This window comes from Pseudophryne corroboree, chromosome 8, assembly GCF_028390025.1.
Source record: "Pseudophryne corroboree isolate aPseCor3 chromosome 8, aPseCor3.hap2, whole genome shotgun sequence".
Taxonomy (NCBI): Eukaryota; Metazoa; Chordata; class Amphibia; order Anura; family Myobatrachidae; genus Pseudophryne; species Pseudophryne corroboree.
In genome coordinates, this window is record NC_086451.1 from 413,686,079 (window position 1) to 413,758,167 (window position 72,089).

A 72,089-nucleotide genomic window follows, 5' to 3' on the forward strand; every position below is an offset into this window, starting at 1 on the left:
TTTCTCACCCCCAGGGAGCCTACCCATGTGCCACAGTTTAGCTCTGGGCAATGGATCATACTCGCCACACTGTGTTCTTCATTTCTGCTCCGTTACCTGACCTGACTTATTTGGTTACTTATTTCTGGCATCATCATGTTTACTAGTATTACAAATAAAATTTCCCAGAAAAGTTCTCTGCTGAATATGTATATTATTATTTATATAGCACCACAGATTTATGCAGCGCTGTACAGACAATACTTGTCATTCCTGACAATCCTTGCCCCATTGGTGCTTGAGGTCTAAATTCTCTACAAAACAAGTGCACACAGTAGGGCTCACTCTATCACAATCTAATTAACCTGCCAGTGCATTTTTGGGGTGTGGGAAGAAACCTTTGCAAACACTGGGAAAACATACAAACTCCACACAAATGGGGACCTGACCTGGAACTGAACTTGAGACCTCAGTGCTGTGAGGCAATAATACTAACACCATTACGCTACCATGTAACTCATCTAAATACGACATGCCTGGTATGGTCTACACTAGTATTTGGCAACAGGCAGCCTTCCAGACATTCACCTGCGGCCCCCAGCTCCTTCCTGCTCTATTATTAGATTTTTTTGGTGACGCCAATACCCCGGCTTCAGCCTGGCTCTGACTCGGGACACAGAGCATGGGTTGAAGCCAGGTTACTCCTGTCACACATGGGTGACGGCCCGGGTTATTCCCAGGCCGTCACCCTTCTCACAGGACCCCAGTCTTCCAGTGACCCGTGTTTTCCAGCCTTCAGTAGGTGCTTGGAGATAATGACTCCAGCCAATGATTATGCCTTTCAGACAAGAGCTGGGGCATTGACCAGAGTTGCAAGTCCTGGGATTAACCCTGGTCAACTGAAGGGCCCAGGACTGACAACGCGGTAGATCCTTTCAGACATAAGCCGACCCGGGTTTCTACTTTGATTACATGTAACGTGATGTGATGGCTCATTACTACGATTAATGGTAATGTGTGGCCACACACGCGGACCCCTGACGTGCACCAGGTTGCATATGGTTGGTAAGTGCGCATTTACCTGCATCGTAACCCCATTACTGAGCATTGCCACGGTGTTAATTATGCATTTTACAGCAAGTAACTGTCTCCCATAGATAATAACTTGTACAGGCCAGAGAATGGGGGAATAGTGACCACACGTATGCACTGTGCTCTGCAGCTGATCAGTAGGAGTCGAGTACAGCTAAAGGCACACTGCTAGCACCGGGGCTGACCCTAGAAATGGGGAGATGGCAATTATCTCATATACTGGCACCCCCTCCCCCACACTAGCCCCATCCTGGGCACTATAACCCCAGCTACCCCCCTCCCCCGGCACCTCTGTATGCTGTATCCCCCGCTCACCCGAAGAGCCCGGAGAAGAAGGAATGGGAGGATTTGACTTTCTTGTCGGCCTCAGCCAGGAGCTGCATCGCCTCCTTCTCCTTCCCGGTGTTGTCCATGGCGAGGATCGCAGGCCGCAACGGTCACCGGGTACCAGGGGTGATGATGGGGCTATAACGAGGGTCAATCCCGGAGACGGGGTCTGCGGGGTGGTCTCTGCCTTCTGCTGACAGCTCGGCCTCGGGGAGGAGGGGGAAGATATCTCGATGAGCCGCTGACACAGACCCGCAGCGCTACTTCCGCCCACACAGTGGGCATGTGATCACGCACGCACATCACTTCCGCCCACAGCTCTTGTCAGCTGAGCCACACGTCATGTGACCGATTTAAAACCCCTAACCGGGCTGGAAGACTAGCGGGCAGGCAGACACGTCTAAAGCTGTGAAACCGAGGGTTGGTGGTGTACGTGACCTGTGGATCCCGTTTCTGGTAAAGGGGCATCAGTTCCCTCATGCTTACATGTAGTAATTGCACAGTCTTATCTATATCCATCTGATAGAACATTGTAGTTATTGGCAGCACTTGTGTACTCAGCATGCTCACGTTATATGGCATGGGCTCTAAACCAGATAGCATTGCAGCATGGGTTAGACAAGACATTGATGAGTCCTGTGTTTCCATGTGCATTACTCAATATTGGTGTTTATAAATAGATTAATTAATTAGGAAGGTTTTTTTTCCAGCAGTGCATGTCTCATTTCAGCGATTCAATTACGAGGCTGAAGTTAGCTTCTTATTCGGCCAGCTTCTTATTCACTTCTTATTCGGCTCCAGCTTCTTATTCAGAAAATATTATATTAAAATAAATTAAATAAGGATAGATCACTAAGATAACATTGCATAAACTTCAAATAGTGTCCCTTACACCAATTTACATTACATTTTGCATTAAACAAAAATGATTTAGGCATGAAAATGGTAGTAAAGCGGGCAAAGGCACCAGATTTCATCATTTTGAATAAGAAGCTGTAGTTGTGCAAAGGTTAAACATCGTTGGTCCACAGATTTGACACTTGAAACCCACACAGGGTGGTCACTTACATATCACGCACTTGCAAGTTGCCTTGACAAACAAGTATTTGGGCATGAAAATGGTGGTAAAGCATCTCAGACACCAGATTTCATCATTTTGAATAAGAAGCTGTAGTTCTGCAAGGGTTAAACAGCGTTGGTCAACAGATTTGACACTTGAAACCCACAAAGGGTGGTCACATACATATATCCCACTTGATATTTGCCTTGACCAACAAGCATTTGGGCAAGAAAATGAGCGTTGAAGCCGGCACATACACCAGATTTCTTCATTTTGAATAAGAAGCTGTAGTTCTGCAAGGGTTAAACAGTGTTTGTCTTCAAAACTGACAGTTTTGACTTAGGAGGTCATTCCGAGTTGATCGTAGCTGTGCTAAATTTAGCGCAGCTATGATCATTCACACTAACATGCGGGGGGACGCCCAGCACAGGGCTAGTCCGCCCTGCATGTCCGTGCCGGGTCCCCCCCCCCCTCCCCTCTGCAGAAGTGCAAAGGCATCGCACAGCGGTGATGCCTTTGCACTTCAAGAGTAGCTCCCGGCCAGTGCAGCTTTAGCGTGCTGGCCGGGAGCTACTCATCGCGGCCCGTCCCCAGTTCGGTCCAGGCCACGCCTGCATTGGCCGGACCACTCCCATGAAACGGCGGCCAAACGCCGCCGTTCCACCCCCTCCTGCCCAGCGACTGACTCTGCCTGTCAATCAGGCAGAGGCGATCGCAGCCCTGCTATGGCCCTCGGCCGTCTAGCCTGTGCCGGCGCATGCACAGTAGAGACCCGTTCACTCGGCTGCGACAAACAGCAGCAAGCGAACAGGTCAGATTGACCCCCTACATTCACAAACAGCCGGTGTTGGGGGTTTGGGTGAGTTTCTGCTCGTTTTGTAACCGATCAAACCACACATGTCGATAAACCTAATAGCCAACTGATGACGGCCACTGTCAGTGTCTGCTGACATTACTGATGCACACAGTATGACTGCAAACGCAGAGGTCGCACCGTTGTAACTTTCACATGCCCTATGCTAGGTGCGGATCATACATCTTAGTATGGACTCCATTGTGAGCAATTCAGTCTCTTTATGTAGCCACTATCAGCAGCACGCACGTGTCACTCAAATATTATGCCCACACTATGTTGCATCTGTGTCTGATTATTTAAGTTCATGTAACCACCCAGGAACACCCAACACATTTCAAATAAGTCTGAATCTGTACTGCGGCTCTATATGAACGGAACACATTCGCGGTACATTCAAACCAGACGGGGAAAAAACACATTGGCCCGCACAGGAAAATGAACACACATTGGGGGAAATTAATTTTTTTGGAGCATAGTGATAATTAATGGGTGCCTGACAGAGATTCAATTGATTTGGGGGCCCATTAGTTATTGTGCTTGTCGCCCTCAGAAGCACTGAATTTAGTTGTGTTCCGTATAGCAGCTAATCCTGTCAAATCCATCATAGAGCACGAAAACCCAAACTATGGGCCTGATTTAGGTTGGATTGCAAATTCTGCTAAGTAGCAGAATTTGCAATCCATGAGTTTGCATGCTGGGGGCCGCCCACCGCAGACCAAGGCCACCCAGCATGCTGACTGGCGCTCCCTCCCTTTATCAAGCAGAAATTGCGATCGCACAGCAATTTCTGCTTGATAGCCGAAATTAGGGTAGCCTCCCGTGAGTGCAGCTTAGCTGCGCCCGCAGGAAGCCCGCTGCCAATTTTCTAATTGCGGCGGCTGCGTGTGACAGCCGCCACAATCACGCCACCCCCCCGTTTTGATGACGCCGCCCAGCAACAATTAAAGTATTATATTGGGTGCCCATTAATTAATGCAGTCCAGAACCGTAACTAGGGCGGTGCCGCCGCAGAGAACCGTAGATGTCCTCTGGGCGGAAGTAGCTGCTGCAATCTCCCAAGTGCCTGCTGAGATGTATATTACTAATATGCTTTTCAGCCGCAAGTGCCTATCTCTTTCTCTGTGAAGTGCACCGTCCCGGCAGAGCTGAGTGAGCTCCGCCTCCCCCGTTCTGCAGTACGAAGGATGAGATGTCAGACCGTGGCTGGGTACAACAACAAAGTTAATTAGCACAGCAGCTCCTGGGGGATGGAGGGTGGAGGAATCTGAAGGAGGAATAAGTAGGAATGATAATGAGGAGGAATGATGGTGATGATGAGGAGAAATAACATGGAGGAGGAGGAATGATGATGATCAGGAGGAATGAGTAGGAAGGGCTTCACTGTGGCATAATGTGTTCAAGAGGCTCTACTGTGTATAAGAGGTTCTAATGCAGCATAATGTGTATAATGTAGAGATGTGCGGCGGGCACTTTTCGTGTTTTGGTTCTGGATCCCCGCTCGTCTGTTGGATCTGGATTGGTTTTTCCAAAACCACCCATTCGGGTTTTGGTTTTGGATCTGGATGATTTTTGTAAAAAACATAAAAACAGCTAAAATCACAGAATTTGGGGGTAATTTTGATCCTACGGTATTATTAACCTCAATAACATTAATTTCCACTAATTTCCAGTCTATTCTGAACACCTCACACCTCACAATATTGTTTTTAGGCCAAAAGGTTGCACCAAGGTGGCGGTATGACTAAGCTAAGCGACACAAGTGTGCGGCACAAACACCTGGCCCATCAAGGAGTGGCACTGCAGTGTCAGACAGGATGTCAGATTTAAAAAATAGTCCCCAAACAGCACATGTTGCAAAGAAGAAAAAAAGTGCAAGATGGAATTGTTCTTGGGCACTCCCACCCACCCGTATATTGTATAAACAGGACATGCACACTTTAACAAACCAATCATTTCAGCGACAGGGTCTGCCACACGACTGTGGCTGAAACGATTGGTTTGTTTGGGCCCCCACCAAAAAAGAAGCAATCAATCTCTCCTTGCACAAACTGGCCCTACAGAGGCAAAATGTCGACCTCATCCTCCTATTCCTCACCCCTTTCAGTGTGTACATCCTCCTCCTCACAGAGTATTAATTCGTCCCCACTGGAATCCACCATCACAGGTCCCTGTGTACTTTCTGGAGGCAATTGCTGGTCAAGGTCTTCCCGGAGGAATTTATAATTCATTTTGGTGAACATCATCTTCTCCACATTTTGTGGAAGTAACCTCCTACGTCGATCGCTGACAAGGTTACCGGCTGCACTAAACACTCTTTGGGAGTACACACTGGAGGGGGGGCGCAACTTAGGTAAAATAAAGCCATTTTGTGCAAGGGCATCCAAATTAGCTCATTTTCTTGCCAGTATACATACAGACTGTCTGACATGCCTACTTGGATGCTGTCACTCATATAATCGTCCACCATTCTTTCAATGGTGACATAATCATATGCAGTGACAGTAGACATGTCAGTAATCATTGGCAGGTCCTTCAGTCCGGACCAGATGTCAGCACTCGCTCCTGACTGCCCTGCATCACAGCCAGCGGGTGAGCTAGGAAATCTTATCCTTTTCCTCGCAGCCCCAGTTGCGGGAGAAAATGAAGGAGGAGCTGTTGACTGGTCACGTTCCGCTTGAGTTGACAATTTTCTCACCAGCAGGTCTTTGAACCTCTGCAGACTTGTGTCTGCCGGAAAGAGAGAGACAACGTAGGCTTTAAACCTAGGTTAGAGCACGGTGGCCAAAATGTAGTGCTCTGATTTCAACAGATTGACCACCCTAGAATCCTGGCAAAGCGAATGAAGGGCTCCATCCACAAGTCCCACATACTTAGCGGAATTGCTCCGTATTAGCTCCTTCTTCAATTTCTCCAGCTGCTTCTGCAAAAGCCTGATGAGGGGTATGACCTGACTCAAGCTGGCAGTGTCTGAACTGACTTCACGTGTGGCAAGTTCGAAGGGTTGGAGAACCTTGTACAAGACAGAAATCATTCTCCCCTGCGCTTGAGTCATGTGCATTCCCCCTCCTTTGCCTATATTGTAGTTGGATGTATAGGCTTGAATGCCATTTTGCTGCTCCTCCATCCTCTGAAGCATATAGAGGGTTGAATTCCACCTCGTTACCACCTCTTGCTTCAGGTTATGGCAGGGCGTGTTCAGGAGTGTTTGCTGGTGCTCCACTCTTCGGCACGCAGTGTCTGAATGTCGAAAGTGGCCCGCACTTTTCAGGCCACTGACAGCATCTCTTGCACGCCCCTGTGATTTTTCAAAAAATTCTGCACCACCAAATTAATTGTATGTGCAAAACATGGGACGTGCTGGAATTTGCCCACATGTAATGCATGCACAATATTGATGGTGTTGTCCGATATCACAAATCCCCAGGAGAGTGTAAGTGGGGTAAGCCATTGTGCGATGATGTCCCTCAGTTTCCGTAAGAGATTGTCAGCTGTGTGCCTTTTACGGAAACCGGTGATACACAGCGTAGCCTGCCTAGGAACGAGTTGGCGTTTGCAAGATGCTGCTACTGGTGCCGCTGCTGTTGTTGCTGCGGGAGGCAATTCATCTACCCAGTGGGCTGTCACAGTCATATAGTCCTTAGTCTGCCCTGTTCCACTTGTCCACATGTCCGGGTTAAGTGGACAGTGGGTACAACTGCATTTTTTAGGACACTGAGGACACTTTTTCTGACGTCTCTGTACATTCTCGGTATCGCCTGCCTAATGAAGTGGAATCTAGATGGGATTTGGTACCGGGGACACCCTACCTCCATCAATTCTCTAAGTCCCTCTGAACTAATGGCGGATACCGGACGCACGTCGAACACCAACATAGCTGTCAAGGCCTCAGTTATCTGCTTTGCAACATGATGATTGTTGTCATATTTCATCTTCCTTGCAAAGGACTGTTGGACAGTCAATTGTTTACTGGAAGTAGTACAAGTGGTCTTCCGACTTCCCCTCTGGGATGACTATCGACTCCCAGCAGCAACAACAGCAGTGGTAGCAGTAGGTGTACCACTCAAGGATCCTCCGGAGCAGAGCCGGCCCTAGCCAATATGATGCCCTAGGCAAGATTTTGGCTGGTGCCCCCTAGCACCACCGCTAGTTCCGCCTCTGACCCTGCAACCCTTTCCCAGCACCATCACCCACCACCCATAGCAGTCCTTTTTTTTTTTTTTTTTTTTTCCCTACCCCCTGTAATTTAAATAAAAACAGCGTGCACATTTGGTGCACAGCCCAAAAAGGTATGTGTTTTTTCTGACAAGGGGCATGGCCACACAATAGTACCCCCAATTCAAATTATGCCTCACAGTAGTGCAATTTTATTCACAATTTATCATGCGATAGTGTCCCTTATTCACGTTACATCACACAGTAGTACCACATTACCTTATATACATTACTCCTCACAGTAGTGCCCCTCATTCACATAACATCATACTTATTCACATTACAACACACAATATTGCTCTTTATTCTCATTACACCACACCATATTTGTTCCTTATTCACATTACACCACACCATATTGCTCTTTATTCACATTAGACCACACAGTAGTGCCCTGTCTATACGTTACGCCACACAGTAGAGCACCTTATACATATAATGACACACATTGGTAATACATTTATACACATAATACCACACAGTAATGCTCCTTACACATATTACACACATTATTAATGTCCTTATAAACATAATGCACCTTACATGTTATGCCAACCCTTATTAATGCTCTTATACACATAATTTCCCTTACACATATGCCGCACATTGTTAATGCCCTTATACACATGACACACATAATGTCCCTTACACATATGCCGCACATTATTTGTGCCCTTATACACATAGTGCCCCTTACACATATGTTACACGTTATTAATGCCCTTATACACATAATGACACACATAATTCCTGGCATGAGTCAACTGGCAACTCTGCCAATGTCGGGTGCCTATTTTTTATGAAAGTGCATCTTATTTGCATTGCTATGTGGCTAGGATGCACAAGCAGCTTCTGCTGATTAAAATGATATCTGGCATGCCTATATACTGTTGCGACTGTGGCTGTATCTGCATACGAAATGCTACACACAGAATATAGGCATGCTGCATATCATTTTAATCAGCAGAAGCTGCTTGTGCCCCTAGGCATACCAGATGCCCTAGGCAATTGCCTAGTTTGCCTATGCCTAGGGCCGGCTCTGCTCCGGAGAAATCCAGGTTAGGAGAGGACTCCTCAGTCTTGCCAGTGACATGGCCTGCAGGACTACTGACGTTCTTGACTGAGGAGGAAGTTGACATTGAGGGAGTTGGTGGTGTGGCTTGCAGGAGGTTGGGTACAAGAGGAAGAAGGGATTTAGGTGTCAGTGGACTGCTTATGCTCTTACCCAAAGTGTCTGAACTTGACAATGACTTCTGATGAATGCGCAGCAGTTGACGTATAAGGAAGGATGTTCCTAGTTGGTTAACGTCCTTACACGTACTTATTACGGATTGACAAAGGTAACAACACAGCTTGACACCTGTTGTCCGGAATTGTGGAGAAATAATTCCACACCAAAGAGGTGGCTCTTTTGGTAGTTTGCCTAGGCATGACAATGGGCTTATTCATCCCACAGACAACAACTGTCTCCCCTGGTGCCTGATTTAAAAAAAACACATCACCATCAGAATCCTCCTCGTCCACTTTCTCCTCAGCTCCAGCAACACCCATATCCTCATCTTGGTGTACTTCAACAGTGACATCTTTAATTTGAATATCAGAAACTGGACTGTGGGTCCTCCTTCCAGCACTTGCAGAGGGCATGCAATTGGTGGAAGGAGCCACCTCTTCCGGTCCAGTGCCGACACACTTGGACCCTCCTTGGGGATTTGTGATACCATCTTAGAACGCACAGTTCTTTGCTGTGCTTTTGCCAGCTTAACTCATCATTTTTCTAGCGGGAGAATGAGGGCTTCCATCGTTGTGTGAAGCTGAACCACTAGTCATGAAACATAGGCCAGGGCCTTAGCCGTTCCCTGCCACTCCGTGTCGTAAATGGCATATTGGCAAGTTACGTTTCTCCTCAGGCCATTTACATTTTTTTTTTTGGGGTCTTTTTACTGAACTTTGGCTTTTTGGATTTTACATGCCCACTACTATCACATTGGGCATCTGCCTTGCAGACGACGTTGATGGCATTTCATCATCTATGTCATGACTAGTGGCAGCAACTTCAGCACTAGGAGGAAGTGGTTCTTGAGCTTTCCCTATTTTATCCTCCAAATTTTTGTTCTCCATTATTTTTCTGGCGTTATATAACACAATATGTGGCACAGGAGAGCGTACCCCTACACCACACAGGGAAAACCCTGTAAAAATTATTTGGATGAAATATTACTAACCCCTTTATTTGGAATAAATATACAGCACAGCACAGTACCACTGGACATATATGGCAGTATCACTGGATTTATATGGCAGTACCACTGGGCTGGATTTATATGGCAGTACCACTGGACTGGATTTATAGGGCAGTATCACTGGAATTATATGGCAGGACCACTGGACTTATACAGCAGTACCACTGGACTGGATTTATACGGCAGTATCATTGGACTTATACGGCAGTACCACTGGACTGGATTTATACGGCAGTATCATTGGACTTTTACGGCAGTATCACTGGACTGGACTTATACGGCGGTACCACTGGACTTATACGGCGGTACCACTTGACATATACGGCAGTACCACTGGACTTATATTCCAGTATCACTGGATTTATACGGCAGTACCACTGGACTTATATGGCAGTATCACTGGAATTATATGGCAGTACCACTGGACTGGATTTATACGGCAGTATCATTGGACTTATACGGCAGTATCACTGGACTGGATTTATACGGCGGTACCACTGGATTTATACGGCGGTACCACTGGATTTATACGGCGGTACCACTGGATTTATACGGCGGTACCACTGGATTTATACGGCGGTACCACTGGATTTATACGGCGGTACCACTGGACTTATATGGCAGTATCACTGGACTTATACGGCAGTATCACTGGAATTATATGGCAGTACCACTGGACTGGATTTATACGGCAGTATCATTGGACTTATACGGCAGTATCACTGGACTGGACTTATACGGCGGTACCACTGGATTTATACGGCGGTACCACTGGACTTATATTCCAGTATCACTGGATTTATACAGCAGTACCACTGGACTGGATTTATACGGCAGTATCACTGGACTTATACGGCAGTACCACTGGACTGGATTTATACGGCAGTACCACTGGATTTATACGGCAGTACCACTGGACTTACACAGCTGCACCAATGTACTGGACTTATACGGCAGTACCCCAAGACTTATACGGCAGTACCCCTGAACTTATACAGCTGCACTACTGTACTGGACTTGTACGGCAGTACCCCATGGCTTATACGGCAGCACAGGGACACCACCACTGTACTGATGCAGGACAACACAGCACCACTGGACTGGACTTGTACAGCAGCACTGGACATATGGCAGCAGTGGACACAACCACTGTGACTGGACTGATGCAGCACAAGACACTACCACTGTACTGATGCAGGACAACACAGCACCACTGCACTGGACTTATACAGCTACACTGTACATATGGCAGCAGAGGACACCACAACTGTGACTAGACTGATGCAGCATAAGAAACTACACTGGACTGAGCAGCACAAGACAGCACTGGAATCGCCACCCCACTTTCCCTCCCTCACGGACACTGAGGATGGAGACACGTCCTCTCGCTACACTCTCCAATTCCGGAGTGAAAAAAACGGCGACGCGTAGCTCCTTATATGGAATACAAAACCCGTGAGAATCCGACAGCGGGATGATGACGTTTTTCCTCGTTCTGGTTTCTGAGTCTGGCGGGAAAAGCTGAGCCGGGCTCGGATCCTGGCTCAGGTAGTGAAGTCTGGTGGGGATCGGTTCTCAAGGAATCGAACCCGCTCATCTCTAGTATAATGCGCTATACTGTGTGGTGTAATGTGTATAAGCGGCTCTACTGTGTGACATAACATGCATAAAGGGGCTCCACTGTGTGGTATAATGTGTATAAGGGGCGCTGCTGTGTGGCAAAATGTGTATAAGGGGCACTACTGTGAGACAATGTGTATAAGGGTCTCTACTGTGTGACATAACGTGTATCATTGGTACTACTGGGTAAATTAAAGTGTAATAGGGGCTGCATAATGTATATAAGGGGTACTACTATGTGGAGTAACATGTATAAGGGGTACTACTGTGTGGCGTAATGTGAATAATGGACACAACTATGCAGTGTAATGTGAAGTGGTACTATTATGTGGCCACACCCCTTCACCAATCTTACACTGCACATATTAGTGCTGCTTATACACATAATACCCACAGTTGTAGTGCCCCCATAATGCTCACAGTATAACGTTATACACATACTGCTCCCAGTAGTAGTGCAGCTTATACACATAATGTCCCCACTAGTAGTGCCGCTTATACACACAAAGCCCACAGTAGTGCTGCTTAAACATAATGCACCCAGTATGTAGCGTATACACATAATGCCTGTAGTAGTAGCACCCCTTGTACATAATGTCCACAATAGTACACATAATGCCCACAGTAGTAGTGCCCCTTTATATGTAATGCCTACAGAAGTTCCACTTATACACAAAATACACACACGCACTCTTACATTCTCTCTCACTCTCTTTCCCTCGTTACCTAAATCTGGCTGGCCGATACTGTTTCTTCTCCCTCTGTACAGCAGCATGGTTCTGTGTAGCTCTGCCCCCACCATTCCATATAGCTCCATCCCCTCATTCCGGTGTAGCTCTGCCCCCTCTTCAGGCCCTGCACAATGCCGCTGTAAAAGGGAATGGGAGAGGGGTTGCTTTAGCTGCCGGCAGCTGTGGGAGGGGACAGGCGCAGTATCAGGGATGCAGACATGGGGAAGTGCCTCTCCAGCCTGGCACCTTCTTGCTTTGCATCCCTTAGCTGAGCAAGTAGCGCCGGGCCTGTACTCGGGGTCGAACTGGCCCACAGGGGTAAAGGGAAAACCCATATGGGCCCCACTTGCTGGGGGCCCTTCTCCTCTTCTAGGGATCAGGATCCAGACTGTGCACTTGAATTATACATATGCTGCACAGGACTATGGTGTATTTTGTACAGTGCATTGCTTTTATTCATCTGGTACATTATCATACATACACAAGCAGTATTTACTATACTTTACCAGACCCTCCAACATAACTCTTCCCAAGTACAAAATGCTCTGCTCCTGAATTTCCCACCTAATTTATGATTGCAGTTGCCTGTATTAAACTAGTTAATTGATGGAAAATGTGTTTAAACTGAGGTGGCTGCAATAATAAATTAAGGCCCTCATTCCGAGTTGCTCGCTAGCTGCTTTTAGCAGCAGTGCAAACGCTAAGCCGCTACCCTCTGGGAGTGCTATTAAATATTTTCATGCTGTTTCAGAGTAGCTCGAAACTTACTCCTACCTTGCGATCACTGCAGACCGTTCAGTTCCTGTTTTGACGTCACAAACGCCCTTCGTTCGGCCAGCCACTCCCCCGTTTCTACAGGCACGCCTGCGTTTTCTGCTGACACGCCTGCGTTTTTTAGCACACTCCCGGAAAACGGTCAGTTACCACCCAGAAATGCCCCTTTCCTGTCAATCACTCACCGATCACTCGAGCGATATAAAACAGTAGTTCGGCCATGTGTAAAATTGCAAAGTTTTGTGTGAAAGTACTTAGCGCGTGCGCACTGCGGCCCATACGCATGCGCAGAACAGACAATTTTTAGCCTGATCGCTACGCTGCGAAAAACGACAACGAGCAATCAACTCGGAATGAGGGCCTAAGTCAGAAGTCCAGGACCAGAGCATTTTGTACCTGGTGGAAATTGGAGGGCATGCTTTACTATACTATATACTCTCTAATTGTTATCAAAATGTTTATGGCAGCTGCCCACACCCCATCTGGAGACTGACTACTTCCTAAACACATGCCCCATAACGGCATCTACTGGTGGGCCCTTTATGCTCCAGTCCAACACTGCCTGTACTCACCAACCTCTTGGATTGCATCCTCTTGGGTCTATGTAGTAATCCATTGGTCTTGGTAAAATAAAAAAAGCGAAATACCAGGCCCCACAGACATGCATTGTACAGTGATTAAACCAAAATTACAGAGTCACATTCCCATTGAAGTCAATGGGTAAGTGATGATTAGCTGAGAGAGATGTTCCCACTGACTTCAATGGGAATTGGGGCATGTCCATGGGGCTCAAAAGTTATCATTATTTTTTTTTTATTTCACCAAGACCAGTGGATTACTACTTGACCCAAGAGGATCCAATCCAAGGGGTTGGTATGAAGTTTTTTGTTATTTATTATTTTTATTTAAGTACCAAAACTTCCAGTGTCAGTCTACTTTCATTATTTTAAAATTTTTGACTTTACTGGCAGACTACAGGTGCCAGCATGCGCTTAATATCCATGCTTCTTATTCAGAATGACAAAATCTGGTGCCTGTGCCCGCTTTACCACCCTGTTTTTATGCCCAAATGCTTGTTGGTCAAGGCAACTTGCAAGAGGGTGATATGTAAGTGACCACCCTGTGTGGGTTTCAAGTGTCAAATCTGTTGACCAACGCTGTTTAACCCTTGCACAACTACAGCTTCTTATTCAAAATGATGAAATCTGGTGCCTTTGCCCGCTTTACCACCATTTTAATGCCTAAATCATTTTTGTTTAATGCAAAATGTAATGTAAATTGGTGTAAGGGACACTATTTGAAGTTTAATAAATGTTAACTTAGTGATCTATCCTTATTTAATTTATTTTAATATAATATTTTCTGAATAAGAAGCTGGAGCCGAATAAGAAGTGAATAAGAAGCTGGCCGAAGAAGAAGCTAACTTCAGCCTCGTCATTCATTTTGCTATTGGGTAAAAACCGGAATGGTCCGGACCACAGATCGCCAGATAGGACCTGCTCCCTGTAGCAAACTGTCATTCTGGAGGTTGTAGTGCTTGTCCTCATCCGGGTGGTGTCATGTCGGGGAGGGTGCCTGTGACAGCTATCGCCAGGGAGGTGGTGAGGGAGAGATTACAGTTGCCCTGTATGGTCTGGACTGTTACAGCTATTACCCCATCTCTGGCCCATACAGGGAGGTTGTAATCTCTCCTTCCCCATCTGCCTGGTGACAGCTCCTCCCAGCCAGGACACCCCCTGGACAGGGACGAGCACTACAAGCTCCAGAATGCTGCTGGAAGCTGGTCCGGTCCAGCGTTCCGGGGTCTGAACTGTTCCGGTTTTTACCTAATCCCATTCAATTTAAGTGTAGTTGTCTAGTTATTTATACAGGCATGTCTGCTGCTTGCAAATCTGTTTTGAATGCAATTGTGTATCCTACTGATGGTACAGTATAAATAAGACAATCACAGAATACTGCTGCAAACCTATTTGAAGTCATTGACCTTTATAGTGTAGCATAAGTCCTGTTAGAAGTAATATCCAAACTACAAGGAATGCTCTTTGATATCTCCACCTAGTCTAGGAAATTGGTACACCCAGCAATAGTTCCGGTGAAGTGAGACACTGCACTAAATGCTGACCACATGTGCCCAGACAGAGCCGCCCCTAACCAGTATGATGCACTAGGCAAGATTTTGGCTGGTGCCCCCTAGCACTGCCGCTATTTCCACCTCTGACCCAGCACCCCTCTCCCAGCACAATCACCCCTCACCCATTGCAGTCCTCATTTTGGTGCTCCTACACCCTACATTTTAAATAGGAACAGTGCGCACAAAGGCGGTGTGGTCTTGCTGGGAAGGGGCATGGCCACACAACAGTATCCCCCAATTCAAAGTACACCACACAGTAGTGCAACTTTATTCACATTATATCATGCGGTAGTGTCCATTATTCACGTTACATCACACAGCAGTACCACTTTACCTTATGTACGTTACTTCTCGCAGTAGTGCCCCTTATACACATTACATCACACTGAATTGCCCCTTATTGAAATTATACCACACCATATTGGTTTTTATTCACATTAGACCACACAGTAGTGATCTTTCTATGTTATGACAAGATCTGTGGCCAATTTTGCTGCATGAGAGAGTTAAGAAAAATCACACGTGCAATACGCAGCTGATGCCCTTGTACAGAAATGAATTCTAGTTGAATATTGACACTACACACACTAATATGGCCATTAGACAGCAATGTCCACATGCTCAGGGATGGCAACCTGCTTTTTTATGATGTGATGGAGCCCAGTGACTCCCAGGTATCAATAATGGAGAACTATAATGAGCATGGTAAATAGGTGTGTGTGTGTGTTAATATAACATACATCAAACTAAAGTTCCCAAATGTTTATCTAAATCAGTGGTTCTCAAGTGCGTCCAACAGGTCATGTTTTGTGGGTTTCTCTAATCGTATACAGGTGAGTTAATATATTTTTGCTTGGTTAGTAATTATCCACTCTGCTCCTACAGACAATAATCCTGAAAACATGACCTGTTGGTGGTACTTGAGCGTTGAGACTGAGAACCACTGATCTATTTGTTTGAATAAACTAAGCAATGATAGAACATTTCAATTTGCTGCTGAAAACCTGGTATTCTTATTGTCTCTAGCAATATAATAAACATGTAGTGCTGTTCAGGTTAATAGGTATTTATCCCCATGCATTTTGTCTGTATTTTTTGTATATGTAGTACCTCTGTACCTGTCTGAATGTGTTGTTCTTTCAGGTACAATGAAGATGAGCCTTGAAAAGGAGGCTGGCGGGTGCTCAACGTGGTGACTTCAATCAGCCTCACGTGACGTCTTGAGAAAATAGGAGGTAAAAGTGTGCCATAGCAGTTTTTAAGCCATTAAGGGGGGGATACAGCAGAAATGGCAGGTAAGGATCAGAGCGTAGAGTGAGACCAGAAGTAAAACACCAGCATAACATATTCATGCTGACCCACTGTACGCTGCATGCCCAGTCTGAGCCAGGGAGGGGGAGCGTGCACGTGACTCCCGGCAGCAGGAAGAGGCTAGATCAGACATCCATCCATATCCTATAAACCCACATGTCTTCCAGAGTTGGGCTGGCAGGCCAGTGGCACAATACATGGTAGCCAGCACGTTAAACCTATTTGTGGTCTCCTATGCAGGATTATTTGGTCTAAAATTTTGACCGATGTTTATGTCAGCCGTTGCATTTTATCCCTCTTTTTATAGTTTCTATAGTGCGTGATTATGCCCCATAACCCTGGAAATACTTATCCATTAGGAATTTATCTAACCCATTCTTAAAGGTGTTGACTGAGTCCGCCATTACAACTCCCTCAGTCAGGGAATTCCAAACACGTATTTTCCTTACCGTGAAAAAGCCTTCACGCCGTATTGTGCGGAATATCCTCTCCTCTAACCTAAGCGAGTGTCCACGAGTCCTGTGTGTTGATCTAACCAAAAACAGGTTCCACGCAAGCTCTGTGTAATGTCCCCTTATATATTTGTAGATGTTGATCATGTCCCCTCTTAGTCTCCTCTTTTCCAGTGTAAACATGCCTAGTCTTGCAAGCATTTCCTCGTATTCCATCCTCTCCATGCCCTTAAGTAGTTTTGTCGCCCACTTCTGAACCTTTTCTAGCTCCAGGATATCCTTTTTGTAATATGGTGCCCAGAATTGTACACAGTATTCAAGGTGTGGCCTTACTAGTGATTTATATAACGGGAGTATAACCCTCTCGTCCCTTGCATCAATGCCCCGTTTTATGCATGCTAATATCTTATTAGCCTTCTTTACTGCAATCCTACTTTGGGTACTGCTGCTTAGTTTGCTATCTATGAGAACACCTAAGTCCTTTTCCAGTTCAGAATCCCCTAATTTTACCCCATTCAGTATGTAGGTGTGTTTTGTTTTTTTTTGTTTTTTGTTTTTTTTTTTGTTCTTGCTACCAGTGCATTACCTTACACTTGTCTGTATCGAAGCGCATTCTCCATTTAGCTGGCCATGCTTCTAATTTAACTAAGTCGTTCTGAAGAGACTCGGCATCCTCCTCCATATTTATAGCCTTACACAATTTGGTATCGTTTGCAGAAATTGACACCATGCTCTCTAGACCTTCTGTTAGGTCGTTAATGAAAATATTGAACAACAGCGGTCCCTGGGGGGGGCGCTCATTTCACCCAGTGGGTGAAGTGAGCGACCCGCTAGATTGGCCAATCTAGCACCAGCGATAGCGCTATCGCTGTGAGGGATACACACGGAGTGATCACTGCTTAAAATCTAAGCAATCTAGTCAGATTGCTTAGATTTTAAGCAGCGATCGCTCCGTGAGTACCCCCCTTTAGAATACCTTCCAATACTTTCCCCACTATAGATGTAAGACTAACTGGTCTATAATTACCCGGTTCAGCTTTACTTCCCTTTTTGAATATAGGCACTACTTCCGCTATACACCAGTCTTTGGGAACCATACCTGATATAACTGAATCTTTAAAGATCAAAAATAGCAGTTTTGCAAGTTCAGAGTGAAGCTCCATTAGAACCCTTGGGTGAATTCCATCGGGACCTGGTGACTGTGACCTGTCACAGACTACCTCCTCACTTAAATAAGTACCTATCAGTGGGATATTCTCATTATTGAGATTGTGCGTTAGTCCCTGAATTGGGTCCTCTCTTGTAAATACTGTTGAAAAAAACTCATTTAGTGTGTCCGCTATGTCATTATCATTTTTGATTAAGACTCCCAACTTGTCTTTTAAAGGGCCTATACTCTCCTTCTTTAATCTCTTGCTATTGATGTATTTAAATAATTTTGGGGGATTCGCTTTGCTTTCCTTTGCTACTAGTTTTTCAGTTTCTACTTCAGCCGCTCTTATCTCTTTTTTCTCTATCGTCCTAGTGGATGCTGGGGTTCCTGAAAGGACCATGGGGAATAGCGGCTCCGCAGGAGACAGGGCACAAAAAGTAAAGCTTTTCCAGATCAGGTGGTGTGCACTGGCTCCTCCCCCTATGACCCTCCTCCAGACTCCAGTTAGATTTTTGTGCCCGACCGAGAAGGGTGCAATTCTAGGTGGCTCTCATAAAGAGCTGCTTAGAGAAAGTTTAGCTTAGGTTTTTTATTTTACAGTGATTCCTGCTGGCAACAGGATCACTGCAACGAGGGACAGAGGGGAGAAGAAGTGAACTCACCTGCGTGCAGGATGGATTGGCTTCTTGGCTACTGGACATCAGCTCCAGAGGGACGATCACAGGTACAGCCTGGATGGTCACCGGAGCCGCGCCGCCGGCCCCCTTGCAGATGCTGAAGTAAGAAGAGGTCCAGAATCGGCGGCTGAAGACTCCTGCAGTCTTCTAAAGGTAGCGCACAGCACTGCAGCTGTGCGCCATTTTCCTCTCGGCACACTTCACACGCAGTCACTGAGGGTGCAGGGCGCTGGGGGGGGGCGCCCTGGGAGGCAAATGAAAACCTATTAAAAGGCTAAAAATACCTCACATATAGCCCCCAGAGGCTATATGGAGATATTTAACCCCTGCCTGTATTCACAAAATAGCGGGAGACGAGCCCGCCGAAAAAGGGGCGGGGCCTATCTCCTCAGCACACGGCGCCATTTCCTCTCACAGTTCCGCTGGTCAGGACGGCTCCCAGGTCTCTCCCCTGCACTGCACTACAGAAACAGGGTAAAACAGAGAGGGGGGGCAAATTTAATGGCAATATCTTGATATATATAAAGCAGCTATAAGGGAGCACTTATTATAAGGCTATCCCTGTCATATATAGCGCTTTTTGGTGTGTGCTGGCAGACTCTCCCTCTGTCTCCCCAAAGGGCTAGTGGGTCCGGTCTTCGTTTAGAGCATTCCCTGTGTGTCTGCTGTGTGTCGGTACGTGTGTGTCGACATATATGAGGACGATATTGGTGTGGAGGCGGAGCAATTGCCAAATATGGGGATGTCACCTCCTAGGGGGTCGACACCAGAATGGATGCCTTTATTTGTGGAATTACGGGATAGCGTCAACTCGCTTAAGCAGTCGTTTGACGACATGAGGCGGCCGGACAATCAATTAGTGCCTGTCCAGGCGCCTCAAACACCGTCAGGGGCTGTAAAACGCCCTTTGCCTCAGTCGGTCGACACAGACCCAGACACAGGCACTGATTCCAGTGGTGACGGTGACCAATCAACCGTATTTTCCAGTAGGGCCACACGTTATATGATTTTGGCAATGAAGGAGGCGTTACATTTAGCTGATACTACAGGTACCACTAAACAGGGTATTATGTGGGGTGTGAAAAAAACTACCTATAGTTTTTCCTGAATCAGAAGAATTAAATGACGTGTGTGATGAAGCGTGGGTTGCCCCTGATAAAAAGCTGATAATTTCAAAGAAATTATTGGCATTATACCCTTTCCCGCCAGAGGTTAGGGAGCGCTGGGAAACACCTCCTAGGGTGGACAAGGCGCTAACACGCTTATCAAAACAAGTGGCGTTACCTTCTCCTGAGACGGCCGCACTTAAAGATCCATCAGATAGGAGGATGGAAAATATCCAAAAAAGTATATACACACATGCAGGTGTTATACTACGACCAGCTATAGCGTCTGCCTGGATGTGCAGTGCTGGGGTAGTTTGGTCAGAGTCCCTGATTGAAAATATTGATACCCTGGACAGGGACAATATTTTACTGTCGTTAGAACAAATAAAGGATGCATTTCTTTATATGCGTGATGCACAGAGGGATATCTGCACACTGGCATCACGGGTAAGTGCTATGTCCATTTCGGCCAGAAGAGCTTTATGGACGCGACAGTGGACAGGCGATGCGGATTCAAAACGGCATATGGAAGTTTTGCCGTATAAAGGGGAGGAGTTATTTGGAGTCGGTCTATCAGATTTGGTGGCCACGGCTACAGCCGGGAAATCCACCTTTCTACCTCAAGTCACTCCCCAACAGAAAAAGGCACCGACTTTTCAACCGCAGCCCTTTCGTTCCTTTAAAAATAAGAGAGCAAAGGGCTATTCATATCTGCCACGAGGCAGAGGTCGAGGGAAGAAACAGCAACAGGCAGCTCCTTCCCAGGAACAGAAGCCCTCCCCGGCTTCTACAAAAGCCTCAGCATGACGCTGGGGCTTCTCAAGAGGACTCGGGGACGGTGGGAGGTCGTCTCAAAAATTACAGCGCGCAGTGGGCTCACTCGCAGGTAGATCCCTGGATCCTGCAGATAATATCTCAGGGGTACAGGTTGGAATTAGAGACAGATCCACCTCGCCGTTTCCTGAAGTCTGCTTTACCAACGTCCCCTTCCGAAAGGGAGACGGTTTTGGAAGCCATTCACAAGCTGTACTCTCAGCAGGTGATAGTCAAGGTACCTCTTCTACAACAAGGGAAGGGGTATTATTCCACTCTATTTGTGGTACCGAAGCCGGATGGCTCGGTAAGGCCTATTCTAAATCTGAAGTCCTTGAACCTGTACATAAAGAAGTTCAAGTTCAAGATGGAGTCACTCAGAGCAGTGATAGCGAACCTGGAAGAAGGGGACTTTATGGTATCCTTGGACATCAAGGATGCGTATCTCCACGTTCCAATTTACCCCTCACACCAGGGGTACCTCAGGTTCGTTGTACAAAACTGTCACTATCAGTTTCAGACGCTGCCGTTTGGTTTGTCCACGGCACCTCGGATCTTTACAAAGGTAATGGCCGAGATGATGATTCTTCTTCGAAGAAAAGGCGTATTAATTATCCCATACTTGGACGATCTCCTAATAAGGGCAAGGTCCAGAGAACAGCTAGAGATGGGATTAGCAATATCTCAAGAGGTGCTAAAGCAGCACGGATGGATTCTGAATATTCCAAAATCCCAATTAATGCCGACAACTCGTCTGCTGTTCCTAGGGATGATTCTGGACACGGTTCAGAAAAAGGTTTTTCTTCCCGAGGAAAAAGCCAAGGAGTTATCCGACCTGGTCAGGAATCTCCTAAAACCAGGAAAGGTGTCTGTACATCAATGCACAAGAGTCCTGGGAAAAATGGTGGCTTCTTACGAAGCAATTCCATTCGGCAGATTCCATGCAAGAATTTTCCAAAGGGATCTGTTGGACAAATGGTCAGGGTCGCATCTTCAGATGCACCTGCGGATAACCCTGTCTCCAAGGACAAGGGTATCTCTTCTGTGGTGGTTGCAGAGGGCTCATCTATTGGAGGGCCGCAGATTCGGCATACAGGATTGGATCCTGGTGACCACGGACGCCAGCCTGAGAGGCTGGGGAGCAGTCACACAAGGAAGAAACTTCCAGGGAGTGTGGTCGAGCCTGGAAAAGTCTCTTCACATAAACATTCTGGAACTAAGAGCAATCTACAATGCTCTAAGCCAGGCGGAACCTCTGCTTCAAGGAAGACCGGTGTTGATCCAGTCGGACAACATCACGGCAGTCGCCCATGTAAACAGACAGGGCGGCACAAGAAGCAGGAGTGCAATGGCAGAAGCTGCCAGGATCCTTCGCTGGGCGGAGAATCACGTGATAGCACTGTCAGCAGTGTTCATCCCGGGAGTGGACAACTGGGAAGCAGACTTCCTCAGCAGACACGATCTTCACCCGGGAGAGTGGGGACTTCATCCAGAAGTTTTCCACATGCTAATAAACCGTTGGGAAAGACCAATGGTGGACATGATGGCGTCTCGCCTCAACAAAAAACTGGACAGGTATTGCGCCAGGTCAAGAGATCCGCAGGCAATAGCTGTGGACGCGCTGGTAACACCTTGGGTGTACCAGTCGGTGTATGTGTTTCCTCCTCTGCCTCTCATACCAAAGGTATTGAGAATCATAAGGCAAAGCGGAGTAAGAACGATACTAGTGGCTCCGGATTGGCCAAGAAGGTCTTGGTACCCGGAACTTCAAGAGATGGTCACGGACGATCCGTGGCCTCTACCTCTAAGACAGGACCTGCTTCAGCAGGGACCGTGTCTATTCCAAGACTTACCGCGGCTGCGTTTGACGGCATGGCGGTTGAACGCCAGATCCTAAAAGGAAAAGGCATTCCAGAAGAAGTCATTCCTACCTTGATTAAGGCAAGAAAGGAAGTCACCGCGAAGCATTATCACCGCATTTGGCGGAAATATGTTGCGTGGTGCGAGGATCGGAGTGCTCAGACGGAGGAATTTCAACTGGGTCGTTTCCTACATTTCCTGCAATCAGGATTGTCTATGGGTCTCAAATTGGGATCTATTAAGGTTCAAATTTCGGCCCTGTCAATATTCTTCCAAAAAGAATTGGCCTCAGTTCCTGAGGTCCAGACTTTTGTCAAGGGAGTACTGCATATACAGCCTCCTGTGGTGCCTCCGGTGGCACCGTGGGATCTAAATGTAGTTTTAGATTTCCTCAAATCCCATTGGTTTGAACCACTAAAAGATGTGGATTTGAAATATCTCACATGGAAAGTGACTATGTTACTGGCCCTGGCGTCCGCCAGGAGAGTATCTGAACTGGCGGCTTTATCTTATAAAAGCCCTTATTTAATTTTCCATTCGGATAGGGCAGAGCTGCGGACGCGTCCGCATTTTCTCCCTAAGGTGGTATCAGCGTTTCACCTGAACCAGCCTATTGTAGTGCCTGCGGCTACAAGCGACTTGGAGGACTCCAAGTTGTTGGACGTTGTCAGAGCTTTAAAAATATACATGTCAAGGACGGCTGGAGTCAGAAAATCTGACTCGCTGTTTATACTGTATGCACCCAACAAGTTGGGTGCGCCTGCTTCTAAGCAGTCGATTGCTCGTTGGATTTGTAACACAATTCAACTTGCACATTCTGTGGCAGGCCTGCCACAGCCTAAATCTGTTAAGGCCCATTCCACAAGGAAGGTGGGCTCATCTTGGGCGGCTGCCCGAGGGGTCTCGGCATTACAACTCTGCCGAGCAGCTACGTGGTCAGGGGAGAACACGTTTGTAAAATTCTACAAATTTGATACCCTGGCAAAGGAGGACCTGGAGTTCTCTCATTCGGTGCTGCAGAGTCATCCGCACTCTCCCGCCCGTTTGGGAGCTTTGGTATAATCCCCATGGTCCTTTCAGGAACCCCAGCATCCACTAGGACGATAGAGAAAATAAGAATTTACTTACCGATAATTCTATTTCTCGGAGTCCGTAGTGGATGCTGGGCGCCCATCCCAAGTGCGGATTATCTGCAATACTTGTACATAGTTATTGTTAACTAATTCGGGTTATTGTTTAGGGAGCCATCTTTCAGAGGCTCCTCTGTTATCATACTGTTAACTGGGTTTAGATCACAAGTTGTACGGTGTGATTGGTGTGGCTGGTATGAGTCTTACCCGGGATTCAAAATCCTCCCTTATTGTGTACGCTCGTCCGGGCACAGTACCTAACTGGAGTCTGGAGGAGGGTCATAGGGGGAGGAGCCAGTGCACACCACCTGATCTGGAAAAGCTTTACTTTTTGTGCCCTGTCTCCTGCGGAGCCGCTATTCCCCATGGTCCTTTCAGGAACCCCAGCATCCACTACGGACTCCGAGAAATAGAATTATCGGTAAGTAAATTCTTATTTTTGCTTATTTTGTTACAGTCCTGATAGTGCTGAAATGACTCCGCATTCCCGTCAGATTTATATTTTTTAAATGCTCGCCTTTTCTCTTTTTGTTAAGCCACATCGGTTTATGACTTTTATTCCTTTTTTTTTTTTTGTTACTGATTGTAGGAATAAATTTGAGAGAATTTTTAGCTAGCAGTGATTTTAATGCATCCCATTTTATCCATAGTATTTTTTCCTAGAAACAAACCTTCCCATGCAATATCCCTTAAAGCTTCCCTCATCATTTCAAAGTTGGCTTTGCTAAAGTTTAGAGTCCTAGTTGAGCCAGTATAGGACTGTTTATGAAAACTGATATTGAATGTGACCATATTGTGGTCGCTGTTTCCTATGGGCTCCCCTACTATAATACCCGATACCAATTCCCCATTGTTTGTTAATACCAGGTCTAAGGGTGTGTACACACGGTGAGATCCTTGCTATGCCCGATTTTCACTTGCGATTTCCCTTGAACTCCCCGGAGCCCAGATAGCACAGATTTTGACTAACTTTTCTTGAGATATGGACTATGTGTGCTTACGATTTTGGCATATGTGAGATTTTGGCTTATGTAAGATGTCATTGACATGTGAGATGAACTAGATAGTACACCGATCTAGCAAGGATAGACTGTGCAGGCAAGTCAATCTTTTCTTGCGATCCCGACCTGGCGGGACCGCGCATCGGGATCGCAAGGTGACTTTCACCTTGAGATCTGCACTAACTTCTCTTGCGATTTTGACTATATAGTCAAAATCGAAAGAAAATATCTCACCGTGTGTACAAACCCTAAGATTGCATTGTACCTGGTAGGTTCCTCAATTAATTGAACTAAGTAGTTTATCATTTAGTGTGTTTAAAAATATATTGCCCCTAGCAGTGTCACATGAATCGTTTTTCCAGTTTATCTCTGGATAGTTAAAATCTCCCATCACTACTATGTCACCTACTCCTGCTGCTCTTTCAATTTGCTACAGTAACAATTCCTCATCCGATACATTAATACCAGGCGGTCTGTAGCATACACCCAATACTAACTTTTTTTATTCCTTTTTCCTCGCATACAATTTCTACCCTTAACGTCTCGACAGTGTCTACAGTCCTTTCCTGCATATCTTCCCGTATATCAGGTTTTAAAAACGGTTTTACGTAAAGACACACCCCTCCACCCATTTTATTTAGTCTGTCTCTCCTAAACAGCGTATAGCCCTCTAGACTGACTATCCAATCATGAGATTCGTCCCACCAAGTTTCAGTAATGCCTATAATATCATACTGCTTGCTTGCTGCAAGTATTTCTAGTTCGCCCTTTTTACCAGTAAGGCTTCTAGCGTTCACATACATACAACTAAGATAAGTATTTCCCCCTTGAGTTAGGAACATCATTCCCCTTACGTAGCAACGATGACCCGTTATCGTTGTTAGTTAGTGCTTTGGTAAAACTTCTTTTAGTACCCATGTTATTACCCTTACCGGCTGCTCTTACCCTCCCCCCAACTTCTTCCCCCATTTCGTTTACTACCGCCATCCCCACCATTCTCACTGCACAACCCGTAGTTTCTAGCTAAACCCTCCCCCCAGGCTCCTAGTTTAAAATCTCCTCCAACCTTCTAACCATCCTTCTCCCTCCCCTTCCCCCCCCAGCACCGCTGCCCCCTCCTCATTCAGGTGCATTCCATCATGACAAAAAAGATGGCGCCTGACTGAGAAGTCCGCCCAGTGTTCCAGGAACACAAACCCTTCTTTCCTGCACCAATCCCTAAGCCACACATTTACCACCCTAATCTCCCTCTGCCTCCCTGGACTAGCGTGTGGCACGGGTAATATTTCGGAGAATATTACCTTAGATGTCCTTGCCTTAATTTTCTTGCTTAAGTCCCTGTAGCTTTTCTTAAGGACATCCCAAATTCCGCTAACTTTGTCATCTGCTTGTGTTTCTTGTTAAACGTGGCCAGTATAAACTGTAGGACCGCGCACCATTGGAAGGGGTGGGGCTTCCCGGGGCGGGACCAGCGGCGGGAAAGCGCAATTTCCTGCTGCTGCGGCTCTGACAGACCGCGTGCACGCTGCTCCTCCAGGACCCACGCTCCAGGACCCAGGTTCTAGGGTCTGTGTGGAGATGTGGGGTCAGTAAGCTGCGCATTATTACAGTTGTGAAGGATGTCTGTGGACATGGTTGTGTGCTGCTTGTAACGCTACCCCGTCATGATTGAAAATGTAAATTCTGAATTAACTGCAGCTAAGAGAGAGAGACAGGTGTTAAGACACTCAATTGATGGTGTGGCAAAAGCAGCAGATACCAAGAAGGCTTCTCAGCCTCCTCTAGTGGCTTCATATAAACGCTCACTGCCACAGGTTCTCCAGTCTGATTCTGATCAGCCAGATGTGGATGACTATGATGTGGACGAGGACAGCTCTCTGTCCCCTAGGGTGGAGGCTCTCATCTTTGCGGTAAGGGAGGTCCTCCACATACTAGATCAGGAGGCGGAACCAGATGAGGTGTTATACCTTTAATGTTAGACTCGAGTTCAGCTACCTTTCCAGTGTCTAAAGAGTTAAACTCTCTGGCCAGGGAGGCTTAGTTAAACCCTGATAAAAAAAATTAAAAATTCCTCAGAGGTTTTTATCTACCTTTCCTCTTCCAGCTGAGGATAGGAAGGTCTGGGAAAACCCCCTGTCAGTAGATACATCTGTGTCCAGATTGTCTAAGAAATTGGTGCTGCCTGTTCCTGGGGCTATATCCCTGAAGGAGCCAGCTGACTGTAAAATTGAGACAACGCTTAAAGCAATTTACACGGCAGCAGGCGCAGCAAAACGCCCTACAATAGTTTGCGGGTGGATCTCCGGGGCGGTTGTCAAGTGGTCTGATAACATTATTGATGGTTTAGACTCTCTACCCAGGGATGAAGTCATTACTCTGCTGCAACACATACAAGATGCCGCAAATTTTATAAGCGAGGCTATTAAAGAATTGTGTAAGATAAATGTTTGCACTACTGCTCTGGCTGTTTCGGCACGCAGAGCTCTGTGGTTACGTCAGTGGCCGGCTGACACTGATTCCAAATAGGGTGTGGAAAATCTTCCCTTTACAGGTGATGCCTTGTTTGGAGACAAATTAAATAAATGGATCTCCGAAGCAACGGTGGGCAAGTCTACCTATCTGCCGTCGGCTGCGCCACCTGCTAGATGTTCTTACACCCGACCCCCCTTGCAGTCCTTTCGTGTGGCGAGGTTCTGAGGCGGGCGCCGAGGGGTCTCCACCACTTCCAGAGGATCTCGTAGTAAGTCCCGTAAACCTGCACCTGCTGTCTCCCTGTATCAGACCGCCGGATCCCCTGCCGCTAAGCCTTCCGCGTGGCGGTTGGCCCAGCAGCAAGGTGACTTTTTGGTAGGTGCTCGCCTTCAACACTTCGCCCATGTGTGGGTGGAGTCCTGCCGGGATCCTTGGGTAAGGGATCTCATTTCCCAAGGATACCGGCTGGAATTTCAACCACTACCTCCTCACAGGTTTTTCAAGTCGGGCTTACCAGCTTTACCCGCAGCAAAAGTTACCTTGCAACAGTCTATTCAAAAGCTTTTGCAGACAGAGGTGGTAGTTCCTGTGCCTCCTCCGTTACGCAACAGGGTTTTTTACTCCAGTCTTTTTGTCGTTCCCAAACCAGACGGTTCGGTGCGACCCATCTTGAACCTGAAGTCTCTAAACCCGTATCTGCGGATGTTCAAATTCAAGATGGAATCCCTGCTGGTGGTGGTGTCTGCTCTGGAGGAGGGGGGGTTCCCCGCTATCTCTGGATGTCAAGGATGCTTACCTACACATTCCCATGTGGCCACCTCCTCAGGCTTACCTCAGGTTCGCCATTTTGGACGACCATTTCCAGTTTCAGGCTTTACCCTTCGGATTATCCACAGCTCCGAGGGTCTTCACCAAGGTCATGGCGTAGATGATGCTGCAACTACGCATGATGAGAGTGAACATAGTTCCCTATTTGGATGATCTTCTAATAAAGGCGGTGTCCAGGGAGCGTTTACGGCACAGCATCGATCTAACGACTCGCCTACTTACGGCTCATGGGCGGATCCTAAATCTTCAGAAATCTCACCTGGAACCAACCCAACGTCTTCAGTTCCTGGGGATGATTCTACGGTATCTCAAAAGGTGTTTCTCCCGATGGACAAGGCCTTGACTATCCAGACTATGGTCCACTCGGTACTCGGTCCTTGCAGGGTGTCCATACATCTTTGCATCCGCTTACTGGGCAAGATGGTGGCTGCGTACGAGGCAGTCCAATATGGCAGATTTCATGCCCGACCATTTCATCTGGATCTTCTAGACAAATGGTCGGGTTCTCGCCTTCATATGCATCAGGAAGTGTCCCTATCTCCGAAAACCTGGATTTCTCTCTTATGGTGGCTTCACATTCCTCACCTGATACAGGGCAGAAGTTTCAATCTCCACTCGTGGATTCTACGGACAACTGATGCCAGCCTCCGGGGGTTGGGGAGCGGTAACCCAAGGGGCCCAGTTCCAGGGGTTATGGTCAGTGCAGGAATCGGCTTTGCCGATTAAACATCCTGGAACTCAGGGCAATTTACAATGCTCTTCTGCAGGCTTCTCATCTCCTGAAGGATCAGGCGATCCAGGTTCAATTGGACAATGCCGTGGCGTACATAAACTGACAAGGGGGAACAAGAAGCAGAGCGGCAATGTGAGAAGTGTCAAGGATTCTTGTCTGGGCGGAGGCCAACGCAAGGGCCATCTCAGCCATATTCACTCTAGGAGTGGACAACTGGGAAGCAGACTTCCTCAGCAGGCACGACCTCCATCTGGGTGAATGGGGCCTACATCCCCAGGTGTTTCAACAGTTAATTGACTGGTGGAGCTGTCTATAGATCGATCTGATGGCTTTTCGTCTCAACAAGAAGCTTTGCCGTTACTGTTCCAGAACGAGGGATCCACAGGCTGTGGCAGTGGACGTGCTGACATCACCGTGGACGTACCAGTTTGTGTACCTGTTCCCTCCTCTACCACTGATCCCCAGAGTGCTAAAAAGGCTAAGAAGGGAAAGCGTTCAGGCAATTCTAATTGCCCCGGATTGGTCTCGATGTGCTTGGTACTCGGACCTCCTAAACATGACTCTGGAGGATCCATGGCCTCTACTGCTCCGAGACTATCTTCTTCAACCCGTTCGTCTATCCAGACTTACAGCGGCTGCGTTTGACTGCTTGGAAGTTGATGGGGAGATTCTAGCAAGAAAGGGACTTCCCTCTCTGCTTATTTCCACCATGGTCCAGGCCAGGAAGATGGTTACGTCAAAACATTATCATTGTATCTGGAAAAAGTATGTTTCCTGGTGTGAAAGTAGAAAGGTCTCTCCTGTGAAATGTAGAATTGGTCGCTTTCTACTTTTTCCTGCAAGCGGGAGTGGATATGGGCCTGCGTTTAGGCTCCATCAAAGTCCAGATTTCAGCATTTTCTATTTTCTTCCAGAAAAAGCTTGCCAGGTTACCGGAAGTACAGCCTTTCCTAAAGGAAATTCTTCATATGCAACTGCCCTTTGGGGGTGATTCAGAGTTGATCGTAGTTGTGCTAAATTTAGCACAGCTAAGATCAGGCACACTGACATGCGGGGGGATGCCCAGCACATGGCTAGCCCGCCCTGCATGTCAGTCCCTGCCCTGTTGCAGAAGTACAAAAGCATCGCACAGCGGCAATGCTTTTGTACTTCAGCAGTAGCTCTCGGCCAGCGCAGCTCCTGCGCGCTGGCCGGGAGCTACTTGTCGCTGCCCGGGTTGCAGCGGCTGCGTGTGATGTCACGCAGCCACCGTGGCCCACCCCCGGCACGGTCCGGCCATGCCTGCGTTGGCCGGACCGCGCCCCTTAAATGGCTTAATGCCGCCGTCCCGCCCAGCGAATGCCTCTGCCTGTACCTCCCACAGCTCCACCTCTGCCTGTACCTCCTCAATGTGGTTCTGTCCTTTCACCAATCGGATTGGTTTGAACCCTTACAGAGAATGGGGTTGAAATTTCTCACCTGGAAGACAGTGTTGTTATTGGCATTGGCGTCTGTCAGGCGTCTCTCTGAATTAGGGCCCTTATCCTATAAGAGCCCTTATTTGATTTTTTCATGAGGACAGGGCGGAACTTAGGACCCGCCCTCGGTTTTTGCCTAAAGTGGTGTCAGCTTTTCATGTGAATTAGCTTATGGTGGTTCCAGTGTTTGACGCTTCCGTTGGTCCTGAGTCCTTGGATGTGGTCAAGGCTCTGAAGATTTATGTCAAAAGGACGGTCCGTCATCGGAAATTTGACTCTGTTTGTCCTATATGATGCCTCCAAGATTGGTCGGCCAGCTTCCAAGCAATCTATTGCTCTTTGGCTCCGGTTGACCATTCAACAGACCTATACTTCGGCGGCTCTGCCCTTACCGAAGTCTATTCAGGTCCACTCGACGAGGTCGGTGGGGTCTTCCTGGGCGGCTGCCCGGGGTGTATCGGCCCTACAGTTGTGCCAAGCTGAAACTTGGTCTGGTTCGAACACCTTTGTTAAATTCTATAGTGTCAGATCTGTGGTTATGTCTGTCCCCGGAGGGGGTACTAGTGGGTCAGTGGTGGTGCGATGGAGAAACAGAGGAGTCTGTAAGAGATTCCTGCGCATGTGCGCAATGATGTTTATTATATGCTAATGAATATATACAGTAATTGTGGCAGATGATAACTTGGGATGGATGGTACATGGAATGCTGACAATGATGAATAAACAGTCACAGGTATTTAGCTGGTCTGGAACCCAGTGCAGTAATTAGGCAATGAACTAGTCTGGAAACTAGTATAGCAATCAGATGGTGATCACTCCCACAGTTGGTTTGGAAACCAGCAACGATACTCCACACAGTCAGTTTGTAATGCAAAGTCCACAACCAAGCAAGGTTAAGCAGGAGACAACTTGAAACACATATGAAGTGGTTGTATTAAGTGCCAGATGCCATAGCACAATGCTGAATGCAAGTTAACCATACACAGGTGAAGATAATGAATAACACCTGAAAAAAGTCTCTAACTGCAAAAGGTGGAGACTGTAGCAGAAGTTGGAGCTGAAGTAAATGCTGGGACCTGTAGTTCCACAGGAATACTGGAACCGGGAGATCACTTGGAGATGCCAAAAATAGGAGATCGCTGGAAACAGGAGACTGGAGATTGGATTTGGAAACTGGAGATTGGAAACTGGAACCAGGAGACGCTATGCTGCAATGCGACTCGTTGTCCAAGGTGATGAGACTGAGCCGATGCTCTGGACTTATACCCCCTGGTCGGCAGTCATTGGATACTTGGATCATGTGAGCAATCACAGCACAGGATTGGGTGCTCTCTGGTCAGCTGACCGCAAGTGTCATGGCGTCGCCCATGCTGTGCAGATGGTCGGTACACAGGAGGGCACCCGCAGAATGTACTTCAGGGGTTTACCACAATAGTGGGTACTGCGCTCCGCAGACAGGATGCTCATACAGCCGCAGACTGGGGTTGTGACCTCCGGAGGCCTGCACACCAGCGCTCCGGTAAGTGAGACATCACTGAATGCTGATTCCTGACATATAGGTTCGATACCTTGGCCAGCACTCTCCCACCCGTTTGGGAGCTTTGGGATCTCCCCATGGTACTAAAGTACAAGACCCCAGTATCCACTAGGACGTAAGAGAAAATAGGAATTTGATACCTACTGGTAATTCCTTTTCTCTGACGTCCTAGTGGATGCTGGGAACTCCGAAAGGACCATGGGGAATAGCGGCTCCGCAGGAGACTGGGCACAAAAGTAAAAGCTTTAGGACTACCTGGTGTGCACTGGCTCCTCCTCCTATGACCCTCCTCCAAGCCTCCGTTAGATTTTTGTGCCCGAACGAGAAGGGTGCACACTAGGTGGTTCTCCTGAGCTGCTTAGTGAAAAAGTTTAAGTATAGGTTTTTTATTTTCAGTGAATCCTGCTGGCAACAGGTTCACTGCACCGAGGGACTAAGGGGAGAAGAAGCGAACTCACCTGCGTGCAGAGTGGATTGGGCTTCTTAGGCTACTGGACATTAGCTCCAGAGGGACGATCACAGGCCCAGCCATGGATGGGTCCCAGAGCCGCGCCGCCGGCCCCCTTACAGAGCCAGAAGACAGAAGAGGTCCGGGAAATCGGCGGCAGAAGACGTCCTGTCTTCAATAAGGTAGCGCACAGCACCGCAGCTGTGCGCCATTGCTCTCGGCACACTTCACACTCCGGTCACTGAGGGTGCAGGGCGCTGGGGGGGGGGGCGCCCTGAGACGCAATAAAAATACCTTAGATGGCAAAAAATACATCACATATAGCTCCTGGGCTATATGGATGCATTTAACCCCTGCCAGTTTTTCCTTAAAAAAGCGGGAGAAAGGCCGCCGAGAAGGGGGCGGAGCCCATCTCCTCAGCACACTGGCGCCATTTTCCCTCACAGCTCCGTTGGAGGGAAGCTCCCTGACTCTCCCCTGCAGTCCTGCACTACAGAAACAGGGTAAAACAAGAGAGGGGGGGCACTAATTTGGCAGATAAATCAATACAGCAGCTATATAAGGGAAAAACACTTATATAAGGTTATCCCTGTATATATATATATATAGCGCTCTGGTGTGTGCTGGCAAACTCTCCCTCTGTCTCCCCAAAGGGCTAGTGGGGTCCTGTCCTCTATCAGAGCATTCCCTGTGTGTGTGCTGTGTGTCGGTACGTTGTGTCGACATGTATGAGGAGGAAAATGGTATGGAGGCGGAGCAATTGCCTATAATAGTGATGTCACCCCCTAGGGAGTCGACACCTGACTGGATGAACTGTTGGAAGAAATTACGTGACAGTGTCAGCTCTGTATAAAAGACAGTGGTTGACATGAGACAGCCGGCTACTCGGCTTGTGCCTGTCCAGACGTCTCATAGGCCGTCAGGGGCTCTAAAGCGCCCGTTACCTCAGATGGTCGACACAGACCCAGACACGGACACTGACTCCAGTGTCGACGGTGAGGAAACAAACATATTTTCCAGTAGGGCCACACGTTACATGATCACGGCAATGAAGGAGGTTTTGAACATTTCTGATACTACAAGTACCACAAAAAAGGGTATTATGTGGGGTGTGAAAAAACTACCCGTAGTTTTTCCTGAATCAGATGAATTAAATGAGGTGTGTGATGAAGCGTGGGTTTCCCCCGATAAAAAACTGCTAATTTCTAAACAATTATTGGCATTATACCCTTTCCCGCCAGAGGTTAGGGCGCGTTGGGAAACACCCCCTAGGGTAGATAAGGCGCTCACACGCTTATCAAAACAAGTGGCGTTACCATCTCCTGATACGGCCGCCCTCAAGGAACCAGCTGATAGGAAGCTGGAAAATATCCTAAAAAGTATATACACACATACTGGTATTATACTGCGACCAGCAATCGCCTCAGCCTGGATGTGCAGTGCTGGGGTGGCTTGGTCGGATTCCCTGACTGAAAATATTGATACCCTGGACAGGGACAGTATATTATTGACTATAGAGCATTTAAAGGATGCTTTTCTATATATGCGAGATGCACAGAGGGATATTTGCACTCTGGCATCAAGAGTAAGTGCGCTGTCCATTTCTGCCAGAAGAGGGTTATGGACGCGACAGTGGTCAGGTGATGCGGATTCCAAACGGCATATGGAAGTATTGCCGTATAAAGGGGAGGAGTTATTTGGGGTCGGTCTATCAGACCTGGTGGCCACGGCAACGGCTGGGAAATCCACCTTTTTACCCCAGGTCACCTCTCAGCAGAAAAAGACACCGTCTTTTCAGGCTCAGTCCTTTCGTCCACATAAGGGCAAGCGGGCAAAAGGCCACTCATATCTGCCCCGGGGCAGAGGAAGGGGAAAAAGACTGCAGCAGGCAGCCTCTTCCCAGGAACAGAAGCCCTCCCCCGCTTCTGCCAAGTCCTCAGCATGACGCTGGGGCCTTACAAGCGGACTCAGGCACGGTGGGGGCCCGTCTCAAGAATTTTAGCGCGCAGTGGGCTCACTCGCAAGTGGACCCCTGGATCCTGTAGGTAGTATCTCAGGGGTACAAATTGGAATTCGAGACGTCTCCCCCTCGCCGGTTCCTGAAGTCTGCTTTACCAACGTCTCCCTCCGACAGGGAGGCGGTATTGGAAGCCATTCACAAGCTGTATTCCCAGCAGGTGATAATCAAGGTACCCCTCCTACAACAGGGAAAGGGGTATTATTCCACGCTGTTTGTGGTACCGAAGCCGGACGGCTCGGTGAGACCTATTTTAAATCTGAAATCCTTGAACACTTACATACAAAGGTTCAAATTCAAGATGGAGTCACTCAGAGCAGTGATAGCGAACCTGGAAGAAGGGGACTATATGGTGTCTCTGGACATCAAGGATGCTTACCTCCATGTCCCAATTTGCCCTTCTCACCAAGGGTACCTCAGGTTTGTGGTACAGAACTGTCATTATCAGTTTCAGACGCTGCCGTTTGGATTGTCCACGGCACCCCGGGTCTTTACCAAGGTAATGGCCGAAATGATGATTCTTCTTCGAAGAAAAGGCGTCTTAATTATCCCTTACTTGGACGATCTCCTGATAAGGGCAAGGTCCAGGGAACAGTTAGAGGTCGGAGTAGCACTATCTCAAGTAGTACTACAACGGCACGGGTGGATTCTAAATATTCCAAAATCGCAGCTGATTCTGACGACACATCTGCTGTTCCTAGGGATGATTCTGGACACAGTCCAGAAAAAGGTGTTTCTCCCGGAGGAGAAAGCCAGGGAGTTATCCGAGCTAGTCGGGAACCTCCTAAAACCAGGCCAAGTGTCAGTGCATCAATGCACAAGGGTCCTGGGAAAAATAGTGGCTTCTTACGAAGCGATTCCATTCGGCAGATTCCACGCAAGAACTTTTCAGTGGGATCTGCTGGACAAATGGTCCGGATCGCATCTTCAGATGCATCAGCGGATAACCCTGTCTCCAAGGACAAGGGTGTCTCTCCTGTGGTGGTTGCTGAGTGCTCATCTTCTAGAGGGCCGCAGATTCGGCATTCAGGACTGGGTCCTGGTGACCACGGATGCCAGCCTAAGAGGCTGGGGAGCAGTCACACAGGGAAGAAATTTCCAGGGCTTGTGGTCAAGCATGGAAACGTCATTTCACATAAATATCCTGGAACTAAGGGCCATTTACAATGCCCTAAGTCAAGCAAGGCCTCTGCTTCAGGGTCAGCCGGTGTTGATCCAGTCGGACAACATCACGGCAGTCGCCCACGTAAACAGACAGGGCGGCACAAGAAGCAGGAGGGCAATGACGGAAGTTGCAAGGATTCTTCGCTGGGCGGAAAATCATGTGATAGCACTGTCAGCAGTGTTCATTCCGGGAGTGGACAACTGGGAAGCAGACTTCCTCAGCAGACACGACCTCCACCCGGGGGAGTGGGGACTTCACCCAGAAGTCTTCCACATGATTGTGAACCGTTGGGAAAAACCAAAGGTGGACATGATGGCGTCCCGCCTCAACAAAAAACTAGACAGATATTGCGCCAGGTCAAGGGACCCTCAGGCAATAGCTGTGGACGCTCTGGTAACACCGTGGGTGTACCAGTCAGTGTATGTGTTCCCTCCTCTGCCTCTCATACCCAAGGTACTGAGAATCATAAGAAGGAGAGGAGTAAGAACTATACTCGTGGCTCCGGATTGGCCAAGAAGGACTTGGTACCCGGAACTTCAAGAGATGCTCACGGAGGACCCGTGGCCTCTACCTCTAAGAAAGGACCTGCTCCAGCAGGGACCCTGTCTGTTCCAAGACTTACCGCGGCTGCCTTTGACGGCATGGCGGTTGAACGCCGGATCCTGAAGGAAAAAGGCATTCCGGATGAAGTCATCCCTACCCTGATCAAAGCCAGGAAGGATGTAACTGTGCAACATTATCACCGTATTTGGCGTAAATATGTTGCGTGGTGTGAGGCCAGGAAGGCCCCTACAGAGGAATTTCAACTGGGTCGTTTCCTGCAAACAGGACTGTCTATGGGCCTAAAATTAGGGTCCATTAAGGTTCAAATTTCGGCCCTGTCGATTTTCTTCCAGAAAGAACTAGCTTCAGTTCCTGAAGTTCAGACGTTTGTCAAGGGGGTACTGCATATACAGCCTCCTTTTGTGCCTCCAGTGGCACCTTGGGATCTCAATGTAGTTTTGGGGTTCCTAAAATCACAATGGTTTGAACCACTCACCACTGTGGACTTAAAATATCTCACATGGAAAGTGGTAATGCTGTTAGCCCTGGCTTCAGCCAGGCGTGTCTCAGAATTGGCGGCTTTATCCTATAAAAGCCCTTACCTAATTTTTCATACGGACAGGGCAGAATTGAGGACTCGTCCTCAATTTCTCCCTAAGGTGGTTTCAGCGTTTCACTTAAACCAGCCTATTGTGGTACCTGCGGCTACTAGGGACTTGGAGGATTCCAAGTTGCTGGACGTAGTCAGGGCCCTGAAAATATATGTTTCCAGGACGGCTGGAGTCAGAAAATCTGACTCGCTGTTTATCCTGTATGCACCCAACAAGCTGGGTGCTCCTGCTTCTAAGCAGACTATTGCTCGTTGGATTTGTAGTACAATTCAGCTTGCTCATTCTGTGGCAGGCCTGCCACAGCCAAAATCTGTAAAAGCCCATTCCACAAGGAAAGTGGGCTCATCTTGGGTGGCTGCCCGAGGGGTCTCGGCTTTACAACTTTGCCGAGCAGCTACTTGGTCAGGGGCAAACACGTTTGCTAAATTCTACAAATTTGATATCCTGGCTGAGGAGGACCTGGAGTTCTCTCATTCGGTGCTGCAGAGTCATCCGCACTCTCCCGCCCGTTTGGGAGCTTTGGTATAATCCCCATGGTCCTTTCGGAGTTCCCAGCATCCACTAGGACGTCAGAGAAAATAAGAATTTACTTACCGATAATTCTATTTCTCATAGTCCGTAGTGGATTTTGGGCGCCCATCCCAAGTGCGGATTGTCTGCAATACTTGTACATAGTTACAAAAATCGGGTTATTATTGTTGTGAGCCATCTTTTCAGAGGCTCCTCTGTTATCATGCTGTTAACTGGGTTCAGATCACAGGTTGTACGGTGTGATTGGTGTGGCTGGTATGAGTCTTACCCGGGATTCAAAATCCTTCCTTATTGTGTACGCTCGTCCGGGCACAGAATCCTAACTGAGGCTTGGAGGAGGGTCATAGGGGGAGGAGCCAGTGCACACCAGGTAGTCCTAAAGCTTTACTTTTGTGCCCAGACTCCTGCGGAGCCGCTATTCCCCATGGTCCTTTCGGAGTTCCCAGCATCCACTACGGACTATGAGAAATAGAATTATCGGTAAGTAAATTCTTATTTTCCCCTAGTCCGTAGTGGATACTAGGCTCCCACCTCAGTGCTTCGTTTCTGCTTACCTGTGTAAGTACTTGGTTGGACCGACGTTGTGGTCCCGTTATGTTGTTGGGATATCTTTGCTATCCATGTTGGGTTGGTATTGCTATCCTCTGTTCTGGTTAGCGCCCTCCTTACGTTCATGGTTGTGTTGACTTGTTGCCTCACCGCTGTTGTATTATTCCTCTCTCATATTATGTCAGTCTCCTCGGGCACACTTTTCCTAGACTGAGTCTGGTAGGAGGGGCATAGAAGGGAGGAGCCAGGACACACATAAACACACTATAAAGGTTTTAAAGTGCCAGGCTCCAGTGGACCCGATCTATACCCCATGGTACTAAAGTACAAGACCCCAGTATCCACTACAGACTAGGAGAAAAGGAATTACCGGTAGGTATCAAATTCCTTTTTTATTTTTTATTTTTTACACCTTTGTCATTACAGCAGAAATGTATTTAATAATAAAGACCCTAAAGTCCTTCATCACTAATTGTGGGGATTTACCATAAGAAGTGGCAAATTTTATTTATTCTTTCCTTCACCCTATAATTCAGAAGTTTTCCCATTCTGTGCATCGGTACCTGGCCTAAGTTATGTATTATGTAGGCTGGCCTAAGTGGATCTTCTGATTTTGCTGTAATCGCAGGTGCTTCACTGATTGGTCCCTTTCTTTGTTGTTTCAGCAGTAATGCTATAGAGCCCACAGTAATGCATTCCTGTTTGCTGCGACTATGGTAAAGCCTAGCCTGAAGCACGTCACTAGCCGCACCTTCTCGGCAATTAGCAGTACACCCTTTAGTATCAAGGTCACAGACACGTGTAAGATGGTCTATTTAAGGTCAGATAGTGGCTGTTACTGCATAGCTAACCCTGATTAAAGAATGATAGGGTGTTCTGAAGTAAAAAAAAAAAAGTATATTTAATCCATCTTGTTATGTGAGTGTGTAACCCCCCCCCCCCCCCCACACCTCCTTTCCCACTGTAATGTATATTAAAAAGGAATCTGTATCATTTCTTGTTGCAAAGGTTTCAAAATACTGTACATCTATTGTACTAGGATCAAACTAATCTATTAATGTGTACATTACATGAAATATAGACCAGACCGATTAACAGGACACAAATTAAATTGCTTTAGGTCCTTGTGGGCCCCTTGTAGTTAACCTAGATCATGCTGCTTTATGTTTGTATGAATATGCAACATTTCAGATCTGTGTCTCTCTTGTTCCCCCAGACAGAATATCTATGGTTATTCACAACTATAAGATGGCATCTGGTTTGGCGACCACCACACGAAGGAAACGAGAAAAGGTTGATAGCCTTGATGTAACGGCCTCCAACCTGTCTGTGGATCTCTATAAGTCCAAGATGTGGAACTTCTACACAAAGCTTGGAGATGCCTATGTGGAATGTAAAGTTTGCAAGAAGCAGCTTTCCTCACGTAACAATACCACACTTCTGAGAGAACATCTTGTAAGAAGGCATAGCTTCCGTAGTTTTGGCATCCCTAATAGTAAGGATCAGCTTGAACTGGACGTTCCGGATCAGGAGGGGGCAGCCAAGAGACTGAGGCAAACGCTGCCCGTAAATAGTCTGTGCTCCTCTGAATCACGGGCACAAGTGGTTGCTAACTTGATGCTGGAGATGATCTTCCTTGACCTCCATCCTCTTTCTCTGGTTGAAGATGAGGGGTTTTCCTTTCTCCTTGGATATTTGGAACCTAATGTTGTTCTCCCCTGCCCAACACAACTAGCTGGCATGTTGTGGCACAAGTACACAGTTGTTAAACAGCAACTCAAGTGTTGTCTTCACGCTGCCCACTCAGTCGTTCTTTCTACTGAGAGTTGGACCAATCACTCAAAAATGTCCTGCCTTGCTATTACAGCAAATGTAATTGACAAAGACTGGAGGTTGTGCAGATATGTGCTGGAAACACAACATGTTCTCCAAAGCAAAACCGAAGGGAGCCTTGCAAAGAGACTGAGTTCTGTACTGGAAGAGTTTGGATTACCTAGTACCCTCATATCCAACATTGTGCATGATCGATTGGTATCCATGTCTGCTCACGCGGACTCTCTGAAGGATACCCACGGTTGGACTAGTCTCTGCTGCACTTCTCATGTCTTACAGCTTTGTGTCCAAGCTGGGCTAGAAGTTCAGGAAGTAAGTGAAGCATTGTGTGCAGCAAGAGGTTTGGTTTCCTACTTCCAAGAGGACTATAAAGCCAGCTGTTACCTCAGTGCCAAATTGGAAGCTATGAACAAACCCAGACTAGTGTTGGACTCGCAGATGTACTGGATTAGTACTTTAGAGATGTGTCAAAATTTACTGGACCTGAAGTGGGCCATCCTTTCCATTTTGGAGGAACAGACTGTTCAGAACCTGTCTGAGCAGCACTGGAAGTTGCTGCAAGACTTGGTGCCCATGTTGAAGACCATATGGATAGCTACAGAGTTCTTGCAGGAAGAACAAAATGCCTCCATCTCCTCATTAATGCCATGTGTCCATGGTATCCTGACTGTGGTTGGGCAAACTTCTGAAGGCAGTAGCATCCTTAAAGCAGCAGCAAGTGAAATATGTGCTGAGATCTATAGAAATTGGGACATGTTGGATGAAGGGAAGTTAATAACCAACCCATCTGCAATAGCTTCGTTTTTGGACCCTCGTTTCAAAGATCTTAGGTTCCTTAAACCGTGGGCAAGGGGAGAACTACACATGAGAGTGAGAAATATGCTTTTGCAGATGTGCGAGCCGTCTTCCACTAACCAACCCTGGTCACTGAGTTGTGTAGTTGGAGGTGGCACTGATGCTTCTCAGCTGTCTGCTCAGAAGGTCAGAGTACCCACAGTTGGATCTGAAAATGTGTATGACCTTCTCCTGGGCAAGGATCCAACGGAGAGCATGCCTGAGGCACATCAGCAACTGGAGGACTACATACTGGAACCTATCTGCAAACGTACCACTGACCCTCTGGGGTGGTGGAAGATTAATCAGCACCGCTTTCCAACATTAGTGCTGTTAGCCCGCCAGTATCTTGCTATACCGGTCACTGCTGTAAAGCCTGCACATGCCTTCAGTACAAAGCTAGACTCACTGACAAAGCGCCGAGCTGCTCTAGATTTAAAAAACATGGACCAGATCCTTTTCTTACACCAGAATAAAGACTTACTAGAAAGGGGCGTGAAAGCAAGTGAGTAAAACTTTTATCCAAAGCAGCAGCTTTTTGTTTTTTCCTTTTTTCTTTTTCTTCTTTTTCTTTCCAATGTGCAATAATATCACTACATGGAGGAAATGACGCTTTCACTGGTTACAAAGCTCTCTTACAATGGCCACATATACGCTGCAGGGGAACACCAGTGGAGAGTATTTCCATTCCCTTATTACCGCACCAGGTTTTCACTTCTCCTATACGACTCTGCACTACTCTCTCCCTTCATGTGCACTACTGTATAGAACATGTAATAACTGCTGCTGCTTAAAGAAACCCTGTAAATATCTGTATAGTTGCTTGTGAATAATTACCTTTTTGCTATTTTGTAGCCTGTTTTGTACGATTTTTAAAGTATTACAAAGAAAAAAATTCACTGTCAGATAATTTATTAGTACATATAGCGCACGTTTTCATTGATGTTTTCTAATAAAGAAATTTTGTTACTGAACATTGTCTGTTTTATCTTGTTATAAGGAACATGTTCCATGTATGAACATTGTGGTATTAAATGTACCTTTTATATAAAAAAAAAAATTGTACAACACTCCCAAGAAAATGGATTTGGACCCCAGTCCTCCTGTGCCATATTTATACACTTCATTTGAGGGCTCTTTGTCATTTATACCGCCTGAGGTGGGTCGCGCCCGGGAGCCTGACACTGGTGCTTCCCGCCTCAGGCCCCTCGCTGCTGCTGTCCCCAACCCAGCATATTGCCAGTTTAATGATGGCGCTAACAGATCACATGATCTCCAAGCGCCTCCCGTCCGCACAGAGTGAACGGGAAACAAGTCGCATCGACCCGGCATCCTGTTCACACAGCACAGTGAGCCGGTGTTGAAAACATGTTCAACCCTGCTCGCTACCGAGTTGGAATACCGGGTCAGTCGATCGATCGGATTATTCCAACTGGGCCCTTTCAGACCACACGGCAACACGGATTATGTGCGCTCATCTGCAATAACCCGTGTTCAAAGCTGGCGGTCTGAAAGGGGTATTAGTTACTACTGCGTATACACCGCAATGCGCTCGCGTCGTAAGGGTACAGACCGCATTGTTTCTGTGCAATACTTCCAGCGACGAATCCATTCGCACAACCGATCGCAAGGAGATTGACAGGAAGAAAGCGTTTATGGGTGTCAACTGACCGTTTTCTGGGAGTGTTTGGGAAAACGCAGGAGTATCCAAGCGTTTGCAGGACGGGTGTCTGACATCAATTCCGGCACCGGAAGTGATCGCAAGGGCTGAGTAAGTCCAGAGCTACTCAGAAACTGCAAAAAAAAAAAGTTTTCGTCCTGCTCGGCTGCACAAGCGTTCGCACACTTGCAAAGTGAAAATACACTCCCCTAGAGGCGGCGACTATCCGATTGCTGCTCTGCAAAAAATAGCTAGCGAACGATCAACTCGGAATAAGGGCCACAAAGTTATTGGCCCTGTACCATTAATAAATAAATAAATGTCCTTATCTGAATCGGTAGGAAGTAGAAGATTACAAATTTTGTATTACCTTCTTCCCCTGGAAAACTTCTCAGGACATTCTGCTCAATAAAATGGCAGAGATTAGATTTCAGACTTAATTGTTTAAAAAAAAAAAAAAAAAAGCAAAGCACAGAGACAAACTGTCCTATAACATAATATACTATGGGCCTGACTCAGACATGTGCGGTAGTGCATTCACAGCTGTGATCCTGTATGCAGCAGATGTGCAGGAATATGCAAGTGACACAGGCTCCAGCTCTGTCTGTTATAAGAAAGTGTGAGAGGAGCTGTATGCTGTATGATACCAAATTGTGTAAGGTTATAAATACGGAGGGGGATGCTGAGTCTCTTCAGAACGACTTAACTAAAGTGGAAGCATGGGCAGCAAAATGGAGACTGAGATTCAACACAGTCAAGTGTAAGGTAATGCACTGTGGGGGCAAGACCAAAAATTACACCTACATACTAAATGGGGTAATACTAGGGGATTCTGTACTGGAAAAAGACTTAGGGGTTCACATAGATAACAAATTAAGCAGCAGTACCCAAAGTAGGAGTGCAGCAAAGAAGGCTAATAAGATATTAGTATGCATAAAACGGGGAATTAATGCAAGGGATGAGAGTATTATACTCCCATTATATAAATCACTAGTGAAGCCACATCTTGAATACTGTGTGCAATTTTGGGCACCATATTACAAAAAGGATATCCTGGAGCTAGAAAAGGTTCAGAGGCGGGCGACCAAACTAATCAAGGGCATGGAGACGCTGGAATACGAGGAAAGGCTTGCAAGGCTCGGCATGTTTACATTGGAAAAGAGGAGACTAAGAGGGGACATGATCAACCTCTACAAATATATAAGGGGTCAATACACAGAGCTCGGGAGGGACCTGTTTTCTATAAGATCAGCACAGAGGACACGTGGTCACTCGCTTAGGTTAGAGGAGAGGAGTTTCCACACATTGAGGCGAAAAGGTTTTTTCACAGTAAGGACAATACGTGTTTGGAATTCCCTGCCTGAGAGAGTAGTAACAGCGGACCCAGTCAACACCTTTAAGAATGGGTTAGATAAATTCCTATTGGATAAAGATATTCAGGGTTATGGTGCGTAGGCACGCATTATAATTAATATAACTAGTCCTGACATAAAAATAACTAGTCCTATAATAAGACTGCATAGGAGACCACAAATAGGTTGAACTCGATGGACACTTGTCTTTTTTTTCAACCTTCGTTACTATGTTACTATGTTATTTAAAAAAGCAAATAAACATTTCCCTCTATTGGAGCTAAACATTAAAGGTCCATATACACTAGACGACATCGCTCTATGGGGGTCATTCAGAGTTGATCGCCCGCTGCCGATTTTCGCAGCGCAGCGATCAGGTGAAAAAACGGCATTTAGGCGCACACGCGACGTGTGGGTACAAAGCCCTTTGTGGTTGTGCTCAGGTTCTAGCAAAGTTTTTCTTCGCACTGATGGCCGCAAGAAGATTGATAGGAAGGGGGTGTTTCTGGGTGTCAGCTGACCGTTTCAGGGAGTGTTTGCAAAAATGCAGGTGTGGCTGAGCGTTCGCTGGGCGGGGGTATGACGTCCATTCCGGACACGAATAGGCTGAAGTGATCGCAAGCGCTGAGTAGGTTCAGAACTACTCTGAAACTGCACAAACTGTTTTTGCTGAGCTCGGCTGCACATGCGTTCGCACTTCTGCCAAGCTAAAATACACTCCCCAGTGGGCGGCGGCATAGCGTTTGCACGGCTGCTAAAACTAGCTAGCGAGCGATCAACTCGGAATGACCCCACCCATGAGCATTGTCGTCTTGTGTTTCCCCTCCCGGGCCAGGCGGTCGCCTTTACACACTGAGAGATATGGCCGTTTATATCACTCAGTGATGTCACGCCGGCTGTGCATGCAGCTCCTGGATGACAGTCCAGATCGAGCATGCATGCTCTGCCGACAGAGACTATCGTTGTCGACCCGTGGGGCCGCGCATCGATTGTCGCTGGCGGCATACACACTTGATGAGAAAATGAGCGACGTCGCTCAGGAAGGGGGAAAATGAGCGATGTTGCTCATTTTCTCGCCAAGTGTGTATGCACCTTAAGAAAATAATCTGGGCCTAATTAAGCAAAAAACTAAAACATTGTTAACTAAGGGGCTGGGCATCGCTCTAGCCGTGGGGCATAAACACGGAGAGATCCGTGCTTAAATTCTAAGCAATCTAGTCAGATTGCTTAGAATTTAAGCACTGATTCCTCCGTGTGTACCCCCCTCTAGGATACCATGGAGCTTATGCAGTAGCCTACGAGATGTAGGCTGTGCTGGAATTTCCAGTGAGTATGCCTATGTTATTAACGGAGCCGGCTCCAGGCACGTGCGAGATGAGCGGACGCGCCGGGCTAGTAAGGGCGCACGGCTATGTCAATCACATCGCAGTGCAGAACGTTGCAGACACCTCGGTGCTGCACATTGGCGGATTTACCAGGCGGTGGGAAGTGCGATCGAATCCCCTATACCTACCCCCGCAGATTTGGAAGACTGTCTCCCGTGCTTCCGCCCGCGACTATGCACGATGATGATCCTTTGACTGTGTGAGTCTGACTAGTGTCAGACACAATGGGTGGGATTCAAATGATATATCACGCCCAATTTCCTTTCTAAAATGATCTCCGTTATCGCGCATATTGCGCCCATAGTGATCAGGTTTAGCTGTGTAAAGGGTTGGGTGCCTCCCTACTTTGGAGGTAGCGAGCTGAAATAATGATACCACACCCCTGAGGACAGAAACAGAATGGGTGTGGAAAGGAAAGGGGTGAAAATAATTGAATCCCGCCCAATGTGGGAGACCTGGACCGTCCGCACAATAACCGCGCCGTGCCCGTGGTCTGCCGCTGAGTCTAAAACTCTGTCTGAGTGGAAGGCACCGGCAAGGTAGTGTCCGTGTCGCTCAATTTTCTATTCTTCTCCTCTGCGCCCCGCCTCCCCCCCTCTTTCCCTGGGCTGGGCACTGGCCTTGTTCCGCTCCTCCTCCTAAATATAATTAAGTCTCTGCGCGATGACAGACTCCGTCAGGGCGATCATTTCACATCAGTGGTTCACAGCAGCAGAGTGGACTGTGCTGAGTAAGTTGTATAATCGCTGTGGGGCCATTTAGTATAGAGAGAGAGAGAGAGAGACAGGTCTCGGTATTTTCAACATGTGCTGGTAGATTTGCTTCCTCTTCCAAACGTATCTGGCCACTTACGGACGTCAATATGTGCAGTAAGGTGGCATTTTAGAAGTCTGTCACTCAACATTAGATTAGACAGCTGAACACTAAATGTAATAAAGGTGTAGAAATACATATGTGCCTAACACCACTGAGAGTGCCCCCTCAAGGGTACGGGTCATTGGGTCGACTCAACTTAGGTTGACATTCTGAATGTCGACATGAATGTCAACATGGGCATTAGGTCGACATGTGCTAGGTCAAAAGGTCGACATGAGTTTTTGGAATGTTTTTGGTGTCGTTTTCTTCGTAAAGTGACAGGGAACCACAATTAGTGCACCGTGTCACCTTGCATGGCTCAGGTTACCGTTCCAATCGTAGTCCATGTGGATCGTCAAGTATGGAAAAATCAAAAAAATGGGGGGGGGTGGGGAGTGAAAAACTAATGTCGCCCTAAGCTGTGTTGGCCTAACGACCATATCCCCCCCCCCCTATCCCCCCTCAGCACAGCCGTGTATGAGCTGAACAGTACAACAGAGCCTCACATTTCTCATACTAATACACTGCTGTGCTGAGGGGGCACTCTCAGTGGTGTTAGGTACATATGTATTTCCACACCTTTATTACATTTGTGCCTTGCAATAATCTATTCAGGCTCACCATCCTGTAAGAGACCAGCTGTAAACCCCAGCACAAGCCACCCACCACTCTTGTTGTTTCTGAGACTTCCCCAGCCTGTACCAGTTATGGGGTGCAGCTAATCCACTTCTTCTGTGTGTTTTTTCTTCACTATTGAAAAAAAATATTAAAAAAATATTTAATAGAAAAATAATTAAACTCACACACACACACACACACACACACACACACACACACACCTCCTATATAATAGCCCAGATCTGTGACTTTGTGCTTCATTTGCTAACGCTGGGCGGAGTCAAAACACTGGGCGGAGTTAGTGAAATGAGTCACAGATCTGGGCAAATCTATAGGAGACTTGGAGGAGGAGCAGGAGCAGATGGTATGGGCATGGCACAGGCAGGGGTGCATACCTCCCAACTTTCTTCAGGCAGGAGGGACACACGCACCGCAAAAAGGGGGCATGGCCAACGGGAAGGGGGCGTGGCTTCGCGGGTGGACCCGCGACCGCGAGCCACGCCCCTATTTTCGTCAGTGAGGGGGCATGCCCAGCGCTCTGTGAGCTGCTGGCATGCCCCCAGCGGCGGATTATGAGTCCGGGGGGCCCAGGGCACTTGAGACAGGAACCCTATCTCATTGCTGTGCCTGCTGTGGGTGTGGGGCGTGGCCTAATTGCGGCCCTCGTGGCTACGCCCCCTTATGCAAATTCCGGGATTTTTTTTTTTTTATGGAATTTTGGCCCCTCAGCTAGGGGTAAATCCAGAGGGGGTGGTTGCTCCCCCCTACACACCCGCACAGGCAGAAGACAGCAGGGAGGCTGCTGCCTCCCTGCAACACCACAGACCTGCCTACACGCAGCAGCGTGTGCTGACTATAGCACAATGCTGCTGCTGTTGCTGGCAGGACGGGGGAGCTTCAGAGCTGGGACAGAGCTACTCCAGCTGGGGGCCCCCCTAAAACTGTGAGGCCCGGGGTACGTACCCCCTGGGCCCACCCTTAATCCGTACCCCCTGATGCCCCCTCTCCCTCTGTCTCCACTAAATAGACTCTGTGTGCATGCTAAGCAGAACAGCGAGTGCAGGAGCTTCCCGACTGCCCCCCCCCCCCCACCACTGGACACTGCGGCCCGCGGGTGGGATAGTGGAACAGACCCAAAAAAAGGGACTGTCCCGCAAAAATCGGGACCATTGGGAGGTATGGGGGTGTGTGAGGGGGTATGCCAAACAGACAGACGGGCACCGGCTCACTGTGTACTTGACCCCCCACATCAGTATACTCAGCAGGGTCTCTCTGACGCGGAGGAGCATCACTTTCTGGCACACTCCACGCTTCTTAGCTGCAGTTTTGTGGGGCACCTGCCGCTGTGCAGGTTCCGTACTGCCTCTGTTATCTCCAGCCCCGGCAACCCCACCACTAGCTGCAGCACTGCCGCCCGCAGTGAGGTGCACCCAGCTCCTTCATACACTTTAGCCGGCGGGCAGCGCTGCAGAAGTCCGCGCTGCTTGCAGGCTCCGACCCCCTCCTCCCTCCAGCCGCAGCGTCTCCTGGGGGCTAACCAGTCACTCCCAGTCTCCCCTTACCACAGTGCCCGGCAGCCGCAAGGTCCGCGCCGCGTGCATGCTATGACCCCCTCCAACCGCAGCGTCTCCCAGCGGCTAACCAGTCACTCCCAGTCTCCCCTTACCACAGTGCCCGGCAGCTGCGCGAGGTCCGCGGTGTGTGACTGAGGAGTGGGGGGGAGGGATGCGGACGGGCAGAGGAAGCAGGACTCCAGCCTGAGAGAGTCAACCATGCCAAGTCTCCACCAGCAGCAGATCCAAACAGGTTGGAGTGGAACAGCAGCAGCCAGCAGCAGTGACTCCAGTAAGACACATCTGTCTGTCACCACTGTTTTGTCCCTAATACCAATCTCTCCTGTGCCCTGTGTTCTGTCATGTCCCTGTCACCCCTGGCCTTGCTCTGTCACCCTTATCCTGGCCCTGTCACCCTTATCCTGGCCCTGTCACCCTTATCCTGGCCCTGTCACCCTTATCCTGGCCCTGTCACCCCTATCCTGGCCCTGTCACCCTTATCCTGGCCCTGTCAACCAAATCCTGGTCCTGCCGCCCATACCCTGGCCCTGTCATTTCTGTCCTGGCCCCGTCACCCCTGTCCTGGCCCCGTCACCCCTGTCCTGACCCTGTCACCCCTGTCCTGGCCCTGTTACTGCATACCCTCCAACTACCTTTTTGGCAGGTACAGTACCCGCAGCGCCTCCAGACCCCTCCCCAATGCACCACACCTCCGCACCTTCCCCTCCACCACATGCGACACTCCACCCCTCCCCCACACGCTGTACCTCCAGACCCCCTACACCACCAGCGGCTCCCACTCCCACAGCACCTCCAGACCCCCTCCACCATCCACCCCCCATAAATGTCTCGTGGACCTGCCCCCCTCCACCCACAGCATCTGCAGACACCCTCCTCCATTCGCGGTCCCCCCCTCACCCACCCACGGCACCTCCACACCTGCCCTTCCACCACCTGCAGCGCCTCCGGACCCCCTTCCCCGTCTGCCGCACCACCCGCACCTGCCTCTCCCCCACCGCGGTGCCTCCGGACCCCCTACCCCACCCCCGGCACCCCCGCCCCTTCCCATCCCACAGCACCTCCGGAACCCTTCACCCATCCGCAACATCGCTGCACCTGCCCCTCCCCCGCGGCACCCCTGCCCCTTCCCCACCTGCAGTGCCTCCGGACCTCTCCCCCATCTACAGCCCCCACTCTTCTGTCTCTCCCCCACCCGCAGCACGTCCCAACCCTTCCCCATCCGGGCCCCCCCGCATCTGCCCCCCCTCCACCTGCAGCATCTACAGACACCCTCCCCCATCCACAGTCCCCCCCCGCACCCGCTCATTCTGTACATCGTGCCCTGCAGGTGCTGTTCACGCCGACGCAAGGGGCTGCGCCTCCTTCACCATCGCACGCCCTTTCATTGTGCAATATTGAACCACTAACAAAGGAATGCAGGTAATACTCCATATAATACAAATATTGAACCCCATATAGGCATGCAAGGGTTAAAGGGGCGTAGCCCGATGCGACGGTGTGAAGAGCGCCCGTAGGGCGCGATGAAGCACCTAGTATATATATATATATCTCCCAGCTCCCTGATGTCACTCTCCTTGTCCCTACTGTCCCTTCCCTGTCTCTATGCGCCTGCTGTCACTCTCCTTGTCCCTGAAATTGTTCTCATTTAGTGTGGCATGATGTGAATTTTGTCTCATTCAGTGTGAATTTCGGCTCATATTATGTGATATAATGTGAATTTCGGCTCATACTGTGTGATATGATATGAATTTTAGCTCATACCGTATGGCATATGTGAATTTTGACTCATACTATGTTGTGTAATGTGAATTATGGCTCATTCCATGTGGCGTAATGTGAATTATGGCTCATTCCATGTGGCATAATGTGAAAGTTGCACCAGTTCTAGAAACTATTGTGGTGAATAATGTGCATAAGGGACCTGCCCTCTTTTGAGTGACCACGCCCCCTCTCCCAGAGTGTTTGCACCTAAGGCGCGCACATAGTTACAGCCTTTACTTTTATATACCCCCACTTCAAAATTTCCACTTCGACCACTGTATATATACATTTATAGTTTGATATCGCAATATAAAATTGTGAGGCCACGTCCACTTTCCAAAGAACACATGCACAGGTCAAAAGGCCAACATGAGTTTATTTTGTTGGTGTCGTTTTCTCCATACAATGACCGGGAACCCCAGTTAGTGCACCGTGTCCCCTTGCTTCGGGCAAGGTTACTATTCCCAATCGTAGTCCACGTGGATTAACTATGAAAAAGTTCAAAAAAGTAACAAAAAAATTGAAAAACTCATGTCGACCTTTTGACTTGTCAACCTAGAACATGTCGACCTAGAGATTGGATACTGTTATTAAAGCGGCAGTCATTTAAAAGGCAAAACAAGGTTTGGCCTGTAAATGATTGCCGCTTTAAAAATACGGGTATACTCGCTGGAAATTCCCGCACAGCCTGCATCTCGTAGGCTATTACATAAGCCCCTATATTTAGAGATCTCACGTATATAGAGTCAGTATATGACTCACATGAGTTTTATATTCCAGAGAAAATACCCTGGAACATTATCATCTTATTAATTCTTCCCTTTCTCCACCTCGCTATAGGAGACTGCACGGGTCCGGTATGTAACACCGGCCTCAAGCACAGCAAGTTCCTGCCTGGGCTCACCACACTATTATATACCCCCTCAGTTGATGGCGTGGACCACCACCTGAGTGGGAACTCGGGGCTTTGGTTGGGATTCTGACCAGCGCCATTTTGTGTGTCTGTGTGATGCTCTCCACAGTGCTTGCCTGGTTCTGTGATACCGTGTTATGGTAGTCATGTATTCTCTCTGTTATCACACAAGATGCTATACTAAACATGGGGGACACCTTGTTTCGTTAATCTTAGCAGAGGTTTCATTGTTTACATTATTGTTTTGTATTTTTAGATGTAAAATCTACTGGATAAAAAAAAAAATATAAGAATTTAATAACTACCAGTAATTCCTTTTCTCGTATTCCATAGTGGATACTGGGGAACTGTATTTTAGTACTGTGTGGTATAGATCGGGTCCACTGGCACCTGGCACTTTAAAACCTTTAGTATGTGTGTGCTGGCTCAGTCTAGGGGAACTGTGCCCAAGGAGGTGGCAATACCATGAGAGAAGAAACCTATACAATAGTGGTGAGGCAACACACAACCAAACAAACAGGAGCGCTAACCGAACAGAGTATAGCGACCACCAGCATAACAAGGACAGCAAAGCTATCCAACATAGTAAAGGGGCCGCAACTGCGGCCCAACCAACGCTTACATCCAGTAATCAGGATACAAAGCACTGAGGCGGGCGCCCAGTATCCACTGCGGGCTACGAGAAAAGGAATTACCGGTAAGTATTAAATTCCTATTTTCTCTTACGTCCTAGTGGATACTGGGGAACTGTACTTTAGTACCGTGGGGAAGTCCCAAAGCTCCCAAAAAAGGTGGGAGAGTGCTGAGACTCCTGCAAAACCACCTGACCAAACTGAAGGTCCATCTTGGCCAAGGTGCTGAACCTATAGAACTTCACAAACGTGTTAGAACCAGACCAAATAGCAGCTCGGCACAACTGTAAAGCCGAAACACCCCAGGCAGATGCCCAGGAAGAACCCACCGACCTTGTCAAGTGGGCCTGAATGGACGTCGGCAAAGGAAGAGCCGCTGAAGTATAGGCCTGTTGAATAGTCAACCGGAGCCAACGAGCAATAGATTGCTTAGAAGCCGGCTGATCAATTTTGGTGGCAGCATAAATGACAAACAGCGAGTCAGATTTCCGATGACGAGACGTCCTTTTAACATAAATCCTCAGAGCCCCCCCACATCCAAGGACTCTGGGACCACAGAAACGTCCGCCAACACCAGAACTACAATCGGCTGATTCACGTGAAAGGCTGACACCACTTTAGGCAAAAACTGAGGGCGGGTCCTGACCTCAACCCTATCTTCATGAAATATATGTTATGGTAAGAACTTACCGATGATAACGGTATTTCTCTTATGTCCACAGGTTTCCACAGGATAACAATGGGATATGATGGAGCGACAGCGGATTGGTACCAAACGATCACAAGCTTTCAGTCCTCCCAGGATGCACCGGGCTCATCCATATATCCCCGCCCACTGGCTCAGGCAAATCCGTTGTATTCCAAAGCATTTAGGCAGGAGCATTATGTAGAACCCTATTCAGGCGAGAAGAACACACATGCACACCCTTCCATGCAAGAAGGAAGAGGTTAGTGAGTATAAAGATTCTCAAATCAGGTGTGTCAGGGTGGGATCCCTGTGGAAACATGTGGACATAGGAGAAATACCGTTATCAACGGTAAGTTCTTACCATAACTTATATTTCTCCGGCAGGGTCCACAGGATAACAATGGGACTTCTCAAAGAAATTTTTAGTGGTGGGGACGCTCCTGATTAGACAGGAGAACCTTACGCCTGAATTCAGCGCCATGAGAGGCAAAAGTATCCAAGGCATAATGTCTAATGAATGTGTTAATGGAAGACCATGTGGCTGCCTTACATATCTGTTCTGCTGAAGCACCATGTTGTGCTGCCCATGAAGGACCTACCTTACGTGTAGAGTGAGCAGAGACATTAGCCGGAACAGGGAGATCAGTTTGAGAATATGCTTCTGAAATCGTCATTCGAAGCCATCTTGCTAGCGTCTATTTAGTAGCAGGCCATCCCCACTTCTGAAATCCGTAGAGAAGAGAGAATCTGTCTTTCTGATGGCACTGGTATGTTCCACGTAGATTCTTAATGCACGGACTACGTCCAGTGACGCTTCTCCCGCAGACAGTCCGGATACCTGAAAAGCCGGGACTCCAATTTCTTCGTTAAGGTCAAACTTAGAGACCACCTTAGGAAGATAACCAGACCTAGTTCTGAAAACTGCTTTATCTGGATAAAAAAAAAATCAGAAAAGGAGACTTACATGACAGCGCTCCTAAATCTGATACTCTTCTAGCTGATGTCATTGACAGCTAAAGTGCTCTTTCTACTGACTACCATTTAAGATCCACTTTATTAAATGGTTCAAACGGAGTACCCTGAAGGGCTTTGAGGACCATACTTAAATCCCAAGGTACTGCAGGAGGAACAAAAGGTGGTTGAATGCGCAGCATTCCCTGGAAAAAAAGTACGCACATCCTGTAAAGTGCCAATTTTCTTTTGGAAAGGAAGCCACCTTCAAACCCATATCCATTCCTGCCTGAAGGAAATCTAAGATTCTGGATACTCTGAAAGATTTTGGATCCATATTTCTTTCACTGCGCCAATGAATATAGGCTTGCCATATTCGGTGATAAATACGAGCTGAGGAAGGTTTCCTTGCTCTGAGCATAGTTTGAATTACCTGTTGTGAAAAACCTCTTGACTTCAGGATAGGGGTTTCAACAGCCACGCCGTCAAAGACAGATGATCCAGATGCCTGTGATAACAAGGACCCTGCAGCAGTAGATCTGGACATTGAGGGAGCAGAATTGGAGCATCCATCGACATCCTTTGTATGTACCAATGCCTTCTGGGCCAAGCCGGAGCTATTAGAATCACGGCACCCTTTGCTTTATTTTCCTCACCACTCTGGGTAACAGGGATATTGGAGGAAACAGATATGCCAGATGAAAGTCCCATTTCACAAGGATCGCTCTGGGGTCCTTTGTTCTTGACCCGTATGCCGGAACTTTGTTGTTCAGACGGGATGCCATGAGATCTATCTCTGGCAAACCCCACTTGTTTACTAGTGTCTGAAAAACTTCCGGGTGTAAAGCCCATTTGCTTGCTCGAATGGTGTCGACTGAGAAAGTCCTCTTCCCAGTTTAGGACTCCTGGAACGAACACTGTGGACAAAGCTGGTAGATGGAGTTCTGCCCACTTTAGTATGGAACTTACCTCCTTCATTGCTTTTTGGCTGCGAGTTCCTCCCTGATGGTTAAGGTACGCTACTGCCGTTGCATTGTCCGAACGGATCTGGACTGGTTTTCCTTGCAGAATTTCCTTTGCCTGAATCAGTGCCATGTATATGGCCTGGAGTTCCAACAGGTTTATTGGCAGGCGACTTTCTTCTGTGGTCCATTGTCCCTGGAACCATAACCTTCCAGACACTGCTCCCCAGCGCTGTAGGCTGGCATCCGTTGTCAGGGTCTCTCCTTGTCTAGATGGGATGTCTGTAGCCACCAGGCTAATTACCTTTTTATCTTTACTGGAAGTACCATCATTTGTTTCTTTATTGTCTGATGTACTCCATTCCATCTGGTCAGAATCAGATGCTGCAGAGGACTTGAGTGGAATTGTGCATATTCCACCATGTTGAATGTTGACACCATCAAACCCATAACTCGCATTGCTGTGTGAATTGATATTGTCTGACTGTGTAACAATTCCTGAGTCATTAACTGCACCTTGGATATCTTTTCCCGAGGTAAAAATATTTCTGCAGACTTGAATCCAATACACCCCCCAAGTGAATCATCCGTTGTGATGGAATCAGAGACGACTTTGCCCAGTTTGAGCCATCCGTGTTAATGTAGACAAGTTATTGTCTGCTGGAGATGGCTCAAGAGCAATTCCTGGGATTGTGCCAGGATTAGAAGATCGTCGAGGTATGGGAAAATTCTTATCCCCTGCTTGCAGGGATAAGCTGCCATAACCACCATGATCTTGGTAAATACTCTGGGGGCTGTGGCTAACCCAAAGGGTAAAGCCTGGAACTGAAAATGTTGCTGGAGGATGGCGAAACTGAGGTAACACTGATGGGACAATGCTATAGGCACATGCAGGTAAGCATCCTGTATATCCAGAGATGCCATGTAATCCCCTGGTTTCATGGCTAAAACTATGGCGCATAACGTCTCCATGTGGAACCGTGGCACCCAAATGTATTTAACATTTTGAGATTGAGAATTGGCTGGAATGACCCATTTGGCTTCTGAACCAAAAATAGGTTGGAGTAAAAACCCTGCCCCCGTTGGGCCAGGGGTACTGGAATAATTACCCCGGACTGAAGCAATTTCTTAACTGCTTCTTGCAGGGTTCTGGCCTTCGCCTCTATATGAGACGGACTGGTGCAAAAAAACCTTTGAGGAGGCTGCTTCTTGAAAGGGAAAACATAACCCAGAGATACCACTTCTTGCACCCAAGCATCTGTTGTCGACTGATGCCATATGTGTGCAAACTGAAGAAGTCGGCCCCAACCTTGAGGTCCCCCAGGTGGAGGCCCGCACCATCAAGCTGATGTTTTCTGTTCTGGTTTGGAAGCTGGCCCTCTGGTGGCCCATTGCTTCTTTGCTTTACCAGACTTATTGTACTGAGTCTGCTTAGAATCATTTTTGCCTTTTGTTTTACCTTGCCACCAAAATGGCTGAAACCCCGAACTCCTAGGCTTAGGGTTATAACTGGCAGGAAACCTGACCTTCTTGGATTCTGCTTCTGACTCCAGAATATATGTTAATTCCTTACCAAATAGAATGTTCCCAACAAAAGGCAAAGATTCCAGAACCTTCTTGGATTCTGAATCAGCTTTCCATGTACGTAGCCAAATTGCTCTGCGAACAGCTACCGTTAAGGCTGACTCTTTGGAAGCAATAGTACCCATATCCATTGCTGCTTCTTCTAAGAATAGTGCAGCCGGTTTCATATGAGCTATATGGGATTCCTGCTCCCTAGTAGGTGCTGAAATCCTGTTTTCCAGTTCATCAGCCCATTCAGCTACCACCTTTTGCCATCCAGGCTGAGGCCATAGCTGGCCTTATGACTGCCCCTGACAGAGAAAATATGTTTTTCAAAAAAACCTCCACTCTTCTGTCTGTGATATCATTTAATGATGTTGATGGTAAAGGCAAAATAGATTTTCGCACTAAACTGATGACGTGCGTATCTACCTTAGGAGGCACTTCTCTTTTTAAACAGTCCCCAGTTGGAAAAGGGTAATAGGTATCCCTTTTTTTTTATTCTATATTTCCTATTGGGTGTAGCCCAAGCTTCCTCCATAATATCCGTCAGCTCCTCTGACCCTGGAAACTCAAACCTAACTGCTTTGGGACGTTTAAACACAGGTGCCTTTAGGTTTTATTATTGGCTCTGCTGAGTCCTCTAGAGCAGTGGTTCTCAGGACCCCACACAGTGCATGTTTTGCAGGTAACCCAGCAAGTGCACAGGTGTATTAATTACTCACTGACACATTTTAAAAGGTCCACAGGTGGATAAAATTATTTCACTTGTGATTCTGGGAGGAGACCTGCAAAACATGCACTGTGTGGGGTCCTGAGGACCGAGTTTGAGAACCTGTGCTCTAGAGACAGAATAGCCTTCATTGCTCCAATTAATTCAGCTATATCCTCTGAGCTGATTACTTCACCATATGATGAACAGGTAGAAGGTGAGTATATAGAGCTATCCTCATCTGATATATCATCCTGTGTAGCCTGTGAATTTGATGATATATTTACCAACTTGTTGATTTGTAGAAGCTGTTGGGGCTATACCATAAGAAGGGAGCTGCATGTACGGGTTAATAGTGTACCCTATTCCTGAGGTTGAAGCTGTAGGGACCAACCTGTCAGCTATACTGGATAAGGTTTGTGCAAACATAGCCCAAGGTGGATCTATTTGTCGTTGAACAGGGATCTGCTTTGCAATCTGCTGAAACGCAAAACAATTTGCACATAACCCATCATGTGCCAGATGCCGAGTAGATAATTCCACCTTGCAGGATAAACATGTTATGAGTGTTGGTGTTACTGTTAATGTAACCTTGTCACCTTTGCCGCTCTTAGACATGATAAATTAGCTTTTCACAGTATACTACACAATCTGTGACTGTAATCACTTTACTGTATTAAAGTGATATTAATCTGACCCCAACCCAAGCACCAGCATTGAAGCTCAGAAAAAAACACCGACAAACATATATAAAGTCAGCAATCACACTAGCAGTCAGTCACATGTTATATATTAGTCATATGAGCATATTATCAACTACGAACACATTTCAAAGTATGTAGGAGTACATATTAATGCATTCTGTTCTATACAGTTATTTAACGTATTCAGACGCATTGCAAAGAAAACCACAGTAAAGTACACAAACTCATATGTAATAGGCACTAAAGTTAACTATTCATACTAACAAAAGTAGATAGAATTTTAGTGCTGTATAACCTGTACTCCGTAGAGTGGGATACAGGGAGACTCACCCCATTTCCAGGATCGATCAATACGTTAGCGAACGCTGAGTGGATCCAGACGCTACTAGTGTACACTGCTGCTCCGGGAACTAGTGCATGCATACGCATCAGTCTGCGACCCGGTCTCCTAGCGGTAACCTTAGTGTACACAGACGCAGCGGCCTATGCTGCGACCGAGACCCCTCGTGGTAGCATCTGAGACAGAAGTGAGGCAATCAGTTCATGGCGGGAGACGTGCGGAAACTGGTCATGAACTGGGGGGGAGGGGCGACCAGGAGAGCGTCTGACTTCCTACCGCTGACATCAACCCTAGGGATCGCAGCCTCAAACTAATCCTGGTGCCTTATGATCCATAAGGCCTAGCACTGGAGCACCCGTGGTGGCGGCGCGCCAGCTACTGTATGGTAGTCTCCTCCAAAAACAGTGTGGCTGTGTCCGTATTCCCCTTCTAAAGAGGAACCGATGCCTTACCTTCTCCCTGTGCTCCGGCCACAGCCTGGTAACGTCTACTGGACCTGCTAGTATATCCGACACAGACGCGGCGAAGAGTTATTGGAGCGACTCTTTCCGATATGTGTGTAAGACGCTGTTAGGAAAGATCACTCAAAAACAATGTAGTAAGATTATAAAAATAAAATAAGAAACCTTAGGGCTGCCAACACAGCAGCCTTGTGACCATGGTCCGGCTCCTGCCGCACCAAACAAAAAACTGATTTGCTGAGCCAGTGGGTGGGGATATATGGACGAGCCCATTGCATTCTGGGAGGACTGAAAGCTTGTAATCGTTTGGTACCAATCGGCTGTCGCTCCATCATATCCCATAGTTATCCAGTGGATAACCTGTGGACCCTGCCGGAGAAAAATCAAGTACGGGCTTTTACAGGATAAGGCCCCCAATTCAGAAACCCATCTTGCAGATGCCAAAAGAGAGCAACATTACCGTCTTCCAAGTGAGAAATTTCAATTCCACCTTTTGTAAGGGTTCAAACCAATCCAATTGAAGAAAGGTCAAAACCACATTTAGATCCCATGGAGCCATGGGAGGGACGAAGGGTGGTTGCAGATGAAGAATTCCTTTCAGGAAAGTCTGCACCTCCGGCAACAATGCAAGTTGTTTCTGGAAGAAAATAGAGAGATGAAATCTGTACTTTCATGGAGCCCAACCATAGGCCCATATCCACACCTGCTTGCAGAAAACGACCTATCCTAAAGTTCATAGGAGAAACTTTTCTTCCCTCACACCAAGAAACATATTTCTTCCAGATACGGTGGTAGTGGTTTGATGTAACCACCTTCCGGGCCTGTACCATAGTGGAAATAACCTTAGAAGGGAGACCCTTTCTGGCTAGAATATCCCTCTCAACTTCCAAGCTGTCAAACGTAGCCACTGTAAGTCTGGATAGACAAATGGACCTTGTTGTAGAAGATCCTTTTGAAGCGGCAGAGGCCAGGGTTCCTCGAGACATGGTCAGGAGGACTGTGTACCAGGCCCGTTGAGGCCAATTCGGGGCAATTAGAAGTGCCCGAACACTTTCCCTTTTGAGTCTTTTTAGAACCTTTGGAATGAGCGGGATTGGAGGGAACAGGTAAACAAAACTGGTAAGTCCATGGGGTCGTCAGCACGTCCACTGCCACAGCCTGCGGTTCCCTCGTTCTGGAACAGTAACGGTGTAGCTTCTTGTTGAGACGAGAAGCCATCAGGTCTATCTGCGGACACCCGCACCGGTGAACCAATTGTTGAAACACCCGAGGATGAAGGCCCCATTCCTCCGGATGGTGGTCTGCCTGCTGAGGAAGTCCGCCTCCCAGTTGTCCGCTCCTGTAATGAATATGGCTGAGATGGCCCGTGCGCTGGCCTCCGCCCAGAGGAGTATCTTTGACACTTCTCGCATTGCTGCTCTGCTTCTTGTTCCTCCCTGTCGGTTTATGTACGCTACCGCCGTGGTGTTGTACGACTGTACTTGAATGGCTTGATCCCGGAGAAGGTAGGAAGCCTGAAGAAGGGCATTGTATATCGCCCTGAGTTCCAGAACATTGATCGGTAGTGCAGATTCCTGACTCGACCACCATCCCTGGAACTGGACCCCTTGAGTCACAGCTCCCAACACTGGAGGCTGGCATCCGCTGTCAGTAGAATCCACGACTGGGTACAGAAACTCCGGCCTTCCACCAGGACAGAGAAATCCGTGTTTTCAGAGACAGGGTCACTGTCTGATGCATGTGCAGGTGAGACCCTGACCACTTGTCCAGCAAATCCAGTTGAAAAGGCTGGGCATGAAACCTGCCATATGGGACTGCCTCGTATGCGGCCACCATCTTGCCCAATGCACAGATGTATTGAGACCTTGCGGGGTCTGAGCACACCTTAGCTTGGAGAGCTAAAGCCTTGTCCATAGGGAGAAACACCTTCTGAGACACAGTATCCAGTATCATCCCCAGGAACTGAAGACGCTGGGATGGTTTCAAGTGAGATTTTCAAAAATTTAGGTTCCATCAGCAGACGAGTCGTCGGGTCGATGCTTTGCAGCAGACGTTCTCTGGACAATGCTTTTATCAGGAGATCGTCTAAGTAGGGGACAATGTTGACCCCCATTATGCGTAGTTGTAGCATCATCTCCGCCATGACCTTCGTGAAGACCCTTGGAGCTGTGGAGTGACCAAAGGGTAAGGCCTGAAACTGGAAGCGACTGTCCAAGATGGCGAACCTGAGGTAAGACTGGTGAGGAGTCCATATAGGGATGTGCAGGTAAGCATCCTTGATGTTTATGGAAACTAGAAATTCTCCTTCCTCCAGACCGAACACCAATGCCCGCAGGGATTCCATCTTGAATTTGAATACCAGCAGATAAGGGTTCAAAGCTTTCAGATTTAAAATGGGCTGTACCGAACCGTCCAGCTCTGGTACAACAAAAAGATTAGAGTAAAACCCCCTGTTGCATAATGGAGTAGGTACAGGAACCACTACTCCAGTCAGTAAAAGTTTTTGAATGGCTTCTTGGTGGAAACTCTTGCTGCGGGTAAAGCTGGTAAGCTTGACCTGAAAAATCTGTGAGGAGGGAGTGTTTGAAATTCCAGACGATATCCCCGAGAAATTAGATCCCTCAGCCAAGGATCCCAGCAGGACTGTGCCCACACCTGAGCGAAATGCTGAAGGCGAGCACCTACCGGAAAGTCACCCTGTTGTTGTGGCCAACCGTCATGCGGAAGGCTTTGTGGTAGAGGTTCCGGGGGTTGTGGTCCAGGGAAACTGTCGCTGCAGGTTTTCGGTACTGTTATGCACACCAGTGGCAGCAGGAATGTACGGGTGTCTGAACGGAGAGGGATGCAAAACAAATGAACTCACAGACAGACTGGGGAATATGACATTACATACACAGAAGGTGATAGGGTAACAAAATAAACACAAAGTGAACAGAGAAGCCCAAAGGCTAAGAAACTGGGTGTCTCCCTAGTATTAGGAATGCTCAGATGGAAAGAAGCGAGATGTTGTGATTTAATACGTAGAGAACCCGAAATGCTGTTGCTAAGGGCAACAGCAAAACCCTAAAGGGTTACCAACGGGTGTGGCAGTAAACTCCTTGGTCAGAGATGGAATAATAGACACAAGGAGAGTCTCCACAATCCTAGTCTTCACTTGCAGTGCACTGGTTCAGCTTACTGCCACTAAACTAACACCTGAACACCTTGCACAGTGAGAAAGGATTTTGGCAGGCAAGTCTGAGAATACAGCCGCAAACTTGCTAGGTTCACAGAGTAGCAAAAGAACCCCAGCAGGTTAAACGACTGACTCCAGTCTTACTGCTAGGTCTGGATTGGCAGAGTGTAATACCAAATCCCAAGGCCTATTTGCAGTAAGCAACAAACAAATACAAAGTTTACACAGTACTAGCTAGCTTTCAGGAACTGACTAACCAACAAAGATTCAGCAGCATCTGCCTAACCTGAGAAGAGGGTTTATATAGCAGGTGCTGTCCACGCCCCACTCAGACCTCACAGACTGTGAGCACAAAAACCAGCACCGGATCCCCTGCCGTGCACAGAGCCTGTAACCACTGCACAGCAAAAGACCCGAACCGGGGTATCAGCTACGCTCAGGTTACTCCGCTAGCACTTGTCTCCCGGTTGCCATGACGACGTGGCAGCACAGAGCAGGAGACCCTAACAGTACCCCCCCTCTGACGAGGGGTCAAAGAACCCCTACCACCGGGTTTATCGGGGAACTGCGAGAAGAAAGAGCGTAACAGTCTGGGGGCATGAAGATCACAACTGCGCACCCACGACCGCTCCTCCGGGCCATACCCCTTCCAGTGCACCAAAAATGACAGCCGACCCCGAACCATCTTGGAGTCAAGAATCCTTTCAACAACAAACTCCCTCTGGCCACGTATCAGAAGAGGGGAAGGTCTTCCACTGGAAGGATTACTAATCGCCCGTTTTAAAAGGGAACAATGAAATGTTTTATTGATACCCAAAGAACGGGGTAGATCTAACTGAAATGCCACCGGATTGATAACCCTTGTGATCTTATAAGGACCAATGAACCGGGGGGCCTAACTTATGAGATGGCTGTCTCAACTTCAAATTCTTGGTAGACAACCAGACGAAGTCTCCTAATTTGAAGCTGCAGGGTCTCTTCCGCTTATCAAAAACCCTTTTGGTCACTAATGACACAGACACAAGGGCTTTCTTCACTTTCCTCCAAATACCTCTAAGGACCGAAACCACAGAGGAACCACCAGGCGTGGAGTCCAGGGGGTCAAAAGAATTGGCCTTAGGATGATGCCCATACACACAAAGGAAGGGAGAGATCCCTGTAGCAGAGTGAGCCGCGTTGTTATAGGCAAACTCCGCCATGGACAGATGAGCAACCCAGTCAGTCTGACACTTGGAGACATAACACCTGAGGAACTGCTCCAAGGACTGGTTCACCCTTTCAGTCTGCCCATTAGACTGCGGATGGTAGCCTGACGACAAGCTGACAGAAATCTGGAGATCGGAACAAAATGCCCTCCAGAATTTGGCCACAAACTGGGATCCGCGGTCAGAGACCACATCAAGTGGCAACCCGTGGAGGCGCACAACATGCAGCATAAATAATTCAGACAGGCGTCTGGCCGATGGCAGCCCAACCAATGGAACGAAGTGCGCCATCTTCGAAAACCTGTCAACGACAACCCAGATGGCTGTCATCCCCGAGGATTTGGGCAAGTCCACCACAAAATCCATTGAAATGTGGGTCCATGGCTTAGATGGAATAGAGAGTGGATGTAATGGGCCAACAGGAACCCCTCTAGGAGTCTTATTTCGGGCACAGATGTCACATGGCCGAACCCACTGATCCACATCCCTAGCCACCGAGGGCCACCACACCGCCCTAGATAGCAACTCCCGAGTTCTGGCAATACCCGGGTGACCTGCCGACTTCTTGGCATGGAATTCCAGGAACACTCGCTGTCTTAAACTAGGAGGCACAAACAAAAGACATACCGGAAGGTCTGAAGGAGCCTGCTCCTGTGCTCTAAGGACTAATGACAAGAGGTCCTGGGTAATGCCCACTTTAATACATGATGGGGACACAATGGGCAATGGCTCCTCGGTGGTCTTCTGGATTGGAGCAAAACTCAGCGAGAGCGCATCAGCCTTGATGTTTTTTGACCCAGGGCGATATGTTATCAAAAAATTAAAGCGAGCAAAAAACAAAGCCCATCGTGCCTTCCTGGCATTGAGGCGCTTCGCTGACTCTAAATATGCCAAATTCTTATGGTCGGTGAGAATTGAGACCACAAACTTAGCCCCCTCAAGCCAGTGTCTCCACTCCTCGAGTGCATCCTTAATAGCCAACAATTCCCGGTTACCCACGTCATAATTCATCTCGGCAGGCGAAAATTTACGGGAAAAGTAAGCACAGGGATAAAGGCGATTATCAGACACCCCCATCTGAGAGAGCACTGCCCCAATACCCATCTCAGAGGCATCCACCTCCACCACAAAAGGACGCTCTGGATCTGGGTGTCGCAGCACCTTGGCCGAGACAAATGCCCTTTTGAGACGGGCAAAAGCCGCTTTGGCCTCACAAGACCAGTGAGCAACATCCGCCCCTTTCTTAGTGAGTGCCACCAAGGGCGCCACTATAGACGAAAATCCAGCGATAAATCGTCTATAAAAATTCGCAAAGCCCAGAAAACGCTGAAGCGCCTTCAAACTAGTGGGCTGCACCCAATCCAGGACTGCCTGTACCTTGGAAACCTCCATTTGGAAACCTTCTGGAGAGATAATATATCCTAGAAATGCGATTTGCTGAACTTCAAATTCGCACTTCTCCAGCTTCGCCCCAAGCCGGTGGTCTCTGAGTTTCTGGAGGACTAAGCGTACATGCTTCCGATGTTCCTCCAGGGAATGGGAGAAGATTAGGATGTCATCTAAGTATACAACTAAGAATCTATCCAAATATTCCCTGAGCACATCGTTCATGAAGTCCTGGAAGACTGCCGGGGCATTACAGAGCCCAAAAGGCATCACCAAATATTCATAATGCCCTGAGTGGGTATTAAAGGCAGTCTTCCATTCATCCCCCTCTCTTATTCGGATTAGATTGACCTACGCGGTGCGTACAATCTTATAAAAAATGGTGGCCGTACGAAGCTGGTCAAACAAGACCGAAATGAGAGGCAGTGGGTATGAGTTTTTAATCGTGATACAGTTCAATTCCCTGAAGTCGATGCAGGGTCGCAACGAACCGTCCTTTTTACCCACGAAGAAGAACCCCGACCCAACTGGAGACTGTGAAGGTCTGATAAATCCCTTAGCCAAGTTCTCCTGAATGTACTCTGCCATAGCCTGAGTCTCAGGAAGTGACAGGGAGTACAACCTGCTCTTGGGAAGCTTAGCATTCGGCAACAAATTAATGGCACAGTCATAGGGGCGATGGGGAGGTAGTACCTCTGCAACTCTTTTGGAGAACACGTCCGCAAAATCTGCATAACATCCTGGCAATCCTGGCAAACTTAGCTGCGAAAGCCTGACTGGAAGGCTCAAGCAACTCCTGAAACAATCAGTACCCCAACTAAGAATCTCCCCAGAGACCCAGTCAAATTGAGGATTGTGTGCCCTTAACCTGGGTAATCCCAACACCAATGGGGCAAAAGTACAGACAGTCACATAAAAGGACAATTTTTCAGAGTGTGTGGCTCCAATAAACAAAGAAATCTGGCTAGTGCAAGAGGTAATTTTACCCTGGGATAATGGTTCCCCGTTTAACCCACAAATCTCAATTTCCGATGCCAAGGGTACTAAGGGAACAGAGTGTTTCAGGGCGAATTGGCGGTCCATAAAAACCCCGTCGGCCCCACTGTCCACAAAGGCCTCAGTCTTGACAGTTTGACCGAGGATCTTCAAGGTCACCGGAATGATAAAAGTCTTCTTGGGAAATTCTGACTTCTGGCCTGACAGGATATTTCCCATCACCCTCAGGCCCTGAAGTTTTCCGGCTTTTCTGGGCATGATACTACCACGACCTTTATTCCCACAGTACAAACATAACCCCTGCTGTCTCCTCCGCGTCTTCTCACGCGAGGAGAGGCGGGTAGCCCCAATCTGCATAGGCTCCTCGGAAAATTCCTCAGAGTCTGAGGTTCCCTTGGGAAAGAAGGAAACCTCGGTCTCCCTTTCAAGCCTGCGCTCTCTGTCGTCTATCCACTCGAATGGATAACTGCATGAGCTGATCCAAGCTATCAGGCAAGGGATATTGTACCAGTTGGTCTTTTAACTGGTTAGAAAGACCTCTTCGGTACTGGTGTCTCAGGGCTGGGTCATTCCACTGGGTATCATGGGCCAACCTCCGAAACTCCGTACAATAAACCTCAACTGGCCTTCGCCCTTGCTTAAGGATCGAAATCTGAGCCTCGGCTGAGGCCGTCTTGTCAGGGTCATCATACAACATGCCCAGTGCCGTAAAAAAAGCATCAACACTTTTAAGCGACGGACAGTCAGGCTGCAACCCATATGCCCAGACCTGTGGGTCTCCTTGTAGCAAGGAAATCACTATGCCCACCCGCTGAATCTCCGACCCAGAAGACTGAGGCCTAAGCTTGAAATATAGCTTGCAGCTCTCCTTGAAACAAAAGAACTGCGAGCGATCTCCAGAAAAACGATCCGGGAGATTTACTTTCGGCTCCTTAACCCCTGAAGGTACTGCTGCTGCGGGAGCTCCGCCAGCGGCCTGCGAGGTGTGCATTTTAATGGACAAATCATTAAATTGTCGAGTCAGGACCTGCACCTGATCGACCACCTGTTGCAAAGTATTTTGAGGGGTATGCTCCATATTCCCACAAAATTTCAACAGGAGTATTAGGCTGCTGAATATGTTATGCACACCAGTGCCAGCAGGAATGTACTGGTGTCTGAACGGAAAGGGATGCAAAAAAAATGAACTCACAGACAGACTGGGGAATATGACATTACATACACAGAAGGTGATAGGGTAACAAAATAAACACAAAGTGAACAGAGAAGCACAAAGGCTAAGAAACTGGGTGTCTCCCTAGTATTAGGAATGCTCAGATGGAAAGAAGCGAGATGTTGTGATTTAATACGTAGAGAACCCGAAATGCTGTTGCTAAGGGCAACAGCAAAACCCTAAAGGGTTACCAACGGGTGTGGCAGTAAACTCCTTGGTCAGAGATGGAATAAGACACAAGGAGAGTCTCCACAATCCTAGTCTTCACTTGTAGTGCACTGGTTCAGCTTACTGCCACTAAACTGACACCTGAACACCTTGCACAGTGAGAGGATTTTGGCAGGCAAGTCTGAGAATACAGCCGCAAACTTGCTAGGTTCACAGAGTAGCAAAAAAACCCCAGCAGGTTAAACGACTGACTCCAGTCTTACTGCTAGGTCTGGATTGGCAGAGTGTAATACCAAATCCCAAGGCCTATTTGCAGTAAGCAACAAACAAATACAAAGTTTACACAGTACTAGCTAGCTTTCAGGAACTGACTAACCAACAAAGATTCAGCAGCATCTGCCTAACCTGAGAAGAGGGTTTATATAGCAGGTGCTGTCCACGCCCCACTCAGACCTCACACACTGTGAGCACAAAAACCAGCACCGGATCCCCTGCCGTGCACAGAGCCTGTAACCACTGCACAGCAAAAGACCCGAACCGGAGTATCAGCTACGCTCAGGTTACTCCGCTAGCACTTGTCTCCCGGTTGCCATGACGACGTGGCAGCACAGAGCAGGAGACCCTAACAGGTACTTACCACGAGATCCTCTAGGAGCATTGGAGGCTTCTCGGCCTCTGAACCTTGCCACACGAAAGGACTGCAAGGAGGGACCTGAGTAGGAGTGTCTAGCAGGTGGGGTGGCCGACGGCAGATAGACTTAACCGCCGTTGCCTGAGAAATCCATTTATTCAACTCGTCTCCAAAGGCATCACCTGTAAAGGGAAGATTTTCTACCCCCTTTTTGGAATCGGCATCCGCTGACCATGGACGTAACCACAGAGCCCTGCGGGCTGAAACCACCATGGCAGTAGTACGGCCATTTATTTGACACAATTCCTTTACAGCTTCACTCAAAGTTGGCAGCATCCTGTATATGTTGCAGCAAAGTAATGATCTCATCCTGGGGCAGGGAGTCAAATCCATTAATAACATTATCAGACCACTGCCCTTGAAATCCAACCACAAACTATTGTGGAACGTTGTGCAATGCCCCTGTCGTATATAATGCTTTGAGAGTGGTCTCTATTTTACGGTCAGCTGCGTCTTTCAGGGATATTGCCCCAGGTACTGGTAGTACCAATTTTCTAGACAGACGTATCGACTGACAGGGTTTTCTCCCATACCTTCCTGTCCTCGGCCGGGAGGGGAAAGGAGGATAACAACCTCTGAGGGGTTTTGAATTTTTTTGTCAGGGTTCACTCATGCCTCCCTGGCCAGGGAGTTTAATTCCTTGGACACAGGAAACGTAGCTGATGCTTTTACGTTAAAGTACAATTCTTCATCTGGTTCTGCCTCCTGATTGGGTATGTGAAGACCCTCCCTCACAGTATATATGAGGGCCTCCACCCTGGGGGACAGAGCTGTCCTCCTCCATATCATCTGTTTCATCCAAATCAGGCAGGTCAGAATCAGACTGTAGCACTTGTGGAAGTGAGCGTTTATATGTGAAACCAACAGAGTGGGCTGAGAAGTTTTTCTGTTATTTGCAGCTTTAGCCATACAATCAACAGACTGCCTTAACACCTGTCTCTCCTTCCTAGCAGCAGCCAGTTCTGAATTAACATTATGAATTATGCTCTTAAATGTATCTAACCAGTCAGGTGCCTGTTCACATGAGGGACCCCACTGAAGAAGGTGTAGAATTACAAGCAGTACACATAACTGTCAGCAGACATGAAAATGTAGTGAAACCCACTGAATACCTCCACACAGACCCTAGAGAGCCCCTGGAGTGACACAGCAAAAATGGAGACCAGCACACAAACACAGCAGCGCATCGCTGTGTATCTGGACCACACTACCTATGTGAAGCGGTGCTACCGCTGATGCGCTCCCCCCCCCTGCTATGACCCCCTGGTAATAGTACAGAGTCTGAACAGCCTGGGTCTGTGGAGGAGCAGCGTTCATGCAGCCTTGTGATCCGCAGCAGGAAATGGCGCCTTTCCCGCCTCTGGTCCCGCTCTCTGGGAAGCCCCACCCCCCGTAATGGCGTGCGGTCCCTATAAATTTATACTATCTGTGTCAATGTTCATATTATGAACATAACAATTTCTGACAGATGCTGAGCCCCCCGTGGAGTCACATACTCCTCTAAGCCAGTGTGGTCCGCGGCGGGCACTGCAGCTCATGGCCGCCGCACGACATGCCGCTAAACAGCACCGGGGGCCCGCTAATTGGGACGCCAGTGTTAACACTCACCGCACGTGCGTCTCTTCGGCATCTTTTAGAGGGTGGCTGCTTGCTGCTGGTGTGTGCACACAGTGTGGTGTGTGAAACAGCACCTCAGGAGCTCAGTGTCCTGTCAGCTGGGATTACGAACCATTAACTCTCAGGAGGTTGGTTTGGTCCCCCCTCTAAGTCCTACGAAGCAGGTAGACTGGTTGCCAACCAGTACTACCTGAAAAAAACAAACTAAAATAAAAAAATTTTAAGGAAAACTCTCTGGAGCTCCAGAGGAATGCATCTGGCTCCTTGGGCACATTTTTCTAAACTGAGTCTGGTAGGAGGGGCATAGAGGGGAGGAGCCAGCACACACTAAAGGTTTTAAAGTGCCAGGCTCCAGTGGACCCGACCTATACCCCACAGTACTAAAGTACAGTTCCCCAGTAGCCACTAGGACGCAAGAGAAAAAGTATCTGTAGTGGTGCGGATTAGCTGCTGGATATAGATATGTCCTCCTACATCTTCGCTGCAGTCATACCAAACAGCCCCACTTGGCACGCCTGTTCACATGAGAATCTTTTAGCGTTAGGCTTCTATTTTGCCAAAAATGCATCTTAGTCGTACCGCAACTAGGCCGCATTAATATACTTTGAGCCCCCACCCCGGCATTCCGCTGCCGGCATGCTGATTGTCGGTCTCCTGACCGCCGGTCACGCAATACACTCACACGATACTTTTATATCCGAGTGTGAGGTGGAGATGTACTAAGCCTTGGAGAGCGATAAAGTACCAGCCAAACAGATCCTGACTGCCATGTTACAGGCTGTGTTTGAAAAATAACAGGAGCTGGTTGGTACTTTCTCTGCCTACCTTATCACACTCCAAGGCATTAGTACATAAGCCCCATTGTCTTTCAATCTGTACACAAAGTGCTAAAATGTAGCAGCTGCAGCTTTTTTTTTTTCCAATACAGACTCCATAAACATACAATATACAAGTGTCATATCAAATTAATTAAGCCTCCCCTGTCATACTCCAAAGTTTTGACAATAAAAATTAGAAAAATACAAAGGATATATTATAAATTATATTCTTTGTATTATTCTAATCAATTTTATAATCAAAACTTGGGAGTAAGAAGTCTATGGCAGATGAGTCAGTGCTTCCTCTACCCATCTTTTCTGCACAACTCTGACCAAACATCACCAAATTTCCAGCAGTATATACTGCCGCACCTGTGTATAATGCCACATGTATATACTGTCGCACCTGTGTAGAATGTCCACATGTACTGTATATACTGCTGCACCTGTGTATAATTCCCACATGTATATACTGCTGCACCTATGTATACTGAATATGCATATACACACATATACATACACACTGTATACTCTGCTACACCTGTGTATAATGCCCACATGAACCCTTGGGCTCTTATAGTGTGTGTAATTCTGGCTCTGGCACTAGCCAGTGCCTCCCCAGCCATTTACCTCACCACAAGTCCCTGGTAGTGGTTGCCCACTTTTAAATAAGAATTTACTCACCGGTAATTCTATTTCTCGTAGTCCGTAGTGGATGCTGGGAACTCCGTAAGGACCATGGGGAACAGACGGGCTCCGCAGGAGACTGGGCACTCCAAAAGAAAGATTAGGTACTATCTGGTGTGCACTGGCTCCTCCCTCTATGCCCCTCCTCCAGACCTCAGTTAAGGAAACTGTGCCCGGAAGAGCTGACACAACAAGGAAAGGATTTGGAATCCAGGATAAGACTCATACCAGCCACACCAATCACACCGTACAACTTGTGATAACCATACCCAGTTAACAGTATGAACAACAACTGAGCCTCAGTAACAGATGGCTCATAACAATAACCCTTTAGTTAAGCAATAACTATATACATGTATTGCAGAGAGTCCGCACTTGGGACGGGCGCCCAGCATCCACTACGGACTACGAGAAATAGAATTACCGGTGAGTAAATTCTTATTTTCTCTGACGTCCTAGTGGATGCTGGGAACTCCGTAAGGACCATGGGGATTATACCAAAGCTCCCAAACGGGCGGGAGAGTGCGGATGACTCTGCAGCACCGCATGAGCAAACTCAAGGTCCTCCTCAGCCAGGGTATCAAACTTGTAGAACTTAGCAAACTTGTTTGACCCCGACCAAGTAGCAGCTCCGCAAAGCTGTAAAGCCGAGACCCCTCGGGCAGCCGCCCAAGAAGAGCCCACCTTCCTTGTGGAATGGGCTTTCACCATTTTGGATGCGGCAATCCAGCCGCAGAGTGAACCAGCTGAATCGTGCTATAGATCCAGTGAACAATAGTCTGCTTCGAAGCAGGAGCGCCAACCTTGTTGGCTGCATACACAATAAACAGCGAGTCAGACTTTCTGACTCCCGCCTTTCTGGAAACATAAATTTTCAAAGCCCGGACTACGTCCAGCAACTTGAAATCCTCCAAGTCCCTAGTAGCCGCAGGCACCACAATAGGCTGGTTCAAATGAAACGATGATACCACCCTAGGAAGAAATTGGGGACGAGTCCTCAATTCTGCCCTGTCCATATGGAAGATCAGATAAGGGTTTTTACATGCCAAAACCGCCAATACTGACACACGCCTAGCCGAAGCTAAGGTCACTTTCCACGTGAGATATTTTAGCTCCATGGTCTTAAGTGGCTCAAACCAGTGGGATTTCAGGAAATCCAACACAACGTTAAGATCCCAAGGTGGCACAAAAGGAGGCTGAATATGCAGCACCCCCGGAACAACGTCTGAACTTCAGGCAGTGAAGCCAGTTCATTTTTAGAGAAAATGTATAGGGCCGAAATCTTGACCTTTATGGATCCTAATTTTAGGCCCATAGTCACTCCTGACTGTAGGAAGTGCAGGAATCGACCCCGCTGGAATTCCTCTGTAGGGCCTTCCCGGCCTCACACCAAGCAACCTATTTTCGCCATATACAGTGAAAAAGTCTTGCTGTCACGTCTTTCCTAGCCTTTATCAGCGTAGGAATAACTGCACCTGGAATGCCCTTTTCCGCTAGGATCCAGCGTTCAACCGCCATGCCGTCAAATGCAGCCGCGGTAAATTTTGGAACAGACAGGGCCCCTGTTGCAACATGTCCTGTCTGAGAGGCAGAAGCCCTGAGTCCTCTGAGAGCATTTCCTGTAGCTCCGGGTACAGAGTCCTTCTTGGCCAATTCGGAGCAAAGAATATTGTTTTCACTCCTCCTTTTATTACAATTCTCAGTCCTTGGGTATGAGAGGAAGAGGAGGGAATACAGAGACCGACTGGAACACCCACGGTGTTACTAGTGCGACCACAGCTATCACCTGAGGGTCCCTTGACCCGGCGTAAAACCTTTTTTAGCTTTTTATTGAGGTGGGACGCCATCTAGTCCACCTTAGGCAGTTCCCATCAATTTGCAAACTGCGTGAAGACTTCCTGATGAAGTCCCCACTTTCCCGGGTGGAGGTCGTGCCTGCTGAGGAAGTCTGCTTCCCAGATGTCCACTCCCGGAACGAACACTGCTGAGTGCGCTTACTTGATTCTCCGCCCAGCGAAGAATTCTGGTGGCTTCTACCCTCGCCACCCTGCTCCTTGTGCCGCCTTGGCGGTTTACATGAACCCCTGCGGTCTGACTGGATCAGAACCGGTTGGTCGCGAAGCAGGATCTCCGCTTGACTTAGGGCGTTGTATATGGCCCTTAGTTCCAGGATATTGATGTGAAGGCAAGTCAGTTGACTTGACCACAGACCTTGGAAATTTCTTCCCTGTGTAACTGCCCCCCACCCTCGGAGGCTTGCATCCGTGGTCACCAGGATCCAGTCCTGAATGCCGAATCTGCGGCCCTCGAGAAGGTGAGCACTCTGCAGCCACCACAGGAGAGACACCCTGGCCCTGGGGGATAGGGTGATTAACCGATGCCTCTGAAGAGGTGATCCGGACCACGTGTCCAGTAAGTCCCATTGGAAGGTCCTCGCATGGAACCTGCCTAAGGGGATGGCCTCGTATGATGCCACCATCCTTCCCAGGACTCGAGTGCAGTGATGCACTGACACCTGTTTTGGTTTTAATAGATTCCTGACCAGTGTCATGAGCTCCTGAGCTCTCTCTATCGGGAGATAACCCTTTTCTGGTCTGTGTCTAGGATCGTGCCTAGGAGAGGCAGATGAGCTGTAGGAAACAACTGCGACTTTGGAATATATAGAATCCAGCCGTGTTGCCGTTACACTTCCAGAGAAAGTGATACGCTGTTCAGCAACTGCTCTCTTGATCTCGCTTTTATGAGGAGATCGTCCAAGTACGTGATAATAGTGACACCTTGCTTCCGCAGGAGCACAATCATATCCGCCATTACCATGGTGAATATTCTCGGGGCCGTGGAGAGACCAAACGGCAACATCTGAAATTGGTAATGACAATCCCGTACCGCAATTCTGAGGTACGCCTAATGAGGTGGATA

The 72,089-nt window shown here is 47.9% G+C and overlaps 1 protein-coding gene across 1 annotated transcript; it reads left to right on the forward strand.

Annotated features, from left to right (window-relative positions):
- The first annotated feature begins 1,391 nt into the window (after positions 1–1,391).
- Positions 1,392–41,057, forward strand: LOC134949361 (E3 SUMO-protein ligase ZBED1-like). Its single transcript, XM_063937883.1, has 3 exons — positions 1,392–1,854; positions 16,166–16,257; positions 38,633–41,057. The coding sequence occupies exon 3, from the start codon at positions 38,644–38,646 to the stop codon at positions 40,594–40,596; it is 1,953 nt and encodes a 650-aa protein (XP_063793953.1). The 5' UTR covers positions 1,392–1,854; positions 16,166–16,257; positions 38,633–38,643; the 3' UTR covers positions 40,597–41,057.
- Positions 41,058–72,089: the final 31,032 nt, after the last annotated feature.

What these genes read in the sequence shown, in the direction of transcription:
- LOC134949361 (XM_063937883.1), top strand. Translation starts at nt 38,644, where the DNA reads ATGGTTATTCACAACTATAAGATGGCATCTGGTTTGGCGACCACCACA.